This window comes from Cucumis sativus, chromosome 3 (assembly GCF_000004075.3).
Source record: "Cucumis sativus cultivar 9930 chromosome 3, Cucumber_9930_V3, whole genome shotgun sequence".
Lineage (NCBI taxonomy): Eukaryota > Viridiplantae > Streptophyta > Magnoliopsida > Cucurbitales > Cucurbitaceae > Cucumis > Cucumis sativus.
Window position 1 is genome coordinate 26,153,131 of NC_026657.2, and position 63,532 is coordinate 26,216,662.

The window sequence follows — 63,532 nt, forward strand, 5'->3', positions numbered from 1 at the left end:
AAAACCTTACTTAACAAGAAGCTTAGTTTTTCTCAGCGATTTAATTTTAGCATCCAAGATAAAGAGAATCAGAAAACCAGTATTATGCTAACTAATATGTTTAGGAAAATACCATTGAAGTCATTGGAATGTCAGTAAAACAGAGAATATTAGAACATATATGCACATTTTATTTTGATGAGATACAAGACAAACCTGTCATCTTCCTCTACTCCGGAGAAATTGCTAAGGGTACCTGAAAAGTTTATATTTGAATGTATAAATGAGTTTTGTAGAGGTGAACACTGAGATTCAAACAAGAGGAATATACGGATCAAAACCAGAAGGTGACTTGTAAAATACAAATGCTCAGAAGCACAACAAACTAACTGACAAGCAAAGCCACATTTGACAAGTACCCTTTTGTTTTTTGTTTTTTATTTTTCAAACAATAAGCTCACACTACTTTCACCTATTTTTCTTTGTTTCATTAACTACCTTTTAGGAGTATGATAAAAAACCAACAAAATTTTTGAAAAAAAAATTAAAAGTTTTTAAGAACTTGTTTTGTTAGTAAAATTTGGCTTTAAGAATTCAAATATTTACATAGAGAACATGAAAACATGATGGTGAGAAAATAAGCACGATTTTAAGAAACCAAATAGTCATCGAATGTGCCCTCAATTAATTTCAGAACCAGAAAGAATATCAAATATTAAAAAAAAAAAGAGATGGCTTACCCCCAAAAAAGAAAAACACGACACAAATACTCAAATGTACTCGACAAGTTCACTCCATCATTAGGGTAAATTTGGGGTAAAATTTGCAGATGCAATCAACAAGAGGTCCTTACATATTGTCCTATGTCCATTTAGACTTACCACTGCTTTCATTCCTTTGCTCTGCCACATTTTGTTTTCGTGTTTGCAGTCCAAGTCTATACTTCTAAAGTTTAAAAAGTTATGTTAGTATCTTATTCCTCCGCAATCAGTAATGAGAAAAATGAGATATCAAGAAGCAAAGATTTCAACATTTACCTGCAAATGGCTCTTCAAGTGATACAAAGTCAAGCCCTTTAAACCCATCAATCTTAACACAGACTTGGGAGTTGCTTCTGAAAAAGACAGTCCCCCAATAATAATTATATAATTCATTGCTAGGAGAGGGAATAAAGTTCAGATATATAAGCTAACTATAGTAGAATATTACAAGGATATGAAATAACGCAATAAACGTGAAATTATATTTCTTAATTCGACTGCTAGACATAACTATCTATTTCTCGTGTCCCATAAATATCTGTGAATATCAAGAGAAGAACTAAGTGGTCTTTCAAAGTCATGTAGGGAGTTAATAAGCTATAAAATTGGGAGGTACAAATACTTAGCCCACCAAGTTCATAAGTTAGTACTAAACAACTCAACTTCACTAATAAAACTTTTGAGGTTTACATATTTATCGAGAAATTCAATCTTCTCACATTTTTCTTTACTTTACACATTTATTGAGAAATTTTATTACAATTATACACCTCATACACGCTCTTTCTAATTCTAGTATATTTGCTTCATACTAATTCGGGAGTAGAGTTCACAACCTCACTCCTCCCGACTCCTTTCTCCAAGCACCTCGAGAGAATCGGTTAGTCTTTCTCATCAAACTTCTTTCATAGAAGATTAGAATTGGTGAAGGGACAACATGAAAAGAAACTATCAACTAGACACTTGACCACAATATTGCCATTGACAGCACCTAAATGAGAATGCTCATCTAACAACTTAATGTATAATCCATCGCAGAAGCTCCGTCGAGAAGAAAACAACTAAATGAAGTTAAATTATGTGTCCTGCCATCCACCAACATAATTTAATCACTACTTCATTTCCCATGAAAATAATCAGTTATCCATATCCCATACACTCGCCCAAGAAATCGCTAACACCTCTCAGTCTCAGCAACACAAGATCAAAGAACAAGACTTCAACAAATGTTCGAGATCATCATTCTAAAAGGTTACAACAAATATTGCAAATTCATCAACGAATCATAAAAATGAACACGAACTTACTTTCCGGCCCACCAAGCTTGGTGACCGCGTCTACAAAACGGTCGTGAAGATCAGCAGTCCATCTCAGTCTTGGCTTTGGGTCTCTCGTCATCATCACTCCATTCTCATAGGGGTAATTCCGCTCCATTGTCAACCGGACGGAAAATTCCACTCATCGAAACTTCACCATTTTTCTTCTTCCTCCTCTAATTTCAGTCTCTCTCTACTCACCTTTGATTAATAACTTTTTTTCTTCTCCCGAAAACAGATACATTCAACTCAATCGCAAGGAAGTTAAGCCAGAGCCAACAAATTTAACATAGAAACACACCTTGACTTCTGTCGGAACCTCGATTAACTTGTCCAAACACAAACAACACTTGCATTAATCCAATAGTTACACTTCAAATTCAAAGATGTGAATCGAATAAAATGGATGAAGAAGAGAAATTCAAGACGAAAATACAGTCAATCTGAATAAGAAACAATGACAGTGCAAGGAATCATCAATGGCGGGGAAGAAGGGAAGCAAATGGAGCGAAGGACGGCGACGAATATGAAGGGAGCATTAAATCCAAATAGGAAAATCAAGTAAAATTATACAAAGCGCCGATTCGCTTTTCTTTCCGGTCCCCTTCATGGACTATCAACCGTCCGATTCATTAACGTCTTTTACTGGACGGAGGAGAATGCGGATACTGCGAGAGAGAAGGCAGGCTCAGCGTCTGGGCAATGTAGACGATAGTCTCTATGTGCCACGTGGATGCCAGCGTGGATTATTCGGCCGGCTTACACGGATGAAGGAATATTCCTGGAGTCACGTGGCGCGTGGGTATGTTGCATAGTCGAAACCGAAAAGGCCATTATTGAATCGATATGATGTCGTTTGGGGTTAGGCGTTTTTTCCTTTTCCTTTTATAAAATTTTTATTTATTTATTTATTTATTTTTATTTATAAGTAATGTTGTTTTCAACTTCCCATTTAGTTCCCCATTTTTAAATGTCAAACTTTTTTAGTTTAATTTTTATGTTTCTAAATTATTATTTTGGTATTTATATTTTGAAATATTTAGTTAATAATTAAAGTACTTTTAGTAAAATTTAAAATTACTCTCTTAGGAGTTAAATTTTATTATAATAGAAAAATGGCATAAAATGACCAAACATTTAAAAAAAAACAACTTATGGTACTTTTTTTTGATACCGTGAATATGACAAAATTAATCATATCAGATGACTATCATAGGGTAATCTGAGGATTATCAGTTTTTTAATTTGTTACTTTTACAACTTAGAAAATGTAGTAACATGAACTCTATTATCATAATTCTTTTTACTATTTTTGCACAGACCCCTTAATAATAATAATAAATTGTATACAATAAAGTATAATATATGAATGTTTCCAAAAAAAAATTTAGTAAAAAAAGTTAAATAAAAGGTTTTTTAAAACACAATTAATTAATAGAAGGGATGAAATTCAAGATTTATTAAAATTTTAAGAAATACAAATTTTAAACTTTAAAGGTGCAAAAACTAAAATTGAACCAAAAGTAAAATATAAGAACGAAAATGATATTTTAATCTTTTTATATCCGTAAATTTTGTTATTTGTTTGTATTTAATTTTTTTTTAGTTTTAATTTCACAAGTAAATTAAATTTCAACCTTTTACATTTTTAGTACCTGTTGACGAAAAAAAGAATTTGTAAAATAAACAATCACTTTTCTATTATAAAATATTAGGGAAGTTGCGTCAAATGAAAATTATTTTTTTAAAAAAAGTAGTTCATAGAATTCTTTTTTACATATTGCAATATAACAAACAATTAGATATGGTACGGTTATCAAAGGGTTATTAAATGGCTATTAGAGGGTTATTCACTTTTAAATTTTCTATATTTGCAATTTAGAAAATGTAATGATTTGAATCTTATTATCATAATTTTTTTACTATTTTTTACGTACGTCCTTAAATATTATATTAAATAGATGTACATTGGGAAAAAACAGAGAATTTGAGAATTTTCTAAACATCTAATTTTCTTAATCTTTTTTCTTATCTATTTATATATATTTTTTATCTCCGTATTAAGTTGTTCTTTGTTTTTACAACATTTTCAAATTTGTCACAATAATAAAATTTGGAATTGAAAGGGCTAAAAGCACGCACCAAAACCCGTGGAAATATATATTCATTGTCAGAAAAGGTAGGATAATATTAACACCTAAAATGGGAGTATCAATTTGCAAGTTTTGACTGAGGCCATCTCTTCCATGAGTTTGATATTGATCACTAGCAAGGCAAGGCAAGGCAAGGCAAAGAGATGTTCAGTAGATGATGATTTAGAAGTTCCTCCTCCATCAGCCATTGAAGAGAGACAGGTAGTTTTTTTTATGGGTAGAGTTGTGCAATTTTGTGAGATATTTAAAGACGACCCTAAAGAGGTTAAGTCTCTAATGAGGTTTCATGTTTTTCTTTAGACTTCAAATTTGAAGATATTTTGTAATTAATTATGTCATATACCACTTTTCTAGTGGGTTCTTGTGGGATTGGTTTTTAGTATAAACTTGTATTTGTTCATTTTTTCTCTGAATCGAAAGCGCTCGTTGTTTCTATTAAAAATATATATTTTGGAAGTAAAATATTTTACATGGAAGAAACCAAAAGTATATAACATATCTCTATTGATAAACACACTTTACATTTATTTGTGTTCTAAAGCTTAAATAATAAATGAATAATTGTAACAAGCTAAGAGTTTGTATAAATTAAAAATATTATTCATATGAAAATTTGACTTAAAAAAGAACTTGGGTTTGAGAAATGGATCTAGGTGATCTCTTGGATCATTTCAAGCAAGGGTATACCCTCGCATTCTTCTTTCATCTTACTCTTTACTTCTTGCGTATTATTGTCAAAATGTATGAAAGTAATTTTATATAATTTCAATGGCTAAACGTTTGAACTAATTAACTTATAATATAGATTTAAGTCACCTCTTATTTCTTAGCATATTTTAGGAATAAATTGATCATTTTTTAATATTATTGTGTTTCTTTTACATTCATTGATCATCAATCCATGCTCAATTGAAATATTAAATTAATCCTAAATTAAATATTCAATAAGAAATGCTATATGTCGTCTAATTGGAGCTATAATATTTTATCATCCTTAAGTTATCATGAAAATAGTTAGATGGATAATGGAAGTTGATTATGTCTATGTTTAATGTCATGCTTCTTCATTTGATTTGAAGAAATTAAATTAGTGAGTTTGCATGTGATAATTAGATTGATTTCTTTATATAACATATCCGTGAGTAAATCAATTAAATAACACGGGAAAAAATTAGGGTATTTCCAACTCACTACAACGTCGGTCAAAATTTGAAATGCGTCGGTCAAAGTAATGTTGACGTCAAATCCTACATCGGTAAAACACTGTTGAGGAAACTTTGACCGATGTGCAAAACAGACGACGTCGACATGAGCGTATCCCCGGACGCATATAACTTCGAAGCATAGACGACGTCGGTAACAGACTAAGCTTGACGTCATCTCAGTGCGTCAGAGAATTAGAAATTTCGATGTTGCGTCGGGAAATGCTTACCCTGACGTATGTAGACAACGTTGGAGAAAAGCATTATCCCAACGTATGCCATGCATCGAGATAAATATATATATTTTTTGTTATTTTTTAATTATTTTGTTATTTATTTATTATTATTATTATTTTGTTATCGTAAGGTATTGTTTTCGGTTGTGCTTCGTAATGCAAGAAACGAAATTTGCAATAAATTATGAAAACTAAAAAATTACAATTTATAATAAAAATAAGATACAAAATATATATAACAAAAATTACAAATAATCCGTTAAAAATGTTAAAAAAATTACATTGAAATAAAAAAATAAATAAATAAAACCTACAAATATCTCCTATTAGGTAGTCGTGGAAGTCAAATAAAGAATGTCAAACCTACAACGGACAAGTTAGAATATCACATATGCGAAATTAAACAAATTAAATGTTGAAAAATATGTACCCAAGTGATCACGGCTCTCTGGGTGTCCGACTCATCCTTAATCATCTTCTTCATCTTTTCCACTTGTCGTGCATAGTGCTCTTCCATTCTTTGAACAGTTTCTTCCATTCTTCATTCTTGTTCCTTCTCTCTTATTTGTTGTCCTTCAATCAGGCGGTTAGCGTTTTCAAGATTGTCTCTTAGTTCGCTAACCTCCGTCATGTGTGTCTGGTGGTCATAAGAGGAGTAAGAAGTGGAAGAAGAATTCATCCTGGAGGACTTGGGCTTGGAGCCCAACCAAGACCTTTTGAGTAGCCCGATTGTGACATCCCAATTTGCAAAACGACAAGAACGCAGAAAGTAGTGTGGATAGGACGCGATTTAGCTTAAAACCTTGAAACTGGTCTTATCGCCTAGCTCAAACTTAACTCCTTTAAACTACCAAGCGATAAAGATAAACGTAACGCAACAGAAGTCAACTTAATCTTTTATTCAAAATAACATGCATTTAGAACATGAACATACAATTACAACACCTTGACCAAAATAAATGACATTAATCAAAACTTTTAAACGTCTGGTAGCTTTTTCTACTCGCTGCAAGCCCTTCAACGACCTTCTTCTCTACTTGGCCTAGACACTTGATCCTGGAAGATGAAATTTTAAAACGCAAGTCTAAAAGACTTAGTGAGGTTTTATGAAAACTTTTTCACAATATCCTTTGATAAATCATTTTCGTTAAATCATAAATTTCAACACAAATCAGTTTATCAATAGACACATCATTTTGCAAAACATAACGATACGTATATAATTATTTTTATAATAGAATCAGATCAACTCGCAAATCACATCAATATATGCATAAACACCCATTAATCACAATCATTCCTTTCGCCAAGGATCCCGAATCGTTCTCTACGCTTGGTCTCATTACCTCGTATGTAGACTACTGTATCACCTTATGTGCACATAACAGTTAGCTCATTCAAAGGAAGCAACTAATGGTTTGAACATCATTTCTTAATCAACATCATAGTTATCAAGTCAAGCTTTAAACATTATAAAACATGTTTGAAATCATATAAATACTTTGAAAGGAAGCACTCACAAATACTTTTAAGAAAAGATCACTCACAATACTTAGCCTTAGAACCAGAAATCTCTTCTTCTTCTTTCCCATATAGCCTTCTCGTAGAAACAAAATGATAACACTTCAACACTTCAAAATTTCGAAAAATCTTCTTTACCTAATGACCTAAATCCTTTATTTATACTACTCTCTAGCTCAGATTAGTCGTTCTCAAATCCTTGTCAAATTGTCAACTCCTACTTAAAACCTCACACGTGTAAAATTAATATTTATCTTAGTCATGCTTAAATCATTAATTTTACACGTTAACCTCAATCAGATATGACATTTTCTCGTCAAACTTTTCTTCTCGCCTAATTCCATTCCATTAATAGCTTTAACTGTTTAACATAACTTTCGAAGGTCTTAACGCCTAACTTTTCTCGCGTACTACCTAACTTTCTTGCAAAGACTCTTTCTCATGTAAACACCTACACTTCACAGGTCTTATCACAAATCCTTCTTTTCTCAAAGCTTCCTTGCGAACTATCCTCTTAATCACGTAGACTAACCAAAACGCCTTTGTCTAAATCGCCAAATTTGAACACTTAAGCAAATTTTACTTCTTATACTCAAATTAGAAGCGAGTCTCACACCGGTCGTCTACCCAAAACAGTCTCACATATCTCATCTCCAGAGAGTGGTTGAGAAACATCTAGGACGGGTTGAGACAGACATTTCATCATTTGATTCTACACAATACAAGTTGTAAGTTGGGAGATGATAAGAATTAAAATAGAAAGTATAATAAAAAGTTTTTATAAACTTACATGCGCATCTGATGCTGCCTGCAAAACGAACTCGCCAATCCTACTAATGTGCATTTCTCGAAACAACTCGACATGGTCAATCAGACAACCACGTTCTATAGCGAGCTCGACCTATCATTGAAGGAACAACTTGGATCCGCTCATGTGGTTGTATGGTTGCTTCGCTCCAGCAGCCTTACAAACCTTTTATTGCTCCTACATTTAAGCAATGATCAAAACGTTATATTCAAACAACAATTTAAATGAAGTACTATTAATTGATTTTAAGGTAGACAATATAAATCAACTGAAATTATGTAGTCATGTAGTGATCACAAAGAAAGAGGGTCAATCTTGCACGCGATTGACGAATCTGGGCGGTGGGTTTGAATGTGCTTCTTTAGGGTCGTTGTACTTCTTGAAATGTTGTGGTTGTCTCCCCTGAATTCTTTCCACACACTGAAAATTTGATGCTCAACAAACCGGTTGGATCTTTGAGATCAAACATGAACCACTGCTACAAAAGAAATAAGTTTGAGACTAGTCTTCTATATATGTAAGTTCAACATATATATATGTTAAAAAATTACAAACTTGTCGCTAGGCCACCCTTGACAACCTCGATGTACTCTCGAGGTACATCCACTTTAGGGCCTTGGATCGAAACTGTGTCTCGTGTTAACACATCGATAGTGTAGATGAAACGAGGTGCGTGTGGCGAGACAAACCTGTTTCCTCTTGGGTGGATTGAAATGGGGATTCTGCCATTATGTTGTACGTATTTCCAACTCAATGTTTCAGGAGTGTTGTCGTTTTTTGGAGTGGGAGTGGGAGAGGGTTGAGAAGGATCTACTACAAAACACACTTATTAGATCCAGTAACCATACTACAAGTATTTAGAACGAGACGAACCTAAAGTGTCGTCCACCAAAGACGATCCTCCCGCATTATCTAACGCGTCCAAGTTCAGGTACACATCTACCTCATGAATACCACTCAGAAATGACATCATAGCTCCTGGAGACATAAAACCAACAAACGTTAAACAAAATTAAATGTGAGTATCGCAAACGACTAAATATATAGAAAAATGACTAATGTGTATACGTGAAGAAGACAATGTTATTCATCGTCGCTTGATTTGCTTTGATGTGATGATAATTGTTCATCATCGTTGTCTATGAAGTTGTCTGCAAAATGAAGCACATCCGATCTTTTCACCAGTGTAGGATCAACTTCAATTTTATACAGAGTGTCATCCTCATTAATGTGTTCGTTCACACGATGTCCAAGGACGATTTCTACATGATGCACATTTGATCCTTTCACCAGTTTAGGATACCGCAATACTTTTGCATAATCTTTTTTTCCAGTTTTGTTAGAACTAACCTTGTACCAAGACTCAACACAAGTAAGACACTATTGCAAATCCTTGAACTCCTTCCAAAATAATACACAGTCATATTTACGGGCATGAATAGTTTCATATCTCAGACCAAACTCACGCAATTTTCGTTTGGCTTCATAGAATGAACCAGGGATATATTGGCACCACACATTGGAAACACACATTTTATTATCTCTAGCATAATGTCGAAGGACTTGTTGCTCCAACCATTGAGGACCTTTACATGCATCATCGTAACAAAAAAGTTTAGGGACGAAAATTTTGAACAGCCGGGGTATATAGCTCACCACTATTTTGGTTTAATAACTTCTTAAATACTACATTTGTTCTATCTTCTTCTAAATCAACCCCCTGTTAAACAACATCTCATTCTTTAAATCTTCCTCCATCTCTTCTACATGTTCAATACTACCTTGTAAATCATGCAGCATACCCAACGTTTCATTTTCTTCCAAAAAAATGGGTTACTGCTCGTTCCTTCATCAAAAGGATTACTACTACTCGTTCCTTCATCAAGTCTTTGCATACCTCTGCGCAAGTTCACAAACACTCCATGATACACCCAGAACAAATAGGTTTAGAAATTTCTGACGTCTTTCGAAAATGTCGAGCAATAGGATGTTCTCCAACACCACGACTAACATTTCCCTAATGGTGTTGGAGAAAATTAATCCATAAAATTTATTAATCAACTTTTCCCAATGCGATCAATGTGTACGTTAGTTGTGGTTTGACGAACTGCTAACGTAATTGTACAAACATCAGAGAAAATTTAAAATTTATATAATTATTTAAACATTCCCCAACGTTTTCCTCTACTGCGTCGGTGATAGTTCGACCCTATCATAATTATGTCAACCTTTCCCAATGTGATTCTCCAATGCATCAAGGATGCTCAACAATTAAATAAAATAATCACCTCTCTCCGACGTTTTTGTCCCCGACGTCGGAGAACGTTTACTAATAAAATTTACATTTTACATTTCCCCGATGTGAATTTTGCTTGCGTCGAGGAGCGCTTAATGATAGATTTTTAAAAATGAAAATGATGGATCAAGCCCGACGTTTTGGATTATGATGTCAGGCTTGCTCGACTAAACCAACGTCACATTACCTATGTTGGTATTGGTGATTTGTGCCAACATTTCGTTTTCTGACGTCCATCTCGATGTCGGAAATCCTCTAGTTTCTTGTAGTGTAAGAAAACCAACACCCTTGAACGGGTTTAATCTTTGTCTTACTTTTGTTTTCCATCATTAAAATTTATCACATTGTCTAGTTTCCAATCCTTAGAAATCAAAACAATTTTAGAATAGGCAAAGAAATTTGTGAGTTTGATCTCTCAAAGTCAATACTTGGTTTAAATGTCACGTTAATATATACTATAAATTGACATGTACACTTGCTTCTCATCAATGCTTAGTCAAGAACTAGAGGTGTGGGTCTGACGACCTTTCCAATTCTCACCCAACAAGCATTTTTATCACTAGATGTCAACCCTTACAATTCATTTTTGTTTGAAAACTCAATGGAAGTTTATAAAGTAGTGAACAAACTCAACCCTAACATGGTTGAAAAACTTGTAGATAAGTATAATATAAGCATGACATCTTATTATAATTAATATAAACTTTATATTTTAGAATAATTATAAAATATAGCACATAATGGGTACATGCTCTACACATCTATTTTTCATTTTATCAATAACAAAACGGTAAACATTCGTAGATTTTTTAAGAAGTACTAAACCTTGTAACAAACACATAAGGTCGAAAAAAACACACACCATACCCAGTTGGAGAAATTAGAAATCGAACTTTTCCTACAATCTTTCGAATTGAAAGAAACACAAGTATTAAAAAAATTAGAGAAACCAATAGCAAAATGAGCTATCATATGAGCACCTTGATTCTGATCACAAACAACATTTTTTTCAAATGCCTCGCCAACAAACCGATCTCATCACCCATACTCTTCACCTTAGTAAAGTCCAACTAGCAAATATATGTCAAATCCACCACCTCCGTAGCATTAGATTCGTTTGCGTGAGGGCAATATAATTGCCTTATGCGACTATAGTTTTCGTAGAATTTTAACATTTGTAAAATGAATAATTATAATAGATAGAAATTTTAGAAACAATAATTAATTATATATTAATATGTTTAAAAATTGCAAATATAGTAGTCTATCAATGATATATTCAGTCTTTATCACTAATAGACTCTTATGGTGTATACATTATAAACCAATATTTGCAACATGATTTATTAGTGATAGATTTTAATAAATTTTGCTATATTTACATTTTTAAAAAAAATTACTATATATACTAATATTTTGAAGAGATTGCATCAAATGACAATAATATTTAAGAAAAAACAGTTCATGACACCAATTTTTTGTATATTATGAATATGACAAAATTAGTGATATTAGACTGCTATCAGTAATCATAACGCTATTAGAGAGCTATCAGACGATAATCATAGGGCTATCAGAGGGTTGTCACTTTTAAGTTTGCTGTTTTTGCAAATTAAAAAAATGTTGTGACATAAACTCTATTATCATAATTTTTTCTTGTTTTTTTGCTATTTTTGCAAAAGCCCCTATTGTGAATTTTATAGTTTATAATCGGGTAATTGTAATGGATGACCATTGGAGGAATAATAATTAAGCATATAGCAACATTTAAAAAAATTGCAAATATAGCAAAATTATAGCTCATAGACTTGTATCGCTCATAGGGCTCATATGGTCTATAAGTGATAGATCAATATTTACAATATGGTCTATTAATGATAGATTTCTATCATTGATAGAACTTGACAATTTTTTCTATATTTATAAATTTTTTAAAATGTTATTATGAACTGAATCTAATCGTTAAATTTGCAACTATTCATAATCGATCCCTTCCACCATTTGGGTTAGATTTGGGCCAATTTTAATTGGGCGTGGGCTGCGAATGTGGCCCAAATTCATGAAAGAATGGAAATGCGCCACAATTTACCAATCATAGGTTCCTCTCTCTGAAAAATTTTCCTTCGCCCTTGGACTACGACGGCGACGACGATGCTCAGGTGCTGTGCCAAGCTCCGATCTGCGGCGGCGAAGCCATCTCAAATTTTAAATTCCGTTTCTTCCACCCGCAGGATCTTTCACTCTGCTCCATCACTATACCAGCCCCTCCATTTCTCTTCGAATAATTTGAATTCCAGGTCCCTTTTCAATGCATCTCAACAAACTCATTCTCCGCTCGCCGCTTACCAGTGTATTCGCTCTTCGCCCTTGCCTCTCTCTGTAAGTTTAGTTCGCTGATTTTGTTTAGTTTGTTGAAAGTTTTTTTCTTAGTTATATCTTGGAATGCCGGGGAAATGCTTGGAAGGTAGGGAAACCGTTTGATTTTGAGCTGATGAGAAGAATTATTTAGGAAAAATTGACACAGTGAAGCCTCTTTCCTGTTATTACGATGTTGTTCGCAACACTTGATATAAAACGATGTTCGATTACATTGAATTAAGGTTGTTCAAGTGCGGCATGTTTCATCAAGAGACCGGCGGAATAAGAGAAAGCCAACGACGCCAGCCACTTCCAAATTGAAGAAAACTAAACTGAAAGCTTACTCGTGAGTTCATCATATCATGGTTGTTATTATTTAATGTTGGATCTTTATCATTACTGTGTTCTTAGTTTGTGAGTAAATGACACTTCGTTGTTTGATCAGGTCTTACAAGTCTAGGTTTTGGTTGATGAAGGATGGGAGCATTAAACGTCGAATGGAAGGGAAAAGGCACAATGCACATTCCAAGGTTTGTCTTTCTGTTTGTCAAATGTACTCCTTGGTTTAGTATCGTATTGGTGTTGAAATGTGAATATTTGGATCATCCAAAATTTTGTTTCAAGTTAGCTCATGTTACTACATTTTTCGTTGGGTTTAAGTATATAAGATGCTTAGCTTAGATTATCATAACATTTCTCTTGTCAATTGTCAATAAAATAATTCTAATTTTCTCTGTGTTTAAGTATATGACGTTGAAATTGTACCACATGTACAATTGATGTTGCATTGCACTGTTTATCTTATAATAAATTTTCGATATAAGTTACTATTTTCTATTATTAGAAAGAATAGAAAGAATATCCTTAGTTTCTGCATTTCATTTGCATTTCACAACTTCCATGCTTAGGCTAGTACCATTCGATACACATTTCTGTTTACTCTTGGAACTCTTGGCTTCATCCTGGTTAATGTTCAAGTGTTAGACTTTGTATTAATCATATGAATGTAGTCCTCATAGGTCTTCAAGCTCTTTTATTGTTTAGACTTTAGATTTGTGCCATGGGCATCAGAATGTATACTGTTGTTTTCCAAAACTCTTATTTCTCATAGCTCAAACTCTTGTTTCTCTCTTTCTCAAAATTCTATCCTTCTGTCTAAGCTATAGCTTACCCGCACCTCAACTAATCTTAAAAGACAATCCCTTAACTTACAACATTTGGGTGTCAAAGAAATTCATAAGATATTAAATTCTAGATAGGTGACCACCATGGATTGAACTTATTATTTCTAAGTTTTGTATTAAACCCAATGCCCTTTATTAACCAATGATTATTAGGCCAGCACATGATGGTTAGTTTCTTTTGTCAGGAAAAGATATAGATTACAAAACTCAAAAGAATGATGACCTTATAATCACAAATAGGGCACATAAGTGATAAGCAAAAATTTGGTTATTGGAAGGGATGGGGATTACCTATGAGGACTTTATATAGGTAATAAAGCTTTTCGTCTTGAAGAGATTAGGCGATAACTGATAGGAGGCATAAGCATCAATTTTAGCTAAAATATCTTAAATGAGAAGTTTAGGTCGTTTAAGTCGTCTTTAACAATTTGGTGGTTGGTAAACGTTTCAGGCAGATGGAAAGGGTTTTGTTTTATGGAAAAATTACATTCAATTTAGGCCTTCTTGAAATTGGCCTTGGAATCTCGGGATCAAGAGTCAAGACGTATGTGGGGATATTTGGATCAAATCAAGAAGGAAGATGGTTCCAAGGCAACAAGAGGTCTTGAGGGAGGTTAAGTTTCTAGATAGGCTTGAAAACAAGGCCCCTCTTTAGATAGGTTTTTGAAGATGGGTGAGCCTATATGAAGGAGTTTTGGAGTTTGTTATAAAAGAGGCAATAAGTTGGAGGCGAAAGGCAAGAGTAAGGTGGGTAGGGAGAACCATTAGTGGGAGTAAGGATATCATAGGGCCAGGTTTGGTACCTGCCACCTTGGCTTGAAAGGCAAGACTCACAAAATAAGGCGCCCCTTAAATGCACACCCTTTTGTGAAGCCCCAAGGCTTAAAGCCTTGGGTGTTGGGGCATATTCATTATTATAAAAATTAGTAATAGTGAGGATTTTTCAGTCTTTATTAACTAAAAGAATCAAATTTACTAAGCCTAAATGCAAAAGTTCTTGTGTTTTATTTCCCCCCTCCTTATTGCCATTTCTTTCTCTTCTTGATGTAGTACTTTTATATATAGTGCACTTCACAAAAACAGCTCGCTCTTAAGCCTCAGAAAACTATTGTACTTTATTGCATCTTGAGCTTTCAAAAACATTGGGCCCTTTAGTGAATGATAATTGGTAGATGTTATGAAGGAATTGAGCAATACTCAATGAAAACATCGTGGAGGTTTCCTTATGAGGAGCATGTAGTGTAGTTCAATGATTGTGCAGAAGGGAGATTCAATTGTATCTTCCTTTTTATGTGAGGACCAAGTTTTTTGGTAGGCTGATTTTTTTTGCCTTTGAAGTCTTTGGCTTCAAAAGAAGCGGTGTCAAGCAGATATGTGGAGATGACGTGGGAGGAGGTCTGGTTGCTACCGAGGTCTCATATCTCTTTTTGGGCATCAATTCCCAACTCCCAAGGATTTTTTGTAATCACCCCTGAGGTTTTTTTATTAGAGATTTGATCCCTTTTTGGTTTAGTTAAATTGCTTGGCTCCCTTCTAAAAAATAATAAGAAATAGTAAAATGAAATTTGCTTGACTTCTTTGGAGTGAGTTTTTCTTAATGCTCGTTGACCTGTATTTTTGTATTATTTCATTCATTCTCAATGGAAGTACAGATTTTCATGTTTTTTTAAGGATCTGATTGTGAGAAAGAAGCAAAAGTGTCTAACTTCATGGAAATGAAGTTTTTTCTCTAAAGAGGCCTGAGCCTGAGGGTGCACTCTTTTATTCAGCCAGCTTTAGTGGCATTCCAACATGCTTTCAACATTTTGAGTCTCCATGTTAGTTAGTAAGATCCTGGAGAAGCTTACAAGGGATTTCTTAGAGGAATGGTTCTCTCATTTAGTGAGGTAAGATGTGGAGTCTAAAATGGTGGACCGTGAAGGGGTTAGCATTGGCGATATAAAGGTGTGAAAGGTGATGATGTTGGCTAAATAGTTATGTTGTTAGTTTATTACAAGCAATTACGCTCTCCATCCTTTTGACTGCACCTTGAACGGGGCTTTGAAAGGCACATCCAAGAATTTGTAGACCTATGTCTTGTTTCTCCCTTTTTTCCGCCCTTTTACTTGGTCTTTGGTGAGTGATGAGATGGACACACTCGTAAGAGGACAAGGGGTGGGGGGATAGACCCCTGCTCCATTTTCCTTTGTTTGTGGCCTCTAGTCTTTATCGTTCTAGGATGATCCTTCTCTTGATCTCGTGTTCTATTGTCCATTGATCAACAAGACAATTGTGGATATCATTGGCCTTCTACCCTTGATTAAGAAAATTTCAACTTGTCCTGGAAGATATTCGTCCTTAGGGTCCTAACTCTTCTCAAGGTATATTGTTTGGCAAATATTTTTGCCACATTGGACCCTGTTTCAAGGAATTCATCTTATAGGACTGGGCCAAAGTGCCCTATCCTCTTTTTATGAGTGTGGCTGAGGATTCAACCACCCTTTTGGGAGTGCGATGTTTGTCATTTTGAGTATAGAGGTTGGCTTTTGGTAGTTTGCGGTGGCTTGAGCAATTTTGTGTGGCCCTTAGATCTAGAGGATCAATAGAGTTCTTGAAAGGTTGAAAAGACAGAGGGTGTGTTGGCTTTTTGTTAGGTTCCGTTTCTCTCTTTAGGCGATGGCGTTTAAGGTTTTTTGTAATTGTCCTTCCAAGTCTCATTTTTGTTTTAGTTTGGCTTCTTTTGTTTGAGAATATTTTTTTATGCTTTTATTTCATCACCGATGTGTGTGCGCAAAAATGTTTTCTTATCGATACATCCATGAAAGTCTTAAAACTAATTATGGTAATGAGTAAAATTACTATGAAAAAGACACAAAACTACTGAACTTTGTTTGTCACTCATAGAGATCCATCCTAACCATTTCTGTTTACTCACAAGTGGAATAATCAATGCCCACCCACCCTTCTCAATAGTTTTTCAGAATCTTTCTCAATGGTCCCTAAACATTAAATCCTCTGTTTTCTTCTTGATGAAATGTTTCGTGTCTCCAACAACACAAACCGTGATTTTTAAGACTTGGAAGGATAAGTAGGGACATGAATCATTAGGGAACTTTACAGATTTTGTGGGTCATGGATTCAAGCTTTTTAGCTACTCACTAAAATATAATGGTACCTAGTGCTCTTGCTCTTGCTCTTCTCTCCTCTCTCTCTCTCTCTCTCAAATTACAAGGTTAGTCCTTGAACTTCAAGATGCGTGTCTATTTGGTTTATGAACTTTTAAAAGTATCTAATAGGTCTATAAACTTTCAATTTTGTTTAATAAGATCCCAACAAATGCAAAGACTCTAAAAAACAAATCTAACTATTAGATGTATGTTTAGGTTTTGTATGTAATGGAATCTTGAATTATCAATTTTGTGTCTAGTAGATCCACAAGTTAGTAGACTAAATTTGTAATTCTGAAAGTTCGGGACCAAATAAACATGAATCTTAAAGTTTCAAGACTAACCGTAATTTAATCTCTTTTTTCCTTTCTGTTGTAGTGTGCACACCTTTTTCTAGTGAATGCAAACGTAATCTTAAACTTTTAATTTTGTATCTAGTAGACCCTTACATTATTAAACTAAACTTGTAATTATAAAATTCAAGAATCAAAAGGACACAACTTCAAAGTTCAAGACAAAATATAAGTTAACCCCATTTCTTTCTTGTGTTGCTATAGCTTGTTTGTTTGTTTGGTTTTTTAATGTGGAATGCCAACTTTACAAAACCCTATATCGCAGTGCAACCTTCTTTTCTTTATTATGATATTCTTTAAATAATTGCAAAATGCAAACTGTATTTGAAATTAACATTATTTTTCTCTTTGTTTGTAGTCTAAAAGATCAAAGCGGAAACTGAGAAAACCTGCCATTGTCCCATTAGCTTATGCCAAGGTAATGAAGAAGCTCAACTTTTGCAGTTAGGTTATTTGGTTTGTTCCTTCTCTTGTACTATTATATGGATTGAACGAGCTTTAAACATCACCACTCAACTGCTTCTTCTTTTTCCTTTTTTGGATTTAGAATTCAAAACTCTTAGAACAAACTAAGATGGACAATAATTATTTCTTTGTTATATGAAGTGATTATAGAGGTTGTTGTGATTTCAAATAGAGGTTTATCTTTTTATTGTCATCAAGTGTGAATTTTTGGGGTTCTTACCGGAGCTGATATGTAATTAGAATTACTTCAGGGGTATGAGAATGTTCGTGTAATTGGGAGAGAATGGAAATGGAATTGTAAAACATGACAGTTAGAAAAAGTATTATGAAAATATTTTTTTTAAAACAAAGTTAATTTAGTTATCTTTCAAGTAGTTGTAAGTAAATATGACCTGAGATAAACAGAATAAAAAAAAAAAAGAATTTTGGGTTATGAAAAATATATTGAGTTCTTTTTATCATTTTTTAGGAGTGTAAACAAAGTTTTCAATTGGTTATGAAAAAAAAGTGATCATGCTATATAATATGTCTAAAATAAACTATTGTTTCCCTACCAATTTATATTCATTTCTATTTGTTGGAGAAACTTTAGCTTATGGTTTCTAAAACATATACTTCTATGTCAATTAGTGAATAACAAAACATATAGACTTAGGTGGAAAAAGTATTTATAAGTTTAATTTTTAAAACTAAAATGAATGAGTAATATATAGAATTGAAGGAATTAGATATGTCTTTGTTTCAAAGGGAAGAAGACGAGTTGGTTTGGTTTGGTGATTTTAAACAAACCTGAAATTTCGGGTTGGCTACTAGAAGGCTAAAAAGTAGTTTCAAATTCAACCCAACCTTTAAAATTTAGTTGGGTTGGTGAGGATTTTTCTTTTCTTTTTTATTATTATTTTAAAATACTTAAATTTATCAAGTAAAATCTCATAAAATTTCAACCCAAAGATAAGAGTATAAAAATTAAAAATTAAAACTTGTGATCAATACATTTATATATATAGTTCAGGTCTAATAAATACATTTATGTATATAATGCAGGTTAGATTAGAAAAGAAAAAGAAAAACTTATTCAACCCGAGACCCATCCCCTACCTAACAAAAACTTTTTAAAAAAAATTAATTCAACATAGTGCAAAAACAAAATTAAACCAACTTTAGTTTGGGTTCAATAGTTTGGTCAGATCATTTTGAATACTTCTATTTTACATGCTATATATATGAAATGAAAAAATATAGATGTGTTATATGTTAGCGTGAAAGTCTATACGTAATTTCATAAAATAAAGTTATTTAGTATCAAGGTTGCATAAACTAGACCATGAAAGGAAGGAAAGACCTATGGGATTGTTTAAACATCCAAGAGTATTTTATCATTGTGAAAACTAATTTTTGTACCCTTGAAAAAGCACTTTTTATAAGAAGTCAACATACTAGATGTGGTTAGAGCATTACATTACATCATCAAGAAAAATGTTAGAAATAAAATCTAACGGTTTGGAGTGTTCAGTCTAAATTTATATAACTAATTAAATATATATAAGATTTGTCAATTCGATGGATTCATCTTTGATTATGCAATTATATATTGATAAAATAAAATAAAAATTTAAAAGATACAAAAGATTATTTGCACGTGCCAATAAACTTGCTCCACCACTCTGTGGTTGTGAATTTTACTATGGAAAAGAAAAGAACAAAATCACATGAATTAAAAAGTAAATATTTTAAAAAACTAAACAATCAAAACGAGATATATAGGGAATACCTCCAGAGAATAACAAATTGGTTCATGATATTGCGAATTTGACCTCTTTTAAGATTGTTATTTGATTTGAATAATATGTATTTCTGGATTATATTATATTTCTTTCATTGTTGGGGGCATTAAAGTTATTCTATTTTAACACTATGTTATGCTATTCTTTTGGTAAATTTTGAAGGAAAGGAATTCTTATAACAGAAATGTATGAATGAATGTCGTCGTTGAGTAAGAAATTTTGGCCAATTAAATTTCATTATGTCATCACATTAAATTGTGATAATTATAATTTGATTGGATCTGTGTAACTAGGTTTATCATATCTAATTCAATTCAAGTCCAATAGGCAAATGGACCTAAGCCTAAACCCTACAATCAAATTGATTCAAGTCCAAATCCAACGGACAAAAGGTCAAGCATAAGCCCAAACCCATTAAGCAAATGGGTCCAAGCTGATGTAAAGTCCATGAAAATTTTCTATAAATAGACTTTTCCATTCATTTTGGACATCTTTGGTTAGAGGATGAATTGAAGCTTCCAAGAATTGAAGTTTTAAACTCCTAAAAGATCTCAATGTTGGGGTTGATGTCCCAGATCTCATTATCTTATAGTTTGTAATTGTATATATTATACAAACATTTTATTTATCTAATAAAATTAAATGTTTTATTTTATTTGACATTTAGTTGCATTGACACACAAAACCAATAAACTAATATTAAAAGTTATCTTGTATAACCTAAACATGTATATGAAGACATACAAGTGGTTCGATCATGTTTAAGTGATAACCTAAATGGTCTGTAATAGATATATAAGGTTGGATACCTGGTGACACTACGAATATGGTATGCTTTGTAGTTGTTACAATTGTTCTAAAGTGTTATAAATGATTTGATCCTAATCATTCATGTCAAAATATAAAATTGAGAAAATTCTATACAATGAGTTTGCATAATTAAGATCGGACCATGAAATGAATAGTCTCTCTTTTTAACACTGGTACTAGTTGAGACTACATTTCTCTAGGATGACCATAGGTGACTTGACATTATGATAAAAGGGACTTTCTTGACGGTTGTTGTTTTCTTTTCTTGACGTTTTTTGAAAGAAAAAAGCGTCAAGAGAGAGGTGATTTCAAAGATAAACCGTCAAGAATTTTCAAATTTCAAATTTCTTGACGTATTTTAAACAATTTTACTTGACGTTTTTAAAACGTCAAGAATATTTATAAGTTCAACATTCTTGACGTTTTTTAAACGTCAAGTAATATATATTTTTTTCTTAACGTTTTAAAAATGTCAAGAAATATGAATTAAAATATTGACATTTTAAAACATCAAGAATTTTTATAAATTCAACATTCTTGACGTTTTTTAAATGTCAAGTAATATATATTTTTTCTGGACATTTTAAAAATGTCAAGAAATATGAATTAAATTATTGATGTTTTGAAACATCAAGAATTTTTATAAAAAGGCGGAGGAAGTTATTTTCAGAATTTTTTGACGTTTTTTAAACGTTAACTTTTCAAAGCAGTAATGACGCGTGGGATGTCCTGTCAACATCACTCCTTCCCTATAACTAAAGCTCCTCACATCAAAACAAAGTATGCACATTTTCATCGGAGAGTAAGTTCTTGACGCTGGCTTCAATGACGATTTAAAAATCGTCAAGAATAAAAATTCTTGACAATTAAAAAATGTCAAGAGGGTATGTTTTTGTAGTAGTGAACTAATGGATGTTTACCAGTTGCCTATTAGTTTCATCTTTAACAAAAGCTAAATACCAAGAAAAATCATTGTCTTTTTTTTATTGGCAGCACAATCTGAAAGTTGCTTTTACCAAAATTAGGTAAAATAGGTAATTATACCAAACCATCAAATTGAATCTCTTGGTATATTAAATCAACCAAACAATTAAAGCGGATTCAAACATTGCATTCATTCCATTAGCTTCTATTAAAAAAAACCAACTATAGGAATAGACATTGTATTCTGAAGAAAAAAAATATAATTAGTATTCAATAGTGATAAAAAGAAATAGATAGACATATATATACATATATCACTGAATAAAAATATAAAAAACGATAATAATAAACACAATGCAAGGATAAACAGTCGTGCAGTGAAATAATATACGGTAAACGATCATATTGAATGTAATAATTAAACGATCGTGTTGATATAAGGTAAATGATCATGTTGATATTGTTAAACGATCATATAGTTCAATGTAAATAATTGTGAAAATTTTCAAACTAATGATTTTTATAATGAAATACAGAATTCTTAACGAAGTTTTATAATCCTCTAAACAATTCAAACAAAAACGATATTTAGAATTATTATCGAAAACAAACTCGCTACAACGATATTGATAGAAAAATATAAACAATCTTGATTCGAAGATGAGAAATATGAAGAAGAATACTAAATGTAAAAAGGCAAATGAACAAATCACACAAAAAAAGAAGAAGATAAAAAAAATGAAAAATTGCCCCCGCAATAATCAAAACAAATAAAGACGAATATGAAATTTATAAAAAAAAAAAACGAATCGAACTTCATACACTTTTCTTAATTTGTTACAGGAACAGTGATTATTTAACCCTTTGTTATATATATTATTTATCAATAATTTAACACTTTGGTTAGTGGGCACTAAAAATGAGTATCTATTTAACACATATATTATATTTACAATACATACATAATTATATATCATTATAAAAAAGAAAAGAAGAAAAGGAATCTAAAGGGCACGAGTTTCTTGTTTTGGACGTGGAGAATAATATAATAAGGGATGTTTGTAGTTTCTACTAAACCCTCACCTTTTTTAAATGTTAATAATATTTACTATATTTAAATTCACAATAAATTATGAACAGATTCCAAATAGTTTACAACTTTATTGATTCTTTTATATATATATATATAAGCACAATAAAATGGCATTAAAAATAATATTTATAGAAATTAAACAAAGAAAAAACCATTAATTAAAGAGGAGAACATGCCTACTCGTCTACTTTTGCTATGCCCTTCACGGGATATGACACAATTTAAAAATAGTTAGTTGTCTTATGCTATTTATATGCCATTCAAACCATAAATTTTGTGATAATTAGTATAAGTAGATGTCAGTTTAGTTAAACTCTTATTGACATTAAAATATGTACGTTGAATTCGTCGTTCTAGTTTTCTTTTTTTAATTTTTTAATATCTAACGTAAAAATCATATCAAGATATCTCCATGTTTTCATAGGTTTAATAAAAGGAATTAAAGAATCGATAAAATATTTTAAAAAATCAAATAATATAATAAAATATCAATAATGTTAATATGTTTAAATATCATAAAATGTTTACTTATTATTTTAATTTTTAATTATTTTAAAAAATATTCATTTCTATAAATTTAGACTTTGGTATTTTAGTTGACTAACAATATTTTAAACGTCCATAAATATATCAAATTTTACATTTTTTTTCTTAATTCACTTTTTACTAATGTTTTAATAAAATAACCAAATTTTAAATAAAGAGGCAAATGACATTCTAAGTTCTTACATAAAATAAGTGAAATTATTTAGTTTTAAAATTATTCATATACTCACAAAAAGTTTTCTTTTAATTTTCGTGAAACAAAAGTATTGTTGCAACATAGATTTTTTAGAATTCTAAATGGAAATTGAGATATGAAATGACATGACAATAACCTAAAATAAGATATGAATTGACATGATAATAAGTTTAAATCGTTACATTGTTAGGTATTGTGTTAGGTTGTTGCCACACTATAGTATTAAATTTCAATCAATATGTTCATATTTTTAGGAATATTTTAAAAGAACAACGTAAGAAATAGGGTTGTTAGAGAAAAAATGATGAGAATAGAGTGGTTTGGCAAACTATGGTAAATAATATGGTGAATTTGGAAAATGAGAGAAGTTGTGTATTCGGTAGACGAGTTTCATTAATACACGTCAGCATGTAATTGACCAATTTGACCAACGTGGAACGTGACTTGGCTATGGAAGCCGTGTATATGTTACACAACTTCCATAAAAGAAATAAAGTTAATTTTAAAAAAATGTAATTCATCCAAATAATTTTTTTAAAAGACCTTAATATTCAAATTTTTATTGTAATTAATATATTTTAATTTTTTAGGAAAAAACTACCCTATTTTTAATTGATCAATCAAATTCTAATTATGATTATTATGGTTTAATTTATTAAACTTTAATTAATAATTCAGGGTCCTTTTGCATTGAATTAAGAAAAAAATATTTTTCAATAATACATTTCTTTTTAAACACTTTTTGGAAAATGAGTTTAAAATTTAAACATGTTCGGTTAGACTTTTCTATGAGTGTTTATATGTGAATTTGGTTTTTAAAAATTTCTTTAAATAAGATTATTTTATAAATAAACTTAAAAAAATGATTTATTTTAATTTGTCAAACACCACCATTTTTTTTAAATAGATTTTTTTGACAAAATTAAACACTTTATAATCTAAACCAAACACACACTCAATCTCTTAGTTTAATCAAATTATGATCTAATTTGTAATAGCGTAATTAATCAAATATATAATTATAAAAACTTAATATTGAAACTCGTATTATGATTATTATGTTTTAATTTCTTAGTAAAAGACTTCTCTATTTCTTAAAAACTTAGACATTTAATTAATTAAACAATCAAGCCCTTATCATGGTTATTATGGTTTAAATTATTAAAAACTTAATTAATCAATTCCTTATTTTTTGTCCTAATCCAACCAAAATTATTGTGATTATTATGATCATTTACAACTAATTTCTTTGTTTAAGTACATTAGAAATTTCTTCACACTTTTTATGGCCTAAATTTTGAAACCATACTGAATTATATGAGATTCTTTTAGAAAATTTAAGTTAAAAAATTGTATATTTTTAGGTAAGTTTTTTTTTAAGCTTTTAAGGATTATTTTTTCAATTAAATTTGTAATATAACCATGGTTTAAGTGCAAATAAAAAAATGCATTTTCAATATAATTATACATTTAGAATTGAAATTTATAATAATTACAAATTTGATTACAATCTAAGAATTTTCTTCATCTCCCTCTATGACATCGTTGTCTTGTCATCGTCTACGTCGAATGCGTCTACGATCTATATCGGTAACATTGAGTCATCGGGTCTGCTGAATAATTTGTTTTATTTCTTCGATGGTTTGGTCACACAATGAGCTCAAATCTTGTAAATTGTTTTCCATAGTGTAAGTATTTACGTCTTGAACAAAATTATTCTAAACGATTACAAATAGTACAATTAAAAAATGTGCATGCTTGTATTAAATTTATAGAACAAATCATATTAAAATTCTTACTATGTGATAATAGTAATCGCCATCAGGTGTGATGAAGCGTCGAGTAATCAACGAGTACTAGAAAAATAGTTATTTGATAGTGTTGGCTTGTGTATTACGGTTGCTTCTACACAAAAATTATTTTGTGATCACCACATTCCATATGCTCAGTATGAATGTTACGCCAATCTTGATCAGGCTTGCCTCTTAAATCAATTTGGTGTAGGGTCGAATCTGTGGAACTAAAATCTGATGATATTTACCGCATATATCGAATTGTCACAACAAGCGGTTTGGCTGATGCTTCTGAACGATATGAAAGCAAATCATGGGACCCACATAAGTCCACACTGTTTGACCATTATGACATCGAAAGGGAAATATCATAATGTCGGACGTGTATAATGACCATTTAATCGGTTAAAAAAGCAAACATAAGTAGATAACAAAAAACATACCTAGACAACATTCATATAATATTTTACTACCTGAAAGTGTATCAACATATGAAATATCATTCGAGATTAACAACATATTTGCCGACTATTCTGCTGAAGATAGAACACTGCTCCATCTAATATGTGAAATAAATTATTAATAAGTTATAGATAATGTAAATTTTATTTTAAAAAATAATATATACATAAATAATACTTGAAACTCAAAGGCCGACCAACTAGAACTTATAATGGTACGTGAGGTGTTAGAATAGGGAATCTGTCATATGCCCATACTTGCAGCAACATTAATGGGCTAGCAATTTCTAAAGATTATGCATTATTCACTCGATATAATTTCCTATACAACCATGCGAGGCACGCAGCGCCTCAAGCATACGTACTAGACTGGTCGAAATCAATTAAAAGAGGAAAAACATACAATGGACCAGGGTGTTTGATTTGTCAGCAAACAGAAAGCCTTCAATCAGCTGCATAATGTACGTACGAGTATATCTCTGAACGCTCACAACATCAGCATCCGGTGGCAATTTTGTGAACACTTATGTCAGCTATGGAAGACTCAACCATTGACCTTTCATGTCAGGTGGTAGAACTTTCGAGTAATCTTTGCAAACTACCTTTTAGTTATATCTCAATGATCTTACCACATGCTCACCATCCACTGGTAACCTTAGCTGGATTGAAACATCATGTAGTGTGATCATGCATTCCCCACAAGGCATATGAAAGGTGTGGATCTCTAGTCTCCAACACTCGACCAGTGAGTAAGTGTCAATCCAACTACATAAATCCTACCTAGGAAACCCCTAGAAATCCAGCAGCTTCTAAGTATGGCACAATACGCTGATCAAAGGGGATTGTATGCTTGGACACAACCTCTCTCCTCCAATAGCTCAAAAAAACTGTGGAGGAGGTATCCCATACAGACTGTGAGCTATAGGATGGCTATAGGACCAATCGGACTAGGTTCCATTGTACAAATAACCTAAAAAGTATTTCATTAATAACATATATGTATTGCAGTAATACAATGAAAAAGAAAAGTTCAACTACATAAAATTAAAGAATTAATAATATTACATGACCAATTTATGAAACAAAATTTCAAAGGCATAAAATTATATTATTATATTATTACAAGTAGTATGAATTTAAGTTGTAAAATTTACAAATCAATCCACTAAAATTGAAGTATACATCAAACCCTAAGATATACATCAAACAATGAAATCAAACAATTACATAATAGTACATTAATAATTACAAAAAAACCTAAAATATACACACCAGCGTCTTGAAGAAGAAGCACATAAAGAACAAGTACGTCTGTTATGTCCTTTTCTACATTACAGAGTGTACATCTAAAGTGATTGACCATACTCTTTCCAATCAATTTTATTGTGGATCCTAATAGTTCTTGGTCGATCAGGTCCTTTAAGCAAGTCTGCATTTGGACGAACTTTAGTGAATGATAACTCTGACCAATAGTCTAGGTGTTGGATGGATGAAATCGGCCGTCATAACAATGCTTGAAGTTGGACAAGAGGTAGCATTCATCAATGTATGGTACGTACGTCAAATCTGCAATTACATGTGAACATAGAATCTTAAATGACTGCCACTTGTTGTAAGAATGTCTCTTCCATCAAACTTACTACATGTGTGTGTTGGCCTTTATACGGAGAAATCATACCCATACTGGTGTGAACCTCAAACGTCTAGGTTTCTTTATCAATGAATAGCATTGAATGTGCAAAATCCTCTTTTTTCCACCTCTTAAGCTTTCTTATTGCATATTTCGTATAAACATCTCCATAGTTGAGTGCTTTACTTATCTAAGCTTTTCGACGTTTGAAAATACAGAATTGTGCGATAAAATGTTAATCTAACCAAAGAAGTGATGTGTAACATTAGAGCTCCTTTAAATACACCATTCATACATTCAGGTGCATTGCTTGTCATCCACCTATTTTGATATCCATTATCATGTGATTGAGTCCATTTTTTTAGGTTAATATATTCAAAGAACTCAAGACACTCCGGGTTCAATCGTTTTAGTTCTTTCATGCTCTTTATAAATTTGTGTCTTTGGTGTTGATTGCCTGCCTCAAACACCAAATCTTTTAGTTGCTTTGATTTTGTATTTTTTACTGATTGCTCAAGGTTCACTCCAACCTAGCTCTTCATTATTAATGGCATAAAGAATGTCTCAATGCCTGTTAGAAATCAAGCAAATATCATCTCGATCAGTAACGTATTAGATCAGTGCATGAAGGAACCATAACCAACTAGGCGCGTTTTTCCCTTCCACAATAGCAAATGCAAGAGGAAATATATGACCATTTGCATCAATAGATAAAACAGTTAACATTTTGCCTTTATACTTTCCATACAAATTGGTTCCGTCGATATGTACTTATCATTGTAACCGTATTGTTGTTTTATCATTTCCACGAGCATAGACACAATAACACTAGGATCAACTCTCACTATATTTTGAATTTCAACACTCATGAAATTAGAATTTAGTTATGAATGATCTTGTGTTAAGTTTAAGTAAAGACACGAGTACTCTCCTTTGCTTACAAAAAAAAAAATTAGAAAAAAACTAGCATAGCACATCTTTTATATATATATATATATATATATATATATATATATATTACAAATATGACAAAATTAGATATATCAGAAGACTATCCGATTTTAAATTTTCTATTTTTATAAATTTAAAAAATTATAACTTTTTTTTGCTATTTTTATAAAGGTTCATAATAATAAAAAGAACCACTTATATATTTTATATATTTTGTCTCTTGGGCTGTATACTTTCCTTATTCCATTTATTTTGCTTTTCAATCATCCCTCACACTCCAAATTTAATTAAGTTTTCTATTTATTATCAAATACATACAAAAAAAAATCTAACCCGTATAACTAAATTAAATAACAAATCCTAATCCGAATAATATATCTAAATTTAAACCACCTAACTAAATTCAAATAAATTTTACAACAAAATAATAAAATCAAATAACAATTATAAATTAAACTATTTTTACAACAAAATCGTGTAGTCGGTCCCGTTAAATGTGATGAAAAAAACCAAAAGGAGAAAAAAAAAAAGGATTTGGAGAAAGCCAACTGTAACACAAATTAAATTATTTTAATAACAAAATAATAAAATTAAATAACAAACATATATTAAATTATTTTAACAACAAAATCGTGTGTTCGAACTACAATTTTTTTAAATAAAGATACCAAAACGGAAAGAAAAAATGGAGGGAAGGAGCACTTAGCTTCTTTTGGTGAAAGGTGCAAGTGTGGGTGATTTTTGGTGTGAAGAATGGGAGGGGCTGATTGTTGGTGAAGGATGGAAGTGTAGAGAGATTTGTTGAAGGATGGAAGGCAGAAAAGTGAGATAAAAAAATGCATAAACAATTTTTTTTACTTCGAATGAAAGGTAGAATGCTCGATTATCAGGGTTTTATAGAAGTGAAGTTGTACAAGTGTCGCAAATGCACGTGAACAAAATAGTACTATACACTACTTCATTGCTACGACTAGAGTCCGCGAACAAAATAGTGTACACTACTTCGTTGCTGCTGCGACACTACTTCGTTGCTACGATTAGAGTCATGTATATGATCCATGACTCTGGTCAGAAGTCGTGGATCGGGTTCATGATTTCACTCAGATTTATTTTGGGTCATAGTCGTGAACCCAGTTTACTCTATTTTTTTAAATAGTTTAATCGTATTTTACTTCCACAAAACATGCTACGACTAGAGTCATGTATATGATCCATGACTCTGGTCAGAAGTCGTGGATCAGGTCAGGATCCATGACTTCACTCAGATTTTGGATCATAGTCGTGAACCCAGTCCACTCTATTTTTTTAAATAGTTTTATCGCATTTCACTCTCACAAAGCGCACACACATATATATATAATATATAAAAAAATTATTATAAATAAAAAAATCGATAAAAATATTTATAAAATATTACAAATAAAATTAGTTCATCAAAATGATAAATAATTGAGGGTTATTGGTAAACTTCTTTCTAAAATTATAAGAAGATTTATTTATTAATTTAAATAATTTTTTTTTACAAAGGTATTGTAATAAATGTTGGATGAAGATTTGAACTGAAACCTCTCGTCCACACGAACATATAACGGCCAGTTGAACTAAGCTTACATTCACAATTTAAATTGATTTTCGTACAAAATTGGGAAGTACGGGTAGTTTTGAAATAACGAAGAAAGGTGATTGAATAACAGTGTGATTTAAAAATGAAAAGAGTAGTTTTTAAAACAAAAGAAAGTTTGTTGGTATTTATTATAATTTAGCTAAAAGAAAATACGCATAACGAAAATTTCGAAAAATAGACGTGGAGGCAGATTTCTTTGAACACGAAATTTCCGCCTATAAAAACATCAGAGTTAGGACCTGGTTCAGTTACCGCTTTCCCCTTGCGCTTCGTTAGCTCTCCCCTGAATCCCGGTACTCCCATGCCGTCAGAAAAAGCCCTAGCTCAGCCTCGCCGCCGGCCTCTCTCACGCCTCACCTTCGACGGTTTCATTTAGTGAGTTTTTCCGATTCTTGATTCGTTTTCTTTCTTTTCATTCATCATCTGATCTTATTGCTTCACATTCTTCTAAACCTGGTTATTTGATGTGTGATTCGATGACGTAGGTTAGGAACCCGAACATTTGTCCAATAAATTAAACGCTTCATTTTCTTTGTTGATCTCGATCGAAACGAACAGAGCAAGAAGATCTGTGTGCTGAATACGGTATTTATTCTTCTTTTTCTTATGAATTTTCCTGCGTTTCGTTCTCTGATTTCTTTCTTTTTAGTTGCTTATTTACAGATTGATACTTATAAATTGCATACATTACTGAAATGCTGAAATGCAACATTCAGTTCGTGAAAGTAGGATTTAGAAATAAGTTCTAGAACTTGGAATCAAAGTTGCTATGAATAATTATTTTTTGTTATTCTTCTGTTAGTTAACATAATCACAAATACGCTAATTTATCTTTGCTTTTTTTTTCCTCCTATGAAATAAACCACAGTGCTCACTGTTGTTCATTAGTAAAAATAGCAAAGTTTATTTAGCTTTCTGTCACTTTTAACATCCGAATTTGAACTTAATTTCTTGATTTGTTTTACTTTTTATTTTTCCGAGTGTTCATACGTTTCATAAATTTGTTTATAATGTTTAATAATTATCTTGTGTGATAATTATTTCTTTGGTCATGCATGGTGACAAGTGGCTATCGATCAGAGTCTGGCCATTTCTTTTTCTCCTAACAAAAACTACCGGTAATTCGATTACCATCTATTTTTTTATATAATTTTTTGTTCTGGGAGTTGTGAAACAAAGATGAGTACATTTTACCCTATTTTTTTCCCAGAAAAGAAAAAAACAATAACTTAATGATTAATTTAGGGCTTATTTGCTCTACCTATACTTTAAGTATAGTAAAATGAATTAAAATATTAAATTAGCTTAATATCAAAAAACCATTAACTACGTTTTTATTCTAATTTTGTAATAATTTCGTTACAAAATGTTTTTATTCTAATTTTGTAATAATTTCGTTACAAAATGTTTTTATTCTAATTTTGAAATAATTTTGTTACAAAATGTTTTTATTCTAATTTTGAAATAATTTCGTTACAAAATTTAAGGTATAAAGATTAACTTAAATGAGAAACAGAAGTAAGTTTGTGGACCAGAATCTTAAATGATGTTGATTGGATAAATTTTTTCTCACATTTAGATTTTATAACACTATAATAACTACCTCTAGTTATATTAAATAGTTTCTAATTATTTTAGAACACGCTATTTCAAAAATAAAGTTTTTACTATTTATTTGACATTCATTTTTTATTATTTCTAAAATAATTAACTTAACTAGAGTATTTAAAATATATTATCTTTTAATTTAAAAAACAAATCATTTTGAAGAATTAGTATTTGACAACTCGTAAAATTAACTTTTGAGGAAACTTATTTTTATTTGAATATTTTTTAAACAATAAACACTCCATAAATTTATTTTGAGGGTTGTCAAACAACATAATATTTTTAAAAAAAATTAAACACTAAAACACACCCAGAGATAACAACCATTTTTATCTTTGTTATTTTTGTTTGGAAGACACAATCTCAATTCTCAAACAAAAAATTAATTATAGATTGGTTGCTTTGTAGTTGAATTTCATAAGCGTTTTGCATTAAACATGAACCACGTGGAAGAATGATAAATAATATGCCATGCCTAAACCCTATATGCTCAACGCCTACTTCTTTTCTCTTTTCTTTTGCCCTTCTCCCTTTTAACTTCCATTTCTTTTTCTCTATCCTATTCTCCCTCACCGGCGGCGCTCCCTTTTAAATCTGATCAAAATGTATTAGATCATGAATCCATAACTCAAGTTTGGTCTTTGGGTTTTTTCTTCAATCTAACCTGTAAATTCAGGTTGGTGGTTGGTTGGGTCAAGTTGACATCCCATCAAATATTAAAACAAAATATTCCCTATAAAAAAACAAAATATTCTTAACATCAATTGTAAACTTTAAATTAAAAAAAAAGTGTATATTTAAAAACTTCCAAATAACAAAAATAGAAAATAAAAAATAAAAAACAGAGCTAACCGACCTAACCCAACCTTTCTTCAATTGGATAGCTAGTCTGAGAACACTACTACCACATATAGTGGGGAGTCTCACCAAAACTACTGTCCTAATATATTATGAAAAATGTTGAATGTATACTAGAATACATCTATTTGATAGATCAGCGTTAAAAAGAATAAAAATTAACAAATATTTTTCTAAAAATTGTCGTTTTTTTTTTTCTTTTTGTAGTGGAGAAAGAAGTCATTGAGGTGTGATGGAATTAATCACTACCCATATAATAAATTTATACTGCTAATCTTGTTATCTTATCTTAGAAGGAATTTTTTTAACGAGAATAAACATCAATAGACAAAATAGAATTATATTTATATGTGTTTAATCCAATAAAAAATTTGTCATATTTTATAAATATATTTTTAGTATATATTTATATGTGTTTAATCCAATAAATTTTTTTTCATATTTTATAAATATATTCATATAAATTTTTTTCATATTTTATAAATATATTCTTAGGAGTTTTGTTATTCAGAGTAATTTATAGAAATATTCAAGTGACAGATTGTTATCCAGTGGTATAACAAATCAGTGGCAATTTTTTTCCCTTTCCAGAAAACACGTGGTAATGATAAAGCAGCCACCCGTAGGCTCTTTTTCTTGTTTTCTATTTGTTTACTAAATAAAAACACCCTATTTTCCCCCTTGCCATTTGTCCCCTGAAATGTTTTGCAGCCTCCTCCATCACCCAAACGACATCTCAAAATAGGTTTTGATTTTTCTTCTTTTGCTTTTTTTAAATAGGGTACCCCATTCTTTTGGGCAATCTTCTGGCGAAGCCCATCCAAAAATGGGGTTTAAGTAAATTTCAGTGTGCTTAAACATATATTTACATTAAAAATAGAGATCATAATGCTTAAATTTCTCTGATTATTGTCATCTGTCTTTGAACCCATAATCTGGGTGTGACTAAACTTCAGCAACGTGAGCATCATCTTCGGCCACTGGCTCATGTAACTAGAGAGGAACACAAAGAAATAATCTGATCCCCTTGCTTTAGAGCACACACTACCAATAATCCTCCCTTTCACCTCTAACATTAACTTTCCTTCTTTTTATTACAACTTTACAACTTCAAACGGTGATCGAGACTTAACCTTATTTGGTTTATGTCGATGACTCCAAATTTTGGCCTAAAACCAAATATGTAGTTCTTTTATAATTGAAGATTTTTATTCTATTTTCATTTTAAAATGAACCAAAATACTTTTTATTCTATTTTTATTTTAAAATGAACCAAAATATAATAAAATTTTAAATTATGTCAAATATATTAAATCTATCAATATTTATTATTAATAGAATATAAATTATGTAAATATTCAGTAACAAAAAACAATGAAAGCAAAAGGTGGAGGAAGGAAAATATTGATGAGAGGAAGGAGGCAAAAATGATTTAAGGACATTTTGGTGATACACTTTTCTTAGATTGAGAAAGTGGGTAAAAACTATTTGATGCTTTTATACAATTAACTCACACTGGGAGTAATTTAGTAAATTTAATAAAATAAAATTGAAAATTGGAAGTTAATTTTAGTCAAAATTGATCCTTTCCAAATGTAATGAGGACAAAGGACGGGAAAAAACAAAAAGAAAAGGAAAAGACAATCTCACAAAAACATGTCACATGAGAAAGGGTAGGTAACCAAAAGGATGAATTAAAATATGGAGTTTTTATTTTGAAAATCAATGTTGGGTTTCGAAATCTTTTATTTTTTATTTTACCCACTTGTTGAATTCATGTTCGTTAGCTTTTTAAACCAAATTCATCCTTTATATTTCTTAGTTGAGTCCAACCGGCCCCTCAATTTTTTTTAAAAAAATTGCTAGGTTCATTTGGGTTGTATTCTATTAATTGTGTTCAATCACGTAGGAACATGTAATAACAAATTTTACTTTAGAATAATTATAATTGATGACCATTATAGAAATAATAATTAAAGATATAGCAAAATTTTAAACAAATTGCAAATAGTTGATAGGCTTGTATCGTAGGCTTGTATCGTTGATAGACTTGTATGATATATTAGTGGTAGATCAATATTTGTAACATGTTCTATCGGTGATAGACTCCTATCATTGATAGAATTTGACAAATTTTGTTATATTTGTAAAATTTTTAAAATGCTGTTATGTACTTAATTAATTTGAATTTAATTGTTAAATTTGCAACTATCTCTTTACTTTATCCATCACTCAAAACTTAAAACATTTTACGTCATCTACTTTGGAGTATTATTGAATGCAAAAAAAATATTGTAAATATAGCAAGTTTTAAATCAAAACTCTTAGAAATCTATTACCAATATGAGTATGTTAGTTTAGAAATATGGAGTGAAAAGCATTACCCATAAATACTCACTTCAAATTTGAAACAAACATTTCTTTTTTAATAAAAATAATTTTTTTTTTAACTTTATAGTATATATCTCTTTGGCTGTTTGTGGTGCTTTTGTTTGTTTTGTTTTTGGAATTGCGTACTTTTGTTTAATCGTATTTGTAAATCAAGTTTCAAAAAATGCTTGTTCTTTTAGTAATTTTATAGCTTCTCTTTTAGGTAATTCACCCCTATTTATAATATGATCTATCATGGATAAATATCGATAGATTCCGACAAATTTTGATATGTTTGTAGTTTTTTTAAAATTGTTATTATATATGCATTGATAGTTTGAATCTAATTATAACTCTCCATTTTCTTTACTATTATATATACGAAATTAACAAAAGTAAATTATGAGGCTTGGCGCTTTGCCCAGGGCGTGTGCCTTTTCTGAGGCCTCACGGCTCAAAGCTATGTATCTTGAGGTTTTTCTTCTTACTATTATTTTAAGAAATTCTTCTTCTTATTATTTTAAGAAATTCTTCTTCTTATTATTTTAAGAAATAGCAATAATTAGTGTTGTTTTCTACTTTATTAACTAAAAGATATCAAAGTATTTTGGGTTTATGTTTTTTTTTTTTTTCTTTTCATATTTGTTATTTACCTGTGCTCTCTCTCTTTTATGACTTTTATGTATAGTGCATAAAAGAAAACTGTTTTTTTACGTCACATCAAAAACTATTACATTTTATTGGTGACTTAGCTTTAAAAAAAGCTTTCTTTTAGGCTAATGAATATGACACGAAATATCAAAGAATAAAGTATGTAACAGTAGCATAGTTTAGTAGAGTATAATTGATTTTGTGAGTGAATTTGTTAAGATTCTGTTAGTTTGTTAATGTATTTATCATTAACAGACGAGGCTTATAGATGTGGCATTTTCTATAAAAGAAAATCATGAGAGAGAACATTGTTATTCTCTAAATACCTTTAATATGTAATTGCCACATCAATGCATTCCAATCTCCATTTAAAACAAATTTACAAACTTTAATAACCTTTTTGAACCTACCAAATAAAAAACAATTTTAAAGGGTCAAAATGTAATTTCATCTGTTCTTTTTACTATGATTACATTATTAGCTAATTATGATATATCATGTACATAAAAAGACTTATATAATAAATAGAAATTATTATAAATGACAAAACTGTTAAAAATATCTACAAAATATAATAAAATTTCAGATTAACATATTGGAGATGTTAAAGAACTGAAGACTCTCACTTCATGTAAGATAGATGGGTTAGGTTTTGAGAACGAACCTTATACTGTCAAACATGGTATTAAAGTCCATTAAACCCAAACATGTATTTTCGGTCCAAAATAGGTGAATCCAAAGAGACACCATCTTCAAATGGGTATTCGATCCAAGATAAGTGAACTAAAAAAGGCACCATCTTGAGGGGTATGTTGGAGATGTCAAGAGTCCCAAACTTTAATATATTTTGTAAATATTTTGATTTATTATATTATATTTGAAAAATATGTAGAAATATCGATAGTACTTTAAGATATTAGATGAAACGAGAAGAGAAACGAATGATTCGTGCCTATCAACTGTGAGATGAAGATGGTTAAACCATGTAGGAAAATTGTGGACCAACATTATGAGTTTTATTGGTTTGATCACTGAATATTTAGTTCACACGATGTAATGTTTTGATATTTATTTGCTTGTTCTTTTCTTTCAGTTTATGAAAAATGGCACGGCTCATAAACAATCAGTTCAGTTTTGAAACGCCAGAAAATGAGGCTGTTATCACTAAAAAAATTCCTCGCTCTGAACGCACCAACAAGTATCCTAATTGGTATTCACCAGATACAGGAATTTGTCGTAGCGTCCATGGCTACAGAAAACTTCCCTCTGATCCATTTCTTGACGTTGTCTCCTTCATCTTCTCCTTCCAGTTCCAACACAATGGACATTCAGCTCTCATTGATTCCTCAACTGGAAATTCAATATCTTACAAAGAATTGTTTCCTATGGTAAAATCCATGGCTTCTGGCCTCCATAATTTAGGTATATCACAAGGGGATGTAGTTTTGCTTATGTTACCAAATTCAATTTTCTTTCCCATTATTATTTTGGGTGCCCTGTATTTGGGAGCTGTTGTTACAACCATGTTTCCTCAAAGCAGCTCCTCTGAAATCAAGAAACGAATTACTGATTGCAATGTGCGTTTGGCATTTGCAATAACTCAGAAAATCAAGAATTTTGAAGCATTGGGAATTAAGACAATTGGTGTACCAGAAAATACGAACTTCAACTTGATGAGGTCTATGGGATTTTCTTCTTTTTATGAACTTATTTCAGGTGGTTCTGATCTGATTAAAAAACCAGTGATCAGACAAGAAGATACAGCTGCTATATTGTTTTCTTCGGGTACTACTGGAGTGAGCAAAGGGGTTATGTTATCACATAGAAATTTTATATCTACCATCGAGCTTTTCGTTCGGTTTGAAGCTTCACAGTATGAATATTTGCCTACAAAGAATGTGTATTTGGCTGCTGTACCAATGTTTCATATCTATGGTCTCTCCATTTTTGTGATGGGATTAATGTCATTGGGGTCTAGTGTTGTTGTAATGAGCAAATTTGATGTCAAAGATGTGGTCAAGGCCATTGATAGATTTAAGGTCACACATTTTCCTGTTGTTCCACCTATATTGACAGCTTTGGCTAGGACTGCAGAGAAAATTGGTGTGCATAGATTTCGAAGTTTGAAACAAGTTTCTTGTGGGGCTGCTGCTTCAAGCAAGAAGACAATAGATAATTTTGTACACGCTCTCCCTCATGTTGACTTCATTCAGGTATTGATTAAACCAATTCTGTTTATGATGGATTGAGATAACTTAGAACAGGCTTAATTTCAAAAACAAAAGGGTGAAAAAATTGGTTTAATTTTCAGAAATGAAAAACAAAATGGTTACCTTACTTTTGTTTGTGAAGCATCCAAAATAATGTCTGAGTCCTGTTCTGTATCTTGTTTGGAAATAGAGGAACTTTGACTCATAATGTTGATGTGCTATGTTTGTTAGTTTGAACAAAGCTTGGTTTGGTGTATTTGTGGTTAGGGATATGGCATGACAGAGTCCACAGCTGTAGGAACCCGTGGTTTCAATACCAAAAATGCTAGAAATTATTTGTCAGTGGGACTTTTAGCTCCAAACACAGAAGCTAAGGTCGTCGATTGGGTTACTGGATCTTCCATGCCTCCTGGTAAAACCGGCGAACTTTTATTACGTGGACCTGGTTCAATGAAAGGTTTGATTGATTCTTTTTAACACAATCTGCGCACTGCCCGAAGATCTTGTTAACTACCATTTACTTTAAAGTTTATACTAATAGGTTTCAATATATCTTTTGTTTATATTACTACTAAATCTAAAGGTCGAAGTTGATGAGTTATAACTCACAACATATTTAATACTTTGTTTCTATTCTTAACCTATCTATTTGTTGGCTGTAGTGAATTTCACATTTCTCTTCCGTATTTTTCTGTCACTTTCATCAGTCTAGAGTTCATAGCTGTCTCCATTACAGTGTATCTACCCTCACCATTTAAGAAGCACGAGTATGGATATGGCGTAACATAAACATAGTGACATGCCATATTTTAGACATCTAGGGCACTACACGGTGATGCCACATTTATTAGAATACGCATCTTTCAAAATATATATCATTTTTATACAAAAGGAAAATTTAAAGCAAATGGGTTGAATGTTTATGAATGTATGTACTCAAAAAACACTTAGCTTGATGTATTCATTCAAAAGTTATTATTAATTATTGTCATGCAGGTGTCTTTTCAATATTCTCAACAAGTTAACACATTTGTTGCATTAATAAGTGTTTGATACATGTCTAACAAGTATATATATAGTAGTGTGTTGAACACAGAAACACAATGTCAAACTGAAGTGTTTGTGCTTCTTTGTAGTCACCACAATCACAAAGATAAACTAACTACAATTGGAATGCTTATTCTGAAACGTTGTTTTGTTTTGTGTTTACAGGGTACTTGAATAATCCAGAGGCAACAACGTTCACAATGGACCAAGAAAATTGGCTACATACGGGAGACATTGTCTACTTTGACCGAGATGGATACTTGTATGTTGTTGATCGCTTGAAGGAGGTTATAAAGTATAAAGGCTTTCAGGTACAATATATCCAAATTTTCATGTCTGTTGCTTTGTCAAAAATACTACTACAGCTTATGAGTAATCACACTCGTGCAAGTTTAGAGTGATTTACATTTGTTTTTAGCCAAGGACAATTGCAGAGATGACAAAATTTAGACTTATCACTAGGAGTGATCTATCACTGCTAAATCATATCACTTGAAGAAGCCAATCAACAATAAAATCTATCGTCAATAGATTTTGTTATATTTGCAATTCTGTAAAAATGTTACTATATACTTAATTATTATTTTAAAAAATGCTATCTAATGTGCAATTATCCTAGCTTTATATAACTGACGTTAACTTCTCAGCCAATAAAAATAAAATATGGTTACCAAACCAAACAGAGCTTTAAATACATACAAGTTTATCCTTTCGAGGAGTTAAAGCATTGATTTTTCACTCTGATCTTGCTTGTGATATGTCAATGTTTTGAATGAAGTTCGTGATGGATAAAGCTAAGGTAGTCATGTAATTTGCTTAATCTGTTATATTTTTGTAGATTGCACCTACAGATTTAGAAGCTGTAGTGATCACACATCCTGAAGTTCTTGATACTGCAGTAGCAGCGTAAGTATCATTCTAATCTTTTAGTAAGCCACTGTGTCATTTCAGTCAAAACTATTACACTTTAGAATCTAGGGGGACATTAAATTATTCTAAAAGTGTGCATATATAACTTTTAAGTGAATATAAAAACATCCCTAGATTTATGAAGAAGATTGTAAGAAAATATCACAAAGAAAAAATTTAGAAATATCTCAAGCTCTCTCTTTAATCTCGAAGGAATTCTAAAACTCTTTTAGGCAAGGACAATGTCATAAAAATATCTAGAATAGTTAAGATAAAGAGAAAGAAAGTGTTGAAAAATCCTATGGCTAAGCTCAAAGATCTCACACATATAAACAGAACGTTTTATTCTCATTTGTAAAGCAAATGAAGAAAATAAAAGAAGAAAGAAATCGAAGCTACGAAGTTAAAAAGTTAGACAACATAGATGAAGAAAATTGAGGGGCCATCTTTATAGATTCTTTATAAAAGTTTCTTTGTTCCTCGTGATTCTCTCTCTCTCTCTCTCTCTCTTTTTTCTTTTGCCAATTTCTTCAACACAAGTGTCAAACAAGAAAACACAAACAAATTGGGGGACAAAGTGACGTGAATCCTTGTAAATTTTAATCATCATCAGCCAAGCCTATTTGGAGGCTGTTTTAATTTAATTTTCAGATAATTTCAGATCATATGTTAGAGGCATTTTTCATGTGTTTTTTCAGGGCTAAAGATGAAGAATGTGGTGAAATTCCAGTGGCATTTGTGGTAAAGAAGCCAGGAAGTGCACTCACACAAAAAGATGTTGTTGATTATGTTGCTCAACAGGTTTCCCATATTTTTCGAATCAATCTGCCCATGCATTTTTTAAACATTAAAAACGTTTAAATTATATACATATATTCTTTTGTCTCTGCAGGTTGCACCATATAAAAAAGTTAGAAAAGTGATTTTTACGGAATCAATACCAAAGTCTGCTGCTGGGAAAGTACTTCGAAGGGAACTACAGAAACACTTCCCAGCTTCTAAATTATGATGACCTCTCCAGCCATTGTTTTTGTTCCTTTTTTTTTCCTTATAACTAATTGGCTCTACCACCCCTAATATTTGTAATAACGGTATTTTGTGACAATTACTTTATTGCAATTCAATCCCTATCCTTGAAGAGTTCTTGTGTTAAAAAAGTCTAAGTTAAATCTCCGAAATCTAATAACTTCAACATCTAGTAACTTCAACTAAGATTTTGTTTTGTGTATGTTAATAACTTCAAAATCTAGTAACTTCAACTAAAATTTTGTTGTGTATGTTAAGTACATGGAAATACACGTGGGATTTCTATCAAAAATTCTCCTTTGAAGCTCCAATTTAAACGATAAATAATAAACTATAAAATAATAAACTATAAATAATGACAAGAAAGTTTCATATATAAACAATCGTGTAGTGAAGTTTAGAAGGCTTCAAATTTAGACGATCAAATAATAAACTCTAAACAAATGTGATAAAACTTTAAATATAAATGATCGTTTAACATATTCTGAACAATCGTCGGATAAGTATACACGATCGATTATCCTCGTTTGGGAGGGGTCAAGTGATTTTGAGTAAAAATAAAATATATTCCTTTGAATATTAAAGAGCAAAATTATTGCTTTTATGTGAACACTGTTTGTGGTCTAAGAGTGCTTAGTAAAACATGGGGTCTCAATCCTTATTCCTCATCTCCATTTTCTCCCGGGCTATAATGGGTGGGTAGTAGGGAGAAGCCCCAAAAGGTCTACCATCTTAATCGATTTGTAGAGCAAAGTTTGAACATGATCGGCTCTGAGATGCATTTCAATGCATGAATAAATGCCTAAGTATGCATATTGTTGTCTTGATTTCTACATATGATCTAAAATGTCAAGCATGGGAGATCAGTATTCAAATTTGAAGCCAAAAGCACAGACAGGTTACACAAGTGCAACATTAAAGAATCAAGCAACATAACCAAGAATTGATAGTACACAGCGAGTCCGGTGTAAAAGAATATGATATACAAATATTATAAACAACACAAACACGATCAGATAATGTACTGGATACAGATGCTCTTCCTAGCAACCTTGACACAAATATTCCACAAGAACATGAAGATTTTTCCTCTTTGTTAGCTCACTTCTTCAACACACTGCAGAGAGAGACAATCTCATTTAGAACTTCAAATTATTTTGACATAGTTTACCAAACTAAACATAAAAACTTCAGCTAACATATCAACTGTTTCGCGTTTTGATATACAATGACGAAATCTCTCAAAAAAACAAAGGAAAATGAAACCTCCGTCTGACATGAACATCATCACTTTCTTTCATTCCTCGCAACCTTGTAGGGGTAGCAAGGTCCAAAGACGTCGTTTTAAGTTCAGGCTTCCCAGCCTAAAAGATTGAGCCTAGACCCTTCAAAGGTTAGTTATAGACATCCCAAGCTCTTTATTGGGGAACCTCCTTAGGTAACAGGATTCTCACTTTCTACAATATATGAGGTTGATCAACGTAAATCAATAAAAAACGAAAATCACATAACTTTCAACAATTCCGTAGAAGATCTGACAGAAATCCCAGTCAGTTAACAATACTACAGTTGGAATGGAAGCTCGATCAACTAGATAGGATCTGAATCATGAACCTGTAACGATAGTGTACTATTTCCACATTCTGTAACAAAGTTCAGTTGCACTTGCCTAAAGAACTGCTAAGTTGAAGCATACAAAATTAAATAGAATTTTTCTTAGGATAATGGATGGTCGGGCTGCTAAGACCCTATAGTAGGATATGAGATTCTATGGGCCAGTACCTATCTCAAGGCCTACCTATCTCAAGGCCATTCCCCAGGAAAATATTGTTATTCTCATTCATCATCAGTCCAAAAGAGAGGATCCCGATTGATTGCACATTTGACAAGAAACCAAGCACGTTAAATTTCAATTGACCAATACCCCAGAGATCCAGGCTTCTCTAGTCTTTCCAAATGCCTCTTCCTCGAACAATTCTAAAAAGTGACTTAATCCAGGCCTAACATCAGTTTACCAAACATGAATCCTTTTTCTTCCTTTCTTTCTTTCTTTCTTCTTCTTCTTTTTTTTTTTTTTTCTTGGTAAGAATCAAGCTTTCATGAAGAGAAGTGAAAGAATATACAAGAGGTACAAAAAGAACTAGCCCAAAAAGAAAAAGGAACACCTCGAAAAACTACAAAAAATGGTTTCCAATCCAACAAAATCAAACTATAGTCATAGTTACAAAAAGGCCACATGAATGAAGCCCACAAGGAAACAAACTTCTCCAACTCCCAAACATCATCAAATGATATCTCCAATACTAAAAGTTCTATTTTTCCTACCGGGTCAGCCACCCCATAAAATAGCCATATGTCAAATTTCAGTACAAGATGAAAATGGTAAAGATGGCACATGCGAAGAATTAAAAATGATTTAGAAACGCTAAACGATTACAGCTATCGTTCTTTGGGGGACAGGTAGAATGTAAGAACTTACTTGTATAGATAGGCAGCAATCCCCAAGATTATACACAACAAAATGATATCAATACAGAAATTTCTACTGGACCTTAGCTGTAGCAAAATAAAACTCACGTTAGATAAACTTACAAACTTTTTACAAACGTACATATAAATCTAGGTATTCGGCATGCATGAGGAATAAGGATAAGCACATATGTTCACAAGGGTCAGGAATATACACCTCAGGAACTGACAATAAAGGTTAAGTAGAGATTGGAGGAACAGAGGAAAACCTGGTTAACTGTGTCCTTTAATCTAACGTTGGTGTTCTTAAGGTCAGATGCAGCCTTGTCCACCTGCCATGTTTTAAAAAGAAAATTTGGTGGTTGTCATAAACATGAACATCGAGACTACAAGAACATATATACATATACATACGTGTAATTAAAGATATAAAAATCTAATGAGAGAGATATGATTACCTTAGTGTCAATCTCGTCCATCAAAGGGACTTGCCTGTCTATTTCCTGCAAATAACATGCCACAATCACTATCAACTAACATGTTGGTAAGGGGGAAAAAATTAATAACAATAAGATCTCCCGCCAAGAAGATAACTAACCTCATTCATATCATGTGCCATATTCTTCAGAGTATCCAACCCTTCTGATATCATGTCCAATCCTTGATCCTGCATATGCACCAAAACAAAGGGTTTAAACCACAGCAATTGGCCAATAAGCATGCAACCTTCCTTCTTCAACAAAGAGACTACACTAGGATACATATAATTTACCTGCTTCATTTTCCTCATTTCATACTCCTGTCTGAACTGACTGGACTCCTCAGTGTGTTGGAAGTACTCATCATCAAATCGCCCACCTTTTATCAATTTAAATGTCCATATCAAATATAGGATTAGTTCGTGGTATTCACGACTTAAAGTAGAAAGAAAGTTTCACAAAGACGGTTGAACAAAATTCAACTGAATTTAATACATCACCTGAGTCAAATTTGATTTCTGTCCGTGAAGCTGAGGTTGTCCAGCCCCCATTATTTTTCGTGGTAGTCACAGTTCCATCTGGTATAGCTTGAATTCTATCCGGCAATGCAAGCACCAAATCATTTCGAGTGGTAAGATCTTCAGTTGATAGCCCTTTAACCTGTCAATAGATTATGTGAACATCCAATGCAATCTATTGGTAGAAGCTACACAGTTCAAATTCAGTGGCTCAACTTCAACAGAGTACAAAAATTGCAAAACCATCCTAAGTTCATAATGAATTAAACTTCAATAGAGTATAAAAATTGCAATTTTTGAGATGGAATTTGAGTTACAAGAGTGAATTTTCAAAATAAATTCAGTGAAGACAGTGAATACAAACCCTCTTCACAGCCAACCTCTGCAACTTGGGGACATCCTCCAGTAATCGAGCCTTCGTACGACGAATCTCCGCATTCAACGCCACCACGGATGCCCTATTCTTCTCTTTAGAAGCATCCTCCGCTTTCTGCACACACACAAAACACAACTAAATTAGAACCCAGCCCTCCTCACCAGAAAGTTAAGATGCTATATCATCTATGTAAACCAAGATTTATCTACAGAGTAAAACCTAGATCAGAAACGGAAGAAGCTACTAATTCAGAATTAAAAACATTCATTTCCTTATTCAGAAACGGAACGAGTAGAAAATGAGAAATTACTGAGGGATCGGAGTCAAACCTGTAGAGCGGCTTCAATGTCAGCTTCAACAGTGGCGTAGAGACGAGCGAAGGCATCATCGCCGGAGACATTGAGATCTCTCTGCTTTTCTATGTCATATTTGTCGTACTTCTGGCAGATCGCATCTACTCTGGTCAAAAGGTCGATCACGCTCATCTTCAATCCTTAGCCTCCGCGCTCCGGTAGGTTTCCGGTTACTTACGGCGGTGAAAGTGGTTCCGAGAATCTCTACAGAAGTCGTGCACAAAAGCAACTGTAATGACTCATACACTGGACTCAATTTCCTACATATTTCTAATTTATTTTCGCTGTACGATTGAATATTACCGAGAAACGTAAAAGTAGGATGTAAACAGGATTGAGTTGTGAGAGATTTTTAACTCATCTATTTTCTTTTTTTAATTTATTTAATTTCTCAACTCAATTAGTAAAACATATTTTGATTGTTGGTTGCAAGTGATGGATTTGGAAATTTTATACAGGGACACGCGCACTCTATAATAAATACACTAAAATTTGTTTAAAAAATATATTGATGGTTGAATGATATTTTAATAACATTTATTATATTTATAGCAATAAAGAATAGCAAAAAATTTTAATTTTGTTTAATGTAAATATATAAATTTAAAATTTGCATAAAAAAAAACAATACATTTTTCATGAAATATTACTGAGAGAGTGGAAGTTTGGAACGTCGACTTTATTACATTTTTTCAAAAATTTTGTTAAATAACAGACGAGGGTTAGAAAATAAGTTTAGAGTTTTATTTAAAAGTTTTTATCTCTTTTTTTAAAATTATCTTTCATTTAGAAAATCAAATTACCTCTCTTTTGTAAAATTATTGAAGTTTAGAAAGAAAAAGAAAATTAGTGATATTTAAGAAAAAAAATTATTGATGTTTTAAATAAAATCTATTTTGAAAATTATTGATATTTAAAGAAAGAAAATTATATATTTTTGGAATAAAATTGACAATTTACTATAAATTTGATATTTGAGAAAATAAAATTATTAATATTTAAAATAAAAACTATTTCGTACAAATAATTGTAGCAGACAATATTTGAACTCACGACCAAATATCACTCCAATCTAACGGATTTCTTTTACTATTCAAAAGAAACTATTAAAAAGGAAAATATAAACTAGGAATAAATCATAATTTGGTCTAACAAAATCTCTATGTCATTCTTTGCTCATATAAATATGAAAAATAGAAAAAAGAATCCAAATCATCAATGTTGGGAGTTGAACCCATGATTGGGAGGATAAAAATAGTTTTAAGCATGCAAGTTTCTAACAAGAAGCCAACTAAGAATCATAAAAAAATGAAAGAGGTAGAATCAAATAAAATGGAAACAAAACTATGATAAACTATTTTTCATAGTTTCTCAAATAAATGAAAAACAAAAAACAAAAAATAAGAACTTTATTAAACATGCTTTATATTAAGCTATATTAAATACTGTGTATTATTTTTTTCATTTAGTTATGAAATTTTGAAAACATTTTTTTAATAAATGAAAAAGTGTCCACTTTGGCTAAATTGATATCTACGTTATTTCATAGACCAACAAAATTATGAAATCAAACAAAAAAACAAAAGATTTATTTATTAATTTAAATTTAGTTTTCTAAACTTGTTATAAGGCTTTTCATAAATATCCATGGATGTAAACATTTCGATGCATCAATCCATTATAGAGATTTATTTGTCAATATATAAAGAAAGCAGAAGGTATAGTTTAGATATGAAACTTTTTCTATAAAAGTCGTAATTGATAAATAGTAAATAAATAATTTAAAAAAGTAAATCACTTGAAAATATATTTAAAAAAACCAAAAACTCTGGCTTCCTAAGTAGTCGGACCGTTCATTTTGGCGGTTGAAAATGGGTTTTCTTTCTTTTTTTATTCCTCCAAGTGAAAGAAGAGACGTGGCAGATTGTAACAAACCGAATTCAGTTCATCTGCTCGCCAAGAGTTAAGACTCATCAACGTCCACTCAACGAACTTCCAAATTCCCTCACAAATTTCTCTGCAGATTCTCGCTCTCTTCACTACACAAATTTCCATGGCGGCCTCCTTCACCATTCCCCATCTTTCATTTTCACCTCTCTCTTTCTCCAATTACCTTCATCCAACTCTCTCTCTTCCATCCCATTCCCATTCCAAAATTTCATCCATTTCTTTCAGTGCTAGCTCTCGATGTTTTCACAAGTCCCACTCTCCCAAAGAATCAAACAAACCCCTTTTCAGATTCCCCTCTTCCCATCCAAGGTTTCTTCCTACGGATTCTTCACAATCTACACCTACTTACAGAGACGTTCTTCTGAAATCGGCTGCTTCAGATGGTGGTGTTTCCACTTCTTCCTCTTTCTCTCAAACTGTAAGCAATGTAGAAAATGAATTGGGGTTTTTGAGTTATGATTCTCTTTTTGTTTTGTTTTCTGATTTTTTTTAAAAAAAATGTTGTGTAGGTACTTGGGGTTGTTCATTTGATTGTTTCTCTTGGAATTATTGTTGCTACTGATAAGCTTTTGAAAGGGGCTTTTGTGGCTGCTGCGATTAAGTTTCCTAGTGCATTGTTTGGGATGTTTTGTATCTTTTCTGTTTTGTTGGTTCTTGATTCTACTGTTCCTGCTGCTGCTACTGGTGTTATGAACTTCTTTGAACCGGCTCTCTTGTTTATTCAGAGGTGGCTTCCTTTGTTTTATGTTCCATCCTTGGTTATTTTACCCTTGTCTGTGAAGGATATCCCTGCGGCTTCTGGGATCAAAATTTGCTTCATTATAGGTACATAATTTTGTCATGATATATTGCATCTTTATTAAGTGTGAATCAGATTTTGATTAAGCAAATCTAAAACATGCCTTACATATCCTTTGCTGGCGGTTTAATTTTGTTGGTTCTATTTACTTGGCCTAGGTTCGATTGATAATCATTGAGTTTTTGTCAACGGTTTTTGAAATTTCTTTACTATAGATTTAATCTTTAGCAAGGGAATCGCTTGAATTTTTAGCCAAATTCTAAAAGCAATTACTACTTTTCTCTAGTTCTCAAAACTTGGCATGGGTTTTGAAAACCTTGTTAGATGATAGACTAAAGAAACTCATAGATAACAAAACAGTGAAACTCTCTAGTTTTTATAAGCTTAATTTTCTAAAACTGAAAACCAAAAAGCTGTTCACTCCTAAGTCCTAATATGCATAGCGACTTTTGCCCTCCCTTACTATATGGATTTTTGAGTTTCAGTAGAATGGCTTAACCTCTTCTATTCCTTGGTCCTTTGCAGTTGTAGGTTGGCTAGCTACTCTGTGTGTTGCAGGATACATGGCTATAGCTGTTAGAAATATTGTAAAAACAGAAATGACTGATGCTGAGCCTATGAAGAAACCATCTTCCTTTTCTTCAGTTGAAATGTGGAGTTGGACTGGAATTTTTCTGGCGTCATTTGTTGCTGCTTTGTTTTATCCAACAGCACTAGGGACAAGTGCGCGAACATTCCTTCCGTTCCTCCTTGCATCAACTGTTTTAGGCTATATTGTTGGTTCTAAGTAAAGTTCTATTATACTTAACTTTATATAGCTAAAACGGATAAAATGGCCTCTTCACTCTTTTGGGAAATTCAGTTGATTCAAACTTTTCTTAAAATATGGATTCTACTTTTTATATTTTGCATCTTACAATTTTTTGGTATATGATTGCCAGTTTACCGGGCAGCGTGAAGACAGTTTTCCACCCAATCATCTGTTGTGCACTCTCTGCCGATCTCGCTGCACTGGCTTTTGGATACCTTTCTCGCTCCGGGCTTGATCCAATTCTAGGTATAATCTACAGTCAAGATATTTGTCTCACGTTTTGATCTCTCTTTAGTTATCCAGAAAACCAAAAAGATGTTAAGATGTCAAAACGTGTATTATTGCTAGAACATTTAGTAGTGTCTCCCTAGTGTAATTAGTGCATGAATAAGAAAAAAGTTATACTGCATTTAATAGTGTCTCCCTAGTGTAAGTAGTGCATGAATAAGAAAAGTTATAGTTTATATATCAAACTATATTTAGATAAACGGTTCTATGTTTTGTGTTTTAGATGGTTTACTTCAGCTCGTACACCAAGTTTTTTTTATCAGTCACATCTTACTATTTTGCAAGTATATCTTCCTATTCTGTTTGTATGACTGGTAGTCTTTACACAATTTCAGCTTCATATTTGACAAAAACATCATCTAACCCTGGAGCTGGTGATATTCTAATGGGATTTTTGGGATCTGTTATCCTCTCCTTTGCTTTCTCAATGTTTAAACAAAGAAAGGTAAAATTTTCTTCTTAGAAAACTTAAAAACTCTTCAATCAAATCGAGTAGTGCACTTTTCTTTAGGCTGCTAATGTCAATGCCATTGTGGCTTCAGGAACACACATCTAGAATGATGTCCATGGACCATGCGAATGAGTTTTATCCACAATAAATTTTTAAGTCCCAGAAGTTCCTTTTCTTATTTGAGCTTTTATTAAGATTTAAGAACACTGAAAGGAGAAAGCGCAAATAAAATTAGGGGATGAAGAACCATCAGATTACTTTTGGTGAAGAAAGTATTGTATTAGAAATATAAACTTGTGCAATACTCTGTCCATAGCCGTCCCATTTTCCAACCAGCAATGCCATTAAGTGATATAGGAACAACAAACACTCAAGATTTTCTTCTCCTTTTTACTGCTCTTATTGGACGTTTTTCTATATTTAAAATTCTGTCTTGTATTTTGCAGCTCGTTAAAAGGCACGCGGCTGAGATTTTTACCTCTGTCATTATCTCAACTATATTTTCATTGTACTCAACTGCTCTTATTGGACGTTTTATTGGATTAGAACCGAACTTGACTGTTTCAATCCTACCAAGATGTATAACTGTGGCATTGGCACTCAGCATTGTGACATTTTTTGAAGGTACAAGTACAACCGTATAATTACAATACTCTTATAGTTTTAGGTCTATTTACTCTTTTACACGTGTCGAAACTGTGATTTATACAAAAAGTAATAGTAATAAAATGCGTAGCTGCTATATGTTTCTACGCTCTTAACTGTTACCTGAAGCTGTTATTTCTGTATGATACTCAACTACTTCAGTTCATAGCATAACTTTCTGACAGTTCCTGTGCTTTCTTGATTGTAGGCACCAATCCATCTGTTACCGCTGCTGTGGTTGTCGTCACTGGTTTGGTTGGGGCAAATTTTGTCCAAGCAACCCTTGATAATCTGAAGTTTCGTGATCCTATCGCCCGGGGAATTGCAACTGCTTCTAGGTATGTGCTATGCAGCCATTGAATCAATGGAGGCAATTTGGTTTTATCAAATCCATGCCATATATTATACAACATGCAATTTTGTGGAACTGTATCAGTTCAATTTCTTCTAGATCCCATTTTCTTCTCTTTTTCCGCAATTGGGGAATTGGAATTGGATTTTTTTGTGATTATATAACTTAATTTCCGGACTTCGGCTACTCATTCGTTACAGCCTCCCATCCAGTAATCTTAGATTTGTGATTAGAAACTTCAAGGTCATTGGTATTCATCATTACGTTAGGCATTGTTATGAAGAACACAGTAAGTGTATTTGTGAGCTGAGTCTTAATATGTTTACCAAGTGGTTTGCATATTTCAGTGCACACGGGCTCGGAACAGCAGCATTATCGGCCAAGGAACCAGAGGCTCTCCCATTCTGCGCCATTGCCTACGCATTGAATGGGATATTTGGCTCTTTGCTTTGCTCACTTCCATTAGTTAGGCAAAGCTTGATTGCCATTGCTGGTTGATGTAAAGCTAAAATCTCGTGCTCTCTATCTCATTTCTAATCAGTTTGGTAAAAGGAAGGAAAATGAGGGAAACATGAACTTTGTACAGAGAAGAGGATGTGATCTTCTTGTTCATTTATTTTATTTTATTTTGATTTTTTTATCTGAAAATTCGTTATTTAAAAAGGAATTTGTTTTAATTGTTCTTTCCTGCAGTTCATCCTTCTCCCATGTATTAAATATATATATATATATATGTATGTATGTATGTATGTATTATTTATTAAAAATAAAATATGAAGCTTGTCCATATATTTAGTTTTCGCAATTCAATAGAAATGTCAGCGTTGGGACTTTATTTATTATTATTATTGTTTTATTTATTTATTTAAAGTCTGCAAAACATATCTCATCACAACATTTTTTTAAAAATATAAAAATGGACAAACTATTCTGTAACAAAATTTTAATTCAAGTCCAAAATTGATAATTAAAATTTTAATCCAAACTCATTTTTTATCATAGAATGTAAATATTTTTCATTTTCTTAGTCTATTACAACAATAGCAAAAAGAATTTTTAAAATATTATTGTATATTTAACTATTTCGAATCTCTTCATTCTATTTATATATAAATCTTTCTTCTATTTATAGATAAATTTCCATATCTATCATCTATAAAGGGTAAAGAAGCCTTGGACGATGGGCGTAGCACATTCCTGTAAAATCCCTGAAGATAAAGAATAAGATTATATTTGAAAAAGACGGGGATCGAACCAAGGTCACCCACGTGTAATATGTGAATACTTACCACTAAACTACAGCAAAATACATGCGAGCCACGTAAACTTGTTTATAGATTCGATTATAGAAAGAAAGTAAAATAAACAAAAAGAGTGGAGATGCGGGGTATCGATCCCCGTACCTCTCGCATGCTAAGCGAGCGCTCTACCATCTGAGCTACATCCCCTTTTGTGTTTATGGAAATATTATTTTTAATGTTGTAATTGTTCTCTCTACTTTAATTTAAGCTTCCCCACCTATTCAATTGGAATTAAAAAAAACATATCTTACTTTTACTTTTCCATTTCCACATCAAGCTTTATATGTTTCTGATTAAGAAATTATACTTTATTTCAATTATCTACAAAACCAACAAATTATAAAATAAGAACGAAAGGGAAGAAAAATTAAAGAGAGGAGAGAGGGGTTTTTGAAAGGATAACGAAATGGAAGAGAACGGAAGAAGAATGTTGAAGAAAGATGGATAGTTTGAAAGGGGAATGTGGGTTTGGCTATAGCTCAAATTTAGGCAACTTTTCAAGGTAATTATTTGTGATCAAATGACTGAATAATTGAAAGAAATCTAGTTTTATGGGTTTCTACTTCGTTTCACATGTTTTCATTTGCTTGCAAATTGTTTTTGATGTTTCGAAGTATGAAATGGAGATTCATTCTTAAATAAAATCCGGATGGATGATGATGTTTAAGATATTAGAAGAAGCAGAGAAAGTTTGATGGAGAAGACGATGATGAAAAAGAAACACAGTATTTGAGGGAGAGGAATTTATAAGTAAAAATAAGTCTTTTTCTTTTATTATAAACACAATTAAAACATGTAGATGCATATCAGCGTGCATAGCTACCTATCAAGCACACATGTAGAGAAATTTGTCAAGCAAACATGCCTCTTAGAAGTCGTTTAATCGACCTCCTCCTTGTTAAGTTGCCTACAAAGGGTTTTGATGGATTTGTAAATACACACTAAGGTTGGATGAGTTTCGAAATGATAGTGGAGAAGTTTTGAGATTTGGTTTTTCTTAATTATTTTCTTATCTTCTAAATTTCTTATTTCTTTATATATTATATTATTATTTTATTATTTAAATATTATATTTTTTCGGTTTATGTATTCCGATATCGATTGTTCTGTTTTCACAACACGTTATCAGCACGAGCTTCAATCTTTTCCTTCTGTCAAACTAGGTCGTCTCCTTTGGTCATCCTAAAATAAATATTATTTTGCATATTTGATATATATTAAATTTCTATTATTTGATTCTAGCAATAATAATTTTTATTATGAAAGTTTGATACATTTGAAATGTCATTAAGAATATGATCATCAGGAAGCAATTATTTTATATATCAGATATGCTCCTACAATAGCAATATTGAGAGAAATATTTTGAAGAAAATTATCTTAATTTCTTCTCGTGGTTGAATGAAATAACGAGTTATTGATTGAAAAATAATAAACATTAGTCGACTAAAGAAACAACATTTTCTTGAGGTGAATGTTGTAAATTTTTAAATAGCGGTGGCTAAAAATAATCAATTTTGACCAATTGGAACAATCACATTCCCTGGAGTGAATGTTGTGAATTTGACGATTGTTATAAGAAGTAATTATTTTTTCTGGTTGGTCGTTATAATCATCCAAATCTCAAAAGAACCACATGAAATGATGATCATAAAAAAGAAAAGCTCCACAAGAAAAAGAGGAAAATGTGGAAGCATATTTTGCATATCAAACTAATAATATATTTGGCTCATCCTGTATGACAAACTTGATGCAGTAAAGTTTTAGATCTCCTGAAGAGATTACCATATTTGATAAAAATGAGCAATGAAATTATATGTCTTGCAGACAGTGCAACTATGCACGCAATACTGATAGTTCAATATGATCGTTTAGCATGGTCAACACGTACAATCGTTTAAAATTGAAGCATCTTTTCCATTGTTAAAAAGAATTACATTGTCACGCTCCATCCCAAATATCACTTTATGCTACCAAGTGGAGGCATGTCGCCTAGATGCTCAACGTGTAACTCCCATGACGTAAGACGTTGAACGCCTAGTAAACAGAAATAAATGCAACCACAAATTTAACGCGAAATTTGAACTTAAATGAAGTAAGGATACTTTATTGATACACAAACTGTAAGGTACATTTTATTTTTAGTACACAAGTCGTTCAAAAGAAGCCTGATACAAACTCATAACAGCAACTCGCCGCTTCTCGCCTAGCTTCTACATGACATGCAAGGTAATAGTGGTCACTACAAAAATGATGTAATTACAAGGGCACAACAGCAACATGTCGGGGGAGGGGGGAATAAAACAAAACAATGAAAGGTTAGACAAAAACGTCAAATGAGTGTGGTGTTTTCTCAATACCTTTGATTCATCGAAGGTTGCCTTAACACATCAAAATCTTTTTGTCAAATCATGTGATACAAATACTTTGCGTTTCAATAATAGAGTATCAAGTTGAAAACAAATTGTTTCAATATATAGGGTGATTAACACAATTCAAGTCTCATTATCAAGTATTTATAAATCACATAGAAAATCATTCCCTTTTTATCAAGCATAAGGCTCATGCCGCAAAGAAACACATTTGTTATGGACCATTTTAGAGGCTCACCATCAAATCACAGAATCATTATGCCTAATAATTACATATTTGTACTCTTTCCTCAATTCAAGCGGTTATCACACTCTTTTGTCAAGTTACAACTATGTGGAGTAGTCTCAACGCATTTAGCAAAATTTCCATCAATTATATTACACGTGATGCATCCTCCAATGTCAGATCACATTGCAAGCAAAGGGCATCCCATACCAGATCACACAGCAAGTATGGGGCATTCTATTACAGATCACACAAGAAGACTAGAATAGAGCATCTTATCCCATATCACACATCAAAAGTAAGACATCTTATCCCAGATCACACAATAATGATAAAAAATCTTATCACAAATCATACAGCAATGATAATATATCACACAACAAGCGTGAGCCGTTACGTCACATAGGGTACACAAAATCATCTCATTTCAAATGTTATCAAATCTCATGCATTCTCGAGAATGTATTATTTCATTATATCAATCTGGTTCATAATAAGTCCAATTCATTTATAAGTCACATGCATTTTAAAAATTGGAAAACACAAGAGAAATCATATAGCTCATGATCTCAAAGAAATATATTTACGTATTCAAACACATTTTATAAGTCGCTTATATTTTGAAAACATATTGTGAGAAGAGCCAGTCACACTCAACAATTAGCCGACTTCTTCGCCCAACTCCTAAGCCAAGAACTTTCTTGCTACTTTTTGTTGGTATTAAAGCTTCTGAGAATTCCTGGAAAACTGGAATTCAATTCTTTCTTAACTCAACACAGGGTAAGAGCAACATGGTCAGACTTTATCTATTTATAGGCCTTTCTAATGACATTTTCCATGTAAAACTTTATAGGCCTTTCTAATGACATTTTCCATGTAAAACTTTATAGGCCTTTCTAATGACATTTTCCATGTAAAACTGATGACTTCTAGTCAGTAATCTCGACATTAAACGATTCACCGCATTTCGTCTTTATGACATTTTCCATGTAAAACTGATGACTTCTAGTCAGTAATCTCGACATTAAACGATTCACCGCATTTCGTCTTTTCAGTCGTCTTTTCAGTAAACAACCTCTATCGTGTAGCCCTCTCGTAAAATGCGAGTTACTTTTAAATGACAACCTCATCACCTTTTGTCTCATGTATCTCAAAAGTTGTAAAAAGTGGAGATGCAGGGTATCGATCCCCGTGCCTCTCGCATGCTAAGCGAGCGCTCTACCATCTGAGCTACATCCCCTCCTTTGTATTTAAGATGAAGTAGAAAGAATCAATAAATATTGTTCGACCATCTACAATTTGACAAAAATGTATACAAATTAGACTTCTATAAAATTAGGTTGTAGCGAGTAAATAAATATATCAAAAGATATGTGTTTCTCCAATGATTTCTAAACATTTTTTTTAAGGTTTAGAGTGTTTAAGTAACTTTTATGGAGGCGTTTGAGGTGATGAGTGATTTAGGATAGTCCTTGTATTATGATATAATCCTAATATTATAATAGTATGTATCTGGGGCGCAAACTGTTATAGTCTATGTTATGACAATCTGCGTTTGAGGCGCAAAATTATTATAGTTTATTTTGGTAGTCTGCGTTTTGGGTGTACACTACGATAGTATGTGTTATTATAAACCATATTTGGGGTGCAGACTATTATAACCTGGGTTTTTCACTGCTTTTTTTTCTTTCTAAAATATATATCGTAGATCCAATACACAATCCTCATAAATTGATTTTATTAAATAATTTTGATTATGATATTCATTCAATAAATTAGATCAATCGTGAAGTTTCATGATTTTTTTCATGCATATTTATTGTACATCAAATTAAGTAAGCTTCTAATTATGATGTTACTAACAATAATTTAAGCTTCGATCTTGCGTTTCCACTAATCTTTCTTTCCATGCATATATATTTGTCATTAAATGCAATATTTTCTTAAAAATGTTTTCTTTAATCTTCTTAACTACGATGTTCATTTCATAAATTAAAATTGCTATTATTAAATCGTTACTTTTCCCCACTTTTTTTTTTGCATGCATATATTTGGACCTATGGTACATCAAATGAAAAAAAAATCTTTTAAATTACGATGTCCATATCATAAACTAAACTTCGATCTTCCTTTTGTACTAATCTTTTTTTCCATGCACATATATTTTTCATGAAATACAAAATTTTGCTTCAAATTAATTTCTTTAATCTTCCTAATTAAGACGTTCATTTCATAAGTTTAACTTGAATAGTTAGATTACAAACTGATGTTATTAAAATTATTGTAATAAAACAAATAAAAAAAACGTTAAGAGAAGAGTTATTAAATATATGAGTAAACAACAGGAAAAAAACAATTATAATGTACATATAGAAGTGAAATGTGACAAAATATTTACAATATATAACAAAAATTTTAGATTATATCAATAATAGGCATTGACAAACATATCAGTTTCTATCATTGATAGAATACAAAATTTTGGATAGTTCATAAATACTTTAAATTATTTTACTGTTTTAAAAAATATCGAGTTAACTTTGAAAAATGAAAGACTACGCTTTTAAAAAAAATTAAGTTAGAAAGTGTTTTTGAAATGAACCATTAAGGAATGGGATGGGATGGTATTTGGAACTTTTTTGGAAGTTTAAAAGTAACCATAGCCACTCTAGTCCATGATAACGATGAGTTGATGCCGGATGAACAAGAAACTGTGAAATCAAAACTGGTACAATTTGCATTTCATTTCTACTTTCGATTCCTTTTTTGGTGTTTTTTTTTACATCACAAATCTCCACCGATCAGTAAATTCATTCATAACAACAAATTCATTGTAAAGCAGCCTAATAAACACAAAGCTTAAATTGAAAGCCAAACCCAGATGAAATCGGCCACGGACTGAGCAAATCCTTTCGTTCGACGCCCTAAGTTCAGGCCTTTGCAACCTCAACCGGTGCCTTGGCCCTACTAGCTGAAATCTGCTCGTACAGGTCTCTGATCTTCAATCCGACTATGGTTTGGAAGAAGCCTGTGCCATTGTTGCTTCCAGGGAAGTCCGAATGCTTCAACATTTGTTGAGTCACTTCACCATAGAATTTTGTCGACAGGTTGCTTAGATGGCTTTCCACATAGATCAGCTCGTCCAGTCTGTCGAATTGCCCGTCCATTTCAAGCACCGATACCTGAAATTTTCCATTCACACATTTCGTCAAACACTTGTGCGCTCAAACAAGTGGGAGTTTTCTTCCCTTCTCTTCTCTTCTCTTCTATTATTTCTTTTGTGAATATGCAAATTTAAACAATTACGTTGTAAATCGTAAATTTGTTTCCGTGAATGGTAAACTTAGAATTAGTTTATAATTTGAAATAATTTCTATAATTCGACGAAGACTACTTAGAAGGATTTTATTAAACAAAACTAAGAATGTTCAAGTAAATTATTTAAAATATTTCTACTGCTTTCATCTTTGTAGTTCATTTTACGCCTAAACTTTTTATAATATTTATTTGGGTCTACTTCATCTTTGTGTAAAAACTTTTTAGAATCAACATTTGAAACTGATATGTATAAAAAATAAACCAAAGTAAGTAGTGAGTCTAAAAGGAAAATTAGTACTTGAGTAGATATCAAATTGTACCAAAGTAATGTGTGGAATCATATGATGACTAAAACGAAATCATATATTAGATCTCATTGTAACATCAAAGCCGACTATAATGAAAAATTTTAATTTAAAGAAATCAAATTGAAAAAATGCCTAAATGATAGAGAACTAATTGGTAGGATTTAATATTAAAAATTTCACATGATAAGTACAACTTACATGCCAAAAGGCTTCATTGGATAAATGAATTTCAAAAACAAAAAAACATACTTTGACTATTTAGATCCCGTAATGTGATCATAATTTAAAAAAGATTTCTAGAAGTTTGTTAAATATTAGGGGGGAAAATGGTAACAAGAAACAAGCATAATTCTTGAAAATGAAAAGTACAAAATTGTTTTATAGTATTTCACTAATACTTTCCAAGACAGATCAGTCTAAACTATTTATACAATATACCACCATCAGAAAAATATACCCTAATTTGATTCTTTTAACCTAACTCTGTTTCTCGAAAATCACCTTTACTTTGATCATGGATCCTAATTCTATACATAAACTAGAAGCATGTTTGGAGTGACATAAGTGTTAAACGAGGTGTATGAAATAGTTTGATGAAATTTAATAGAGTGAGGGAGTGGTAGTTAGGTTACCTCATGGCCATAGTAAGTTTCAGGGCCGTAGGAGAATTTGATGCCGGGGTAAGAGCAAGTGAGCTTTCTTCCACATGGTATCCATGAAATTGTCGAGCCTTCATCAAACAAGTAAACTGGGTTGAAAAACTCAACCCCTTCCTTCATTATCAGCCTAACTCTCAAAACTTTTCCTTCATTGTCATCTGGAATCAGTTTCGTTGGCAACACTTCAATCACTGCATCTGCATATTGCTTCTGTGGGTCTGCAATTTCATATTTTTTCACACACATTAGTTATATCTCATCATAATTAACCACCCCCTTCTCTCTCTCTCTTTCTCTCTCTTACCGATATAGGCATCAAAGTCGGGTTTTCGAGCTTCAATACTTGCTTTGATGCTTTCGAGACTGTGTCCTCTCTCAGCCATGTCCCTCTGTAAATGGTGTTTGATGCAGTTAGGTTGTAGAAAAATGTGGGGGCAAAAATGTGCTTTTGAGTTGAGTTTAGAAACTGGTTTGTGCGTTTTGAAATGAAAGTTTGACTTCCAATTATATCTTATTTTTAAAAAGATTATGATTACATTACACTTGAAGTAGGAATATTGGATTTTTGAGATAGTATCATCCTAATTATAGAAACAGTTTCAAAACCGAGACTTTATTTAATAATCATTTCGTTTTTTTGGTTGTTTTCAAAAATACAAACACATTTTAAAGTCTTAGTTTGAATTTTTAAAACACCACTAAAGTAGATAACTAAACAAATAAGACCAATCATGGTAAATAGAAGTATTGTTTATAAGGTTAATTTAAAAAAACTAAATGGTATTGAAAGTAGTTTGTTTCTTTTAAGTATTTCCAAGTTCATAACTTCATGATCAGATAACACTACATGACAATTCTATTACACACAAACAGCTTCTAGACTACAAAAAGTAGAATTAACAAAGGAAAAGGTAGTTATTTAGAGGAACCTGAATTTTCCATGCAAATTTAACTTCATTGCTGATGTCCAAGTAGATACTGAAGTCCAACAGATCTCTTACTCTTGAATCATACCTATTTGGGAAAAAAGGGAAATACTCAGTTAAGCTAGGCATTATTCAAACAGAAAAAAGAAAAAAAAGAAGTTTAGTTAACTACAATTAGCTTCCCAATTATACCCTGCTTCTTAAGTCTGCCACAAATTGATTAATGAGTAATTTCACATGCCACCATTCTTTATTTATTTGTTTGTTTGTTTGTGTAGTGACATTGGTATATTTGTTTATTGAAGTGTCGCAACAATAAAACTGTAAACTGTTGTAGATAGCAAATCAAGAATTTTTCTCTTCTTAAAATACACTAAATGCACACACATTATACAATTAACATGGTTCATTCAGACCTCAAATGTTTAATGGAGAAACATTTAAATATGTTCTTATAGCCCTTTTTTACTTCAGACAAATTTAATATTATTATATCATCTAACAGATAAAGAGAAAAGAGAGAACAAGAAACAACTTACATGGGGTGTAAACCTTCAATGACAAGGATTTTAGGGGGTTTAATGAGCTCAGGGGGGTCAAGAAGACCAGTGACATGATTGTAAATAGGCTTATCAACCGTGACACCACTTTTAATTGCTTTAACTTGTTCATACATGAGATCAAAATCATTGGCTCTTGGGTCAAGTGCTGTGACTCCTTTCTCTTTTCTGCCTGTTCTGTCTAATGAATGATAATCATCTAAACAAATGACAGTAGTAGTATCACTTATGAGTGTGTTTGAGTCTGGGTTACCACCCCTTGGTGGCTCTGCTGCTCCTCCAAAAACACTTGTTAATCTTCTCATGAAAGTGCTTTTCCCACACCCTGAATCTGCTGCTAAACCAATCACAACTGTCTGTTGGTCAGCTGCAGAGCAAGTTATAAGATAAGAATTGTTGTTAGTCACAGTGTTGTGGCCATCTTTTTTATTGCTGCTCCCCCATTTCTTCCCATTGCTACTCAAGAAAACTAGTTGTTGGTTCTTTTGGTGGAATCCCAAGTGGGATTTTATTGATGATGAGAAGGTTGAGTTTAGGGATTGAGTTGTGTACACTGTACAAACTGCCATTTTTCTTTTTTTCTTTTTTCTTCTCTCTCTCAGCAGTTGAGGGAGTGAAGAAGAAGAAGATGATGAAGGTTTATTTGGGTATTGTTTTTTTGGTGGGTTGCGAGGCTTCCTTTCTTTTTCTCCTTATCTTCTTGTGTATGGAGGAGAAATGAATGAGGGTGTGGATTTTGGGCTTGGTTTGTTTGTGTCCTTTTCTTATATGTTTTTCTAAGACTAAATTAGGAACACAACCGAAACAGGAGGTTGAGAAGGGAAATTTAAAAAGAGCCACAAATCATTATCTGTTTGGAAGCAAAGAAAGTTGAGTTGTGTGCTTGTGAGAAAGTAAGAACTCTTACTTACTGACTGTCTTTCTGATATGGTGTGTTTTGAGTGGCTTAAAAGTTTAGTTTATCTGCTTAATGCAATCTTCATAGAGCAATGAAAATGTAATCGTATAAGAATTGGTTGGTAGGAGACGTATGGATCCGTATGTAGACAAGTATGATTCGTTTATTTTGTTGTATACTGTTAATTAATTAAGGAAAGAAAATGAGGGGCATTTTAGTTTGCATATCAGAAGAGAAGGGGAGGAGGGGAATTGTTGATGAGGAAGGTGTGATGGTGTGTGAAGAAAAGAGGGATGGAAGAAATAAACAAGGTGGGGATTTGTTTGGCATTTTGGATGTATGAGTGACACGTGGAAGAAGGAGTATGGTTGGTTCAGGATTGGGTGTGGGAGGTGAGGAATGGAGGAGAGATGGAGAGAATGCAATTGCTTTCCCTTTCCCCATCCAATTCAATTCCTTTCAATCTTTGGACTCTCTATACTATACCCCAACTGACTCTTAAAACTCATACTACACTTTATTTTCTTTCTTTTCAAAAAGCCAAATATGCATTACAATTTTTGGTTTGAAATATACACATTCTAATTCTAAATAATTTTGGCTGAAATAATTGCATTAATAACCAAAGAAAAAAAGAATTAAGGATTGTTCCTATTTTTTAGTACAATAAGAAGTTAAAAAAATTTAAACTATAAATCTTTTAGCCGCTAATACCTCCTTACGTTAGTTGATCAATGCTAGCTTTAGTGATTTATTGATGATTCATTCACATTTTGAGCCCAACATCATATCGTTTATATTTGAGTTTAGTTTAATTTGATAAATTGTTATTATTAAGGGAAAATGTTATTTGAGAGAAAAAAAAAACAAACAATAATAAAATGATATTTTTTTCAATCCTTGAGTTACATTTCCTTTTCTTCACTTGTACTTCATTGAATTCTTTCTTTGAATCACGATGCAAACTTATGAAGATTTGGAAGATTTTATCCAAATGTAGAGGTTACGAAGTTTTATCAAATTATAGAAACTAAATTCCAACTTTTAAAACTATAGAAACTAAACTCTAACTTTTTCGAACTTTATCAAATCTATATTAAATGTGTTCTTTGTTGGATTTTTTTTAATGACGAGAGTAATTGGGAGTTGAACTCATGTAATAATAATTTTAAATTATTGAGCGTCCAACCTAGGACTTGAACCTAAAAACATGATGCTCAAAAATAAATAAAATATGGTAGTTGTTGTTACAGCTAATACCCCTTGGGTCATTTGGGAGTCCTATTCGTTTATTTATTGTCCATTTTGCACTGAAATTAAAAGTTTTGACCCTAAACTTTACTATGCATAGAGGATGTGCAAAACACAAAGGTTAGCCGAAAATAAAGTTAAAAAACAACCAATTAATTTACAAATGTTTTATAAGATAAAGTATTATAGTTTACTCAAATCATTAAACAATAGTTCAAATCAAAATGGGAATTCAAAACTAAACCTTGATACATCACAAGGCTAGCCCTCATGCTTGCAAATAGTTCACAAATGTCATATAATGCATAAGCTTATCAAAACCAATTCTTAGCTCATAGAGCAGCACTCTAGAAAAATAGAAAGGATGAGTATTTTAGCTCTAATAAGGTCATCAATAAATAATTGTGTCATACATATACCATTCAAATATGGTTGGTGCTCAAAACACGAGCTTGTGCGTTAAGACTCTTAGGTCACATAAACTCGTCTACAAATTTATCGATGTACTCAATAATTTAGCATCAAATTATCCATGAGTTATAATGTAATGCTACATAACTGATCACATAGCGGTGCTAAAAAGTTTCATTGACAAGGAGAACTTATCAACAATGAGCGAACAATAACGATAGAGCGAGCGAACAACAAAATATAGTTGAAGGAAAAAGATGCGTGAAAGGAAGGGTTTCATGTCTAACATATGTAATTAAAAACGCTTTGAAGTTTTATGTGAGGAAGTAAACGAACACAATGCTAAAAGCCTAGTACTTTTTACTTTTTGAGTAAATTAAAAAAAACAAATAGAAACAAATTTTATGAACATAAAATTCATTGATGGAGAGGGTGGTCTTCAAGCAAGATGAATGGGAACTCAGGCCTAAGGTTTAAAAGATGTGTTTGCGTTGGCTTACTAAAGAACAGAGGCCAATTCGCCCCTTGACAGATGCCAAAACAATTCGCATCAAACTAGAAGTACTTTCTATAAAAATGAGTAACATGTATATATATTTACAATGATGTAGCTCAAAAGACAAAAAGAAGAACTCTCTCTATGAATCAAATTAAAGTCTAATTTTATTATCAATTAAAAATTATCAATACAAGGAGATAATTTTGTTATTTATATAAAATTGAAAAGCAGATTAATCATTATCATAACTAATCAAACAAACCAATTCTAGTTTTAATAAATCAAATAAACTAATCTTAATCTTAATTGAATTTGACCATGATAGTTTAATACAGTGTGAGACCCGTTTCTGAATAAAAGGTAATTTGGTTAAGCAATCGTATAAGAATGTAAATGATCGAGTAAGACAAACTAGACGATCGTGTAAGACAAGCTAGACGATCGTATAAGAAAAAAAATGAGGATTAAAGATTGTGTAAAAGAGATAGAACGATTGTATAAGACACTAAATGATCGTATAAGAAGATAGACGATAGACGATCGTGTAGGAAGGTTGAAGAAGTACTTGGGGTTATGTCCGTCAAAAAACATTATGATCACTAAATCAATGGGGTGGTTTCCAAGTGTCATGACATGCAAAGACTCATAACTTAATTAAGCAGGAGGAGCTGACAAAATTATAGGAGTTTAGAAAATGACTAATTCAACTTATAATTAATATAAATAAGAGAAGATGACAAAAGGAAAGGATGATTAATCTGAAGTTAAGAGATCGGTCGCATTGCATAGGAGGGTTGGACATTTTGAGAAAGAAGGTTTAAACAGTGAGTGATTTTCTAAAATGTTTACAAATTTAAAACGTTTTCTTTTAATCTTATATTGATTTTGTATTGATATTTCATACATGAATGTTTGCAAAGAGATTTCGAATGAAAGCTTATGTTATGTTTTATGTGTTTCAAATGAATGTGAAATTGTGTTCAAACCATTAGCTAACTGTTATTTGCACATAATGATGAGTAAAAGTAGTCATGTAGAGAATG

The 63,532-nt window shown here is 31.8% G+C and overlaps 6 protein-coding genes and 2 non-coding genes across 9 annotated transcripts in view; 3 read left to right on the top strand and 5 right to left on the bottom strand.

Moving 5' to 3' along the window:
- The window catches only part of LOC101219098 (myb family transcription factor PHL11), a 5,196-nt gene extending 2,502 nt beyond the window's left edge, over nucleotides 1-2,694 (bottom strand). The window contains exons 1-4 of one of the 2 annotated variants that reach the window (XM_004144360.3): nucleotides 2,048-2,690; nucleotides 1,017-1,093; nucleotides 861-924; nucleotides 196-235 (exon numbers count right to left, since the gene is read on the bottom strand). In XM_004144360.3, the coding sequence (XP_004144408.1) occupies nucleotides 196-235; nucleotides 861-924; nucleotides 1,017-1,093; nucleotides 2,048-2,174 (308 nt within the window). In that variant the 5' untranslated portion in view covers nucleotides 2,175-2,690. Of the gene's footprint in view, nucleotides 1-195; nucleotides 236-860; nucleotides 925-1,016; nucleotides 1,094-2,047 lie in introns of both variants that reach the window. The other variant, XM_031881777.1, reaches the window with a different exon arrangement.
- A 9,656-nt stretch (nucleotides 2,695-12,350) lies between these two features.
- Nucleotides 12,351-17,971, top strand: LOC101219338 (hypothetical protein). The gene is made up of 4 exons (XM_004144361.2): nucleotides 12,351-12,651; nucleotides 12,873-12,976; nucleotides 13,076-13,160; nucleotides 17,672-17,971. Exons 1-4 carry the CDS (start codon nucleotides 12,424-12,426, stop codon nucleotides 17,759-17,761), a joined length of 507 nt encoding a protein of 168 aa, XP_004144409.1. The 5' UTR covers nucleotides 12,351-12,423; the 3' UTR covers nucleotides 17,762-17,971.
- An 11,856-nt stretch (nucleotides 17,972-29,827) lies between these two features.
- On the top strand, nucleotides 29,828-40,400 carry LOC101219578 (4-coumarate--CoA ligase-like 6). The gene is made up of 8 exons (XM_004144362.3): nucleotides 29,828-29,965; nucleotides 30,076-30,175; nucleotides 36,171-37,290; nucleotides 37,555-37,744; nucleotides 38,500-38,645; nucleotides 39,173-39,240; nucleotides 39,942-40,044; nucleotides 40,136-40,400. The coding sequence occupies exons 3-8, from the start codon at nucleotides 36,181-36,183 to the stop codon at nucleotides 40,250-40,252; spliced, it is 1,734 nt and encodes a 577-aa protein (XP_004144410.1). The 5' UTR covers nucleotides 29,828-29,965; nucleotides 30,076-30,175; nucleotides 36,171-36,180; the 3' UTR covers nucleotides 40,253-40,400.
- Nucleotides 40,401-41,106: 706 nt separating this feature from the next.
- Nucleotides 41,107-44,759, bottom strand: LOC101219819 (syntaxin-71). The gene is made up of 9 exons (XM_004144363.3): nucleotides 44,441-44,759; nucleotides 44,100-44,225; nucleotides 43,718-43,877; nucleotides 43,511-43,596; nucleotides 43,337-43,405; nucleotides 43,197-43,241; nucleotides 43,008-43,070; nucleotides 42,749-42,825; nucleotides 41,107-41,386 (listed from the first exon to the last, which is right to left on the bottom strand). Exons 1-9 carry the CDS (start codon nucleotides 44,594-44,596, stop codon nucleotides 41,371-41,373), a joined length of 798 nt encoding a protein of 265 aa, XP_004144411.1. The 5' UTR covers nucleotides 44,597-44,759; the 3' UTR covers nucleotides 41,107-41,370.
- A 1,610-nt stretch (nucleotides 44,760-46,369) lies between these two features.
- LOC101212883 (plastidal glycolate/glycerate translocator 1, chloroplastic) lies at nucleotides 46,370-50,532 on the top strand. Its single transcript, XM_004144419.3, has 8 exons — nucleotides 46,370-46,832; nucleotides 46,924-47,239; nucleotides 47,739-48,000; nucleotides 48,155-48,270; nucleotides 48,648-48,757; nucleotides 49,210-49,387; nucleotides 49,617-49,746; nucleotides 50,108-50,532. The coding sequence occupies exons 1-8, from the start codon at nucleotides 46,518-46,520 to the stop codon at nucleotides 50,256-50,258; spliced, it is 1,578 nt and encodes a 525-aa protein (XP_004144467.1). The 5' UTR covers nucleotides 46,370-46,517; the 3' UTR covers nucleotides 50,259-50,532.
- Nucleotides 50,533-51,135: 603 nt separating this feature from the next.
- Nucleotides 51,136-51,208, bottom strand: TRNAA-AGC. Its single transcript has one exon. It is a non-coding gene; the product is annotated as a tRNA-Ala (tRNA).
- Nucleotides 51,209-54,826: 3,618 nt separating this feature from the next.
- On the bottom strand, nucleotides 54,827-54,899 carry TRNAA-AGC. Its single transcript has one exon. It is a non-coding gene; the product is annotated as a tRNA-Ala (tRNA).
- Nucleotides 54,900-56,371: 1,472 nt separating this feature from the next.
- LOC101220055 (phosphoribulokinase, chloroplastic) lies at nucleotides 56,372-60,240 on the bottom strand. The gene is made up of 5 exons (XM_004144364.3): nucleotides 59,410-60,240; nucleotides 58,874-58,958; nucleotides 58,249-58,333; nucleotides 57,918-58,162; nucleotides 56,372-56,841 (listed from the first exon to the last, which is right to left on the bottom strand). The coding sequence occupies exons 1-5, from the start codon at nucleotides 59,997-59,999 to the stop codon at nucleotides 56,590-56,592; spliced, it is 1,257 nt and encodes a 418-aa protein (XP_004144412.1). The 5' UTR covers nucleotides 60,000-60,240; the 3' UTR covers nucleotides 56,372-56,589.
- Between the last annotated feature and the right edge of the window lie 3,292 nt (nucleotides 60,241-63,532).

What these genes read in the sequence shown, in the direction of transcription:
- LOC101219578 (XM_004144362.3), top strand. Translation starts at nt 36,181, where the DNA reads ATGGCACGGCTCATAAACAATCAGTTCAGTTTTGAAACGCCAGAAAAT. An exon ending in CTCATGTTGACTTCATTCAG is followed by an intron (nt 37,291 to 37,554) that starts GTATTGATTAAA and finishes ATTTGTGGTTAG; the next exon opens with GGATATGGCATGACAGAGTC. An exon ending in CTTGATACTGCAGTAGCAGC is followed by an intron (nt 39,241 to 39,941) that starts GTAAGTATCATT and finishes GTGTTTTTTCAG; the next exon opens with GGCTAAAGATGAAGAATGTG.
- LOC101219338 (XM_004144361.2), top strand. Translation starts at nt 12,424, where the DNA reads ATGCTCAGGTGCTGTGCCAAGCTCCGATCTGCGGCGGCGAAGCCATCT. An exon ending in CTTCGCCCTTGCCTCTCTCT is followed by an intron (nt 12,652 to 12,872) that starts GTAAGTTTAGTT and finishes CATTGAATTAAG; the next exon opens with GTTGTTCAAGTGCGGCATGT. An exon ending in GGCACAATGCACATTCCAAG is followed by an intron (nt 13,161 to 17,671) that starts GTTTGTCTTTCT and finishes CTTTGTTTGTAG; the next exon opens with TCTAAAAGATCAAAGCGGAA.
- LOC101219819 (XM_004144363.3), bottom strand. Translation starts at nt 44,596, where the DNA reads ATGAGCGTGATCGACCTTTTGACCAGAGTAGATGCGATCTGCCAGAAG. An exon ending in ACATTGAAGCCGCTCTACAG is followed by an intron (nt 44,226 to 44,440) that starts GTTTGACTCCGA and finishes GTGTGTGTGCAG; the next exon opens with AAAGCGGAGGATGCTTCTAA. An exon ending in TGGACGAGATTGACACTAAG is followed by an intron (nt 43,071 to 43,196) that starts GTAATCATATCT and finishes AAAACATGGCAG; the next exon opens with GTGGACAAGGCTGCATCTGA.
- LOC101220055 (XM_004144364.3), bottom strand. Translation starts at nt 59,999, where the DNA reads ATGGCAGTTTGTACAGTGTACACAACTCAATCCCTAAACTCAACCTTC. An exon ending in CGACTTTGATGCCTATATCG is followed by an intron (nt 58,163 to 58,248) that starts GTAAGAGAGAGA and finishes ATGAAATTGCAG; the next exon opens with ACCCACAGAAGCAATATGCA. An exon ending in AAACTTACTATGGCCATGAG is followed by an intron (nt 56,842 to 57,917) that starts GTAACCTAACTA and finishes GGAAAATTTCAG; the next exon opens with GTATCGGTGCTTGAAATGGA.
- LOC101212883 (XM_004144419.3), top strand. Translation starts at nt 46,518, where the DNA reads ATGGCGGCCTCCTTCACCATTCCCCATCTTTCATTTTCACCTCTCTCT. An exon ending in GGCTATATTGTTGGTTCTAA is followed by an intron (nt 48,001 to 48,154) that starts GTAAAGTTCTAT and finishes TATGATTGCCAG; the next exon opens with TTTACCGGGCAGCGTGAAGA. An exon ending in CATTGTGACATTTTTTGAAG is followed by an intron (nt 49,388 to 49,616) that starts GTACAAGTACAA and finishes TCTTGATTGTAG; the next exon opens with GCACCAATCCATCTGTTACC.